The following is a 72,089-nucleotide window of genomic DNA, read 5'->3' as shown; positions in this document are numbered from 1 at the left end:
TTGACCGTGGTCCAAATTCCAAATTCTAGGGAGGATCTCAAACTATATCACGAGTTCATTAGTACTCATGAAGATCTAAGATCAAACATTTGCAAGATCATAAACACACAAGATTTAAGATAACACGTCATAAAGTCAAGAAAAAAGTACAGTACATTTTTATTTTTTGATAGGAAAAAAGTACAGTACATCGACTCACGTTGATATGAGCTCTTGAGACTAGTCCCATTGAGTTAATATGGCACCCAATTTCACATTTTTGCTACAAGCCAATCTCTACTACTTTGCTTTATAAATGGCGTGCGCGAGCTAGCCATTTGCACCAGTACCGGTTCTAACACCAAATTCTTTATCTTTTTTTTTACTCTTTTTTCATCCATTCCAATAATAGGATGGCACGTTCTGCCATCACCTTATAATTCATTCAAGTTGAAAAACTTAACTATATACGTGGAGCTTTAAGGGGAAATGGATCATAGCTCACATGAGCTATAATATTTCTCTTTTTTTTTTTTTCTGGTTTCAAGCGGAGAATCTTTGTGCTACTACTATTTCGTTGTTTGAAAAAAAATAAGATATCGTTTCTCATTACCATGTATCTTATTTATACCCTTATTGAATTGAAAATTAAGGTTTTTGAATTAACAAAAGCTTTTTATTGAAGTGGTTTCATGTTGTTTTTATTTTTAATGTCGTCAAGCAATTAGATACCATAAATAAATCGCCCAATTAACTATCCTTATGAAGGGTAATATAATATTTGCCAACAGCCATAGCACTCCCAAGTTAGTATGCAACTGTTCTTAGCAGTGATAACAAAATACATGCGTTTAACTACTTAAAATAGACCTATTAATCACATGTGGTGCTTCAAATTGTCACCTTAAGGTTCTTTGATATGCAAGCTATTGAATAGATGAATTGTGAATCAAAGCCTCTGTTCAATATCATTCCAGACACAGTCTAGTGAGTTGCACTCTTTGTTAACAATGTAAATATTTTAAGCCTCTAATTTGTATCTTTTTGTTTGTTTAGGACTCCTTTGCCGAACATCGAGTATTAATCATGTCCTCTTTGATTAATACTCAATCAAATAACTTTTCAAACTTTACAAGAATAACTTCTGATTCCGTTTTGCTAATTATACAACTACTAAAGTTCGACCTCAAGGTAATTTTCAAGCATGGAGAAAATTCCAGCTTTATGAGAACACCAATTTTACTACTAATTAAACAGATTCCTCTCGCTTATTAAAACGAACTGTTAAAGGGCAGATCGGGAATCCTTTCTACTTTCCCATAAAAAAAAAAAAGGAATCCTTTCTACGTAAAAAAAAGTAGAAAACGATTATTTTGGTTTTCTCAGCGAAACAAAGAACACATCGTTGTTACAACACGATATTCATTTAATTGTTCTACATTTTTTGTTTTCTTGATTGTTATTTGTTCATTGAACTTTTTTGGTTTGTTTTTCTTCGCGAAAACAATAACACATACACATTTAGTTCGTTTATTTGCTTATCACATTGTTAATCAAGATTGCGAGAGAACTACCTACAAACATGTCGATTGACGATATGCAGAAAAAAAATTTACCCATATACTTAAACAGGTGACTAAGCTATCGCCATTTGTCGTGTACTTTCAGTTTTTAATTCCTATTATATATTCAAGGTTTTTGCAGGGTGGGGTGTTATGTCTTAAAGTTGATGTTCCAACTTCCAAGCTAGCGGTATGATGAGAACAAACCTCTTCCAGCATGAGCTTTTAGGAGTGGCATTAAAGTGTCAAAGATTTTTTGTCTCTCGATTTTGGTAAGGGGATTTTTTGTACTAACCTCCAATTGTATAACAATAAAGTCGTTGGCAATAAAGGGATGTGAATGAAATCTTAACGACTATTTAATTTGGAGGTAAATTTGGTATTTTGAAAAAAGTATGTTAATAGTTTTGAGACGGAATGTGGGGTACGTCTTTTGTGATGATTGTTATTTGGGGGGATTCACAAATGCGATCATACAATAAATGGTTAGTACTAGGGGTGGGAATTTGGCCCTAACGACCTTAAACCCTACGACCGACCGACCCTAAGCCTCCTATAAAGCCTCACAACTAAAGCCCCTCATGAGTTTAGGGCCGGCCCTAATGCCTTCTAGGGCGGGGGCTAAAGGCTAAAATTCTAAAACATAGGCCCGACCCTAATTCAGCCCTCATTAGCCCAACCCCTAACCAAGCCCTAACAGCCCCTGTTTCACACTTTCACTATAAATCACACATACCATAATTGTCCAACTCTTTTGTTAAATATTTTCAATTAAAATAACATTGTCCCTTTGTAATTTATCACTTACACCCAAGGGTACTTCCAATAACTTGTCTTATATAACAAAAACTTGTCAACTTAATGTACCATGAAGAACAATGAAAGCACTAGCCTAATAAAAAATAAGACTTTATTCCTTTGATCATCAAGTCAAAGTCCATAACTTATTATTCTCAATTTCTTTTTCTCACTTATTTCTTATAAATTATATTTTTATTCACATCCAAGCCAAGTCTAAAACTAAAGATTTCCTTCCACACCATTAAAGCAAAATACAGGCGGACATTTGTAACATAGAAACCAAAAACAACCTTTGTCGAGGAAAAATGACATTTGTAATCTCAAACCTTTCTCCATCACTTGTTCAAAAGCCAATATTTTCATTTCCATATACAAAGCTTGAATCACTTTTAAATTAGAAGAAAAGTAATATTATATTTGTTTGAATCTATTATAGAAATAATTTATGATATTACAAATAGTTTAACAACTTCCATGACCCCCACTTCTGAGAATGACACTTATACTACTTGTTTTTTAAGTGTGGTATAAATATATTTACCACTATTATACAACCGTGACAATAGGTGGTGTGGTATATAATAATAGCAAAAGCAGTAGTATATATGTTTTAACGGATACCACGGTTTTTCAAAGAACCGTGGTTTGTATGCCCATTATATACTACGGTTGTCAACGAGAACCGTGGCATATAAGCTATTGAAACCGTGGTTTATATTAGTGTATGTGTTATAATACCGTGGTATATAATTATACTAAACACTACGATTTATGCCAAACCGTAGTATATATATATATATATATATATATATATATATATATATATATATATATATATATATATTTAATAATAATGCTAGTAACAGATCTTCCACTTAAAACCGAACACGCATAACAAAATTTACCTTTACCGCCTACATACAACATTTCCATCTTCCCAACAAATTCTAAAATGTACAATAAATTATCAAACATTGCAAAAAAGATAATAATAAAAAAAAAAACTTCCATTAATTTTTTGAGTGCACTAAGAAAACAAACTTCAAGTTCCTTTTCATAAATTAAAAATGTAAGACTCATAAATTAAACTGGAGGGGTCCGAACATAGCTAAAACTCATCCTCATTCACTTCCGACTGAAACACCCCATTTTTCTAGATGAACTGAATAATATCGAGTCAAACACCGTCAAGTTCATCTTGCGTGTATGTCTCCTTCAATGTAGCAATTCTATACCTCTTTGTAAGATTTCCGAAGAGGTAATTAGTGTCTTGAGGGAGATCATATGTTTGAGGATATGTATTAAAAGCCTCGCGACTGAGTCATGATATATACCAATCAAACCGATACGAAAAAACAACACGATAGTAGTATCGGTAGATTGATTGGTACCACACTCATTACCCAAAGGGGCTTATCAATCGATCTTTCGCTGCAAATCTGAAAAAGAATGGGAACATGTGTCAAATTCAGAATCTGAATTCACATACAATTATCTCATATTGTGATTATGTTAATAGTGACACTCCTAGAGCTAAGCACAGTGTCCAACAAACAACACACTTCAAACACAACAATAATCATCAATATCATCTATCCCAATGTTATGTTCCAAGACATAATACATTAGCAAAACCAGAATAAACCCTGGAATAACAAAAAAAAAAAACACATTATCAATGAGCACAACAACCAAAATCTTATTATGCCTTGCACACTAACATGTATCACGGGATATCTAATCAAAACCCAAAGCAATCCAATTGTAAAATGGAGGATAAAAGTCAAATTAAATGTTAAATCCGAGATTTTTCTGGTATTGTGAGTTAAACAGAAGCAGTTTGACTTCAGCTAGAATGACCTGTGGAAGGATAGTTCACTCCAGTTCAGGTTTTTAAACAAAAGAACAACCCAATTGTGATATAGCGTCCTAAAAAAGAAGTATCAATGGGAAAGTAAACAAAAACAAATATACTAAAGGAGCCAATGTACAAATGTACAAAATTAGCTAATGACAAATCAACTTCCAACAGAGTACAAGCACCAACTTGTGTCATCTCTTTTTTTTTTCATCTTTTGCAGTGACGCCACTTATAGACAGCTCAAGGAGTTATTATGAAAACAATCAACAAGTTTGGAAGATGTTTAAAACATATATCTTTCCACACTAAAGAATTTGTCGGCGTGGTACTATGTCACACAATTCACTAACAAAAATGACAGTTGTATCACTAACAAAAATTACATATATAGACGTAACACCTTTATGCATACATCAAGATATATAGATGATCCAGCCCTCCTTCCCCTTAATTGGTGGCACCCTGCAATATTATACACATCAGTACACATTGAATGCTTGGCATATAAAACTGAAAGACAACACAAAAACCTATTTTACACATTGGCACCATGTGCTTTTTATTGACTTTAGCTGGATTCAGTCCACTTTTTGGACCAGCAAGACCAGCAATATTTAAGAGTTAAAACCTTTAGATTTGGTCAGTACATTTCTTTAACAGAAATTGATATAATCATCATCCTCACAGCCAAGATGGGGTGATCCATGTCAACCCCGTGATGATGCCCTCCACTATGGCCATGGCTATCCATTCCCAGATTTGATGCCAGAAGTCCCTGCATATTTTCAAGAACTTACATTATGAAGAAACCAATCAAAGTACTCGAAAAACTAAAATAACTAAAAATACTACTTCAGGCTGCAATGTTCTACACGTCTACCTCATTGCCTCGCTTAATGTGATCCTTACCAGTAAAATATTCATAGCATGCCACGCAATACCTCCTGCAGTTACTAAAAGCATAGAAGAAATCCCAAGAGCTCCTAGAGTATCAAATTTACCATGCCCTGGATAGGATAAAAGATACAATAGTTAAACACTTACATAATTTGATACTCACTAAAGATATTCATAGAGTAGCGTGTGGGTACGAATCAAACTGACCATATGGATGTTCTTTATCTTTAGGAGCCCTTGCAACTTTAAACGACCACAATGCCACACCACTAAGCACCTAAGAAAACAAATAAAATACCAATAACTCAAATTCTATACAAGCCCAAAACCTATTTTCCACCAAATAAATCACTTAAAACTTACGACATCTGACACGGAATGAACTGCGTCATCAATGATAGCAATACTTCCAGACAAGTACCCAATAAGTGCTTTTCGAGAAGCCAAAGCAATATCAGCAGCAAGACCCAACCTAAAACGCTTTCAAGATCCCTAGACTCAAACAAAATTTCAAATTCGACTTCTTCCATCAAACTTATCATCTTGATGTATGTAATACATTAAAATCACGAAGGGCTTCAAGAACAAAGCAAGGCCATTCAAGATAAGTAGGAGAACACGTTTAGCAAAAACCAGAAAATCAAACATTGAAAAGTACAATAACAAATAAACTAAACTAATTCGAAATTAAAAAGATCTTAACTTTTAATAACTAACTTACTTAAGGTTAAACAAGCACAACAAACAACTATTGAATGAACAGATCACACACTTTTATGTTTAGCCAAAACCCCATTTTCAAAAAATTGAACCCATAATTAGTTGTTACCTTGGTTAAAGCAAGCTTTCTTCCATATATCGAGAATTTTGTGTTGAAATAATGAAAGTTTTGTCCTTTGGGTACACAACCAACTAACTTCAAAAAACCTAGTAGATCGACCAAAAAAACAAATTCTCATTAATCCTATCATATACTAGTATACTGCATTGCAGTGGGGGCGTGAGCGTAGTATATTATTTATTTGGATTTTTTTTTAAAAAAAATTATTATTTTTATTATTTTATATATCCGAACCAACCTTTGATCACGTCACAAGTCACAATGTCAGATGATATGCCTATGAGTTGCTATACGAAGCCTTTGTTAGGAGTGCTGATTTTTTTTTGTATCAAATTCAAGAACAAAGAGTAAAATGAAGCTATGCCCCGACTCCACTCCTCCAGTAGCCGAGGCAAGGTAACCAATGAAGCGTAATATGTGGATTGGTTTTTGAGTTAGTTAGAGACGGTGCAAGCGGTCATGCATTCTAGTTTTTATTGGGAATATTGGTAACACTTTCGTGAAATAAAGCGAAATAATGTTCCCAATCGTAAAAGTGACTCCCCTGGATGTAACTTGCAAAGATATGGGACTGAAAGATGGAATGATTGAATGTGTCATCAGAAATGTCATGTCGGGGACTAAAGACCAACCTAACCTGGTTCCGATCCACGGTATGTGCAAGTGAACGTGAATCGTGGTCTTATATATATATATATCTTGTCCATAATGACTCGAGAGCGTCTGCAACATGACTTGGGCACAATGGTAAAGATGCCCTCATGGTGACTGTTCCATTCTGATAATAGAAGCGAGGGCGAAAGTTTAGTGCACAAGGCTAGCCCGTGAGTGATTCCCTAAACTGTTAGGGTTCCACCTACGATCTTAAGCATATTATTTTGACGGCTTGGAAAGTGCTTGAAAACCATAGCTTGTTTTGTTTTTCAAAGACCTCACCTCACAATCAATTTGTCGCCTTTCAATAATTCTAAGCAAATGGGATTATGAACCAAATGCACATATTTTAAGTTTTCTTGTTTCCTCTTTCATGTCAATTTATTAGTCATCTTATAAATGCCACTAAAATTCGTTGTACACATAGATTGTTTGAAAAGTTTGTTGGGTTGATACTTATGACTTAGTGGACATTGATTAGAAATTATTATTCTTAGGTAGCAATTTTGAGCATTTGTTGGGTCGAAAGAATGGTTTCTATGTACTAAGTAGTTCAATTAAATTTTTGTTTCTAAGCATTAATAACCATGGATTCTCTCTTAATAAAATTTTAGATCATATAACTTGAGCATTGAAACCTACTCTTCAAAGAGAAATATGGCAAATGTGAATGTACAAACTAATTTCACATACCCATATACTATGCAGGACTATAAATATGTTTGTCAATGATATGTTTGCTAGAAAATTGAATTTGCACAAATCTATTGAGATATGAATGAATAATTTGTCTTTCAAGTTACCCCACTTGAGATGAAATGAGTTTCTCTTGAAACAGTACGTAAAATGAGAAAAACATTTTCGAAAGGGTGCACTGGTTTGAAACAGTGCATTATGCCGAAAAGGTGCGACTTTTTGAAATGTGCACTGGTTTGAAACAATGCATCATGTCGAAAAGGTGTGACCTTTTGAAATAGGCACTGGTTCGAAACAATGTTTTATGCCGAAATGGTGTGTCCTTTCGAAACATATGACTTTTCAAAGAGTTGCTTACTTTTCCCCAAGAGTCACTGTGTTGTTTCGAAGAGGCACCACTCACCTATAAATAGTGGATTAATTTGGAGAGAAAGACATCGGATCACACAGAGTTATGATCTTTCTCTTCTCCCCCTGTTCTTAGTCAAATACTATGTCGTGTTAACTGATTCTATAGTTTTGAAGTGCTAGCTTTCTATAGAAGAAAATTCGTTCTATTTTGGGAGACAGTTTCCCATCAACCTTCAAGCACCGTGAGGGGGAAAATCTGTTTTAAGGACATAGTGATCATCACTAGGCTCGGATTTAATCATTGGTAAATTAAGTTCATTCGTTGAACTAAAATATTTGTTTGTTTGTTAAAATTAAAGGTTTGTTCATGATATATTTGTTATATCAATTTGATTTCTTGTTTACTTAACAATAAATATATTTTTGGAGTAAGTTTCATACAAATCAGTGCCAATATTATTTTATTATTTTAAAATAAGTAGGAATGGCGGGTGCTAAAAGGGTTCTAAAATTATTTTATTATTTGTAAGATATATGTGTTTTACTATTGTGCCAAAGAGTGCCAATAAAGAAAATTGCATAAGATATTATTTTGTAAGCATACTTGTAAGCAAAATTGAGGTCTTAGAAGTGTTTCGACACTATATGAATGATATGTGACATTCTTTAACAAGATGCCTCACTTGAAAAACATATATCTAAATGGTTTGTTCAATTTATTGACTTTGCCATGAGAAATTGAAAAAATGTGGGGGATTGTGTATCTCCTTGAATTAATCAATTCAAAATTGGAAATTTGTTGAAGCATTACTCAAAAGACATCAAATGTGGTGTTTTACTCTAAGAGAGATGCATAAATTTCAAGAAAATTCTCAAAACAAACGTGCATAGTGAGGTCCACTTGGAATAAAAATTCATAGCATTGGACAAGGCTAGAGAAGAAGCATAGTGGCTTCAAAATTTCTTAGAAGAGATTCCAAACTGGGCTAAACCTGTGCCAGCAGTGTGACACTGTGATAGCCAATCTGCTATTGGTAGAGCACATAGTAGCATGTATAACGGGAAGTCTCGACACATACGTCGTAGACATAACACCGTTAGACAATTGCTTTCAAATGGAGTTATCTCAATCGACTATGTAAGGTCAAAAGATAATATTACGGATCCGCTTACAAAAGGTTTAACAAGAGAGCAAGTGGAAAGATTATCAAGGGGAATGGGCTTAAAGCCTTTGAGATAATCAACTAAGAGTCATCATAATGGAAAAACCTACCTAGTTGACTGGAGATCCCAAGATCTAGGTTCAAAGGGCCAACTTAATTATGTCTGTGACTCAATTAGCATTGGAGAGTAATAATAAACTCTAACCCATTTCTATATAAGACAGTGCATATCTGCCGCGAGAACTAGGATAAGTCAAGTTTTTAATGATTTACTATATCTTGGAAAGTTATGTTATTCAAGTGGAGTATTGCAGGATACTCTTTATAGAAATCACCTATGTTAGTGCGAAATGGGGTCGCTTCTATGAGAAATTTAAATGCAAATGTCTCAAAAGCACTATCTGAAACCAAGAAGTGTTCAAGGCCAAAATGAACACAAACGTGAGAACCAACAGTATTCGAGAAGGTATTGCGTGAAGATGATTGTCTAGGTTTATACAAACGGGTGACAATTTAAAGACATTAATTGAAGTCTACTGATCATCCAATTAAATCCGATCGTCTTTCACTAAAGCAAGTTCAAGGCCTCCCATACTATTTGACCTGATGTGGTATCTTTTCATTTGTAAAAGAACAGAAATTTGATGTTTATGATAGAAGAAGCCAAATTTTAATTCATGTGGGGGATTGTTAGAAAAATGGATTTGTACAAATCCATTGAAATATGAATAAGTAATTTGTCTTCCAAGTTACCCCACTTGAGATGAAATGGGTTTCTCTTGAAACAGTACGTAAAGTGAGAAAAACCTTTACGAAAGGGTGCACTGGTTCGAAACAGTGATTTATGCCGAAAATGTGCGACCTTTCGAAATGTGCACTGGTTCAAAACAGTGCATCATGCCAAAAAGGTGTGACCTTTCGAAATAGGCATTGGTTTGAAACAGTGCTTTATGCCGAAATGGTGTGTCATTTCGAAACATGTGACTTTTCAAAGAGTTGCTTACTTTTTCTCAAGAGTCACTGTGTTGTTTCGAAGAGGCACCACTCACCTATAAATAGTGGATGAATTTGGAGAGAAAAACACCGGATCACACAGAGTTATGATCTTTCTCTTCTCCCCCTGTTCTTAGTCAAATACTATGTTGTATTAGCTGATTCTATAGTTTTAAAGTGCTAGCTTTCTATAGAAGAAAATCCGTTCTATCTTGGAAGACAATTTCCCATCAACCTTCAAGCACCGTGAGGGGAAAAATCTGTCTTAAAGACATAGTGATCATCACTAGGCTCGGATTTAATTATTGGTAAATTAAGTTCATTCATTGAACTAAAAGGTTTGTTTGTTTGTTTGTTGAACGAAATTAAAGGTACGGTTTGTTCATGATATATTTGTTATATCAATTTAATTTCTTGTTTACTTAACAATAAGTATATTTTTGGAGTAAGTTTCTTGCAATGTTTGCCTTGTTAGCTTAGTGGTAGAGTGTGTGGCTTTTAAGCACGAGGTCATGGGTTCAATCCCCATCCCTATAGGTGGTGCTTTTTCCTGGCGTTGCAGTTTTCAACGGTAAGTGGATTTCAGTGATATATGATATATATCAACTGCAACGGTAAGTGGATTTCAGTGATATATGATATATATCGACTACATGGGATTTGAAGGGCTATCATTTTTTTTCTATGATATATTTATCCTGCTTTCTTTATTTATAGATCTACCCATATCAATTCACGGATATAAATAATGTTTACATATATAAATATTTGTTTATATAGCCACTTCAGTGATATATGTTTATACAGTCTCCAACTTAACTTTCTTGAAATTCTTTTGCCGAAATTAAGGGAAAATAGGAGATAAATAAAGAAATGTACAACCTTTATCACACAAAAGTTTTGGTTTCTCTTTAATCTCCAACTTAGTAACCATTGGCGAAGCCAGGGGCAAGGTACAACGTACACCCTTGGCGTACCCTCACTTTTTGGAAAACAAAAATATATACATCACTCCATGTTAAAAAACCCAGAGGAAAGAAAGAGAAAAATAAAGGGTAACACTAAACCCAACAAAAAAATAGTAACCCCTCCCATACTCTCCCTCTTCTTCTCCAAAAAGTAAAAATAAAACAAACCCCAATAAAATATGCTCAAGAACGTCTCTCTTTCCCCTTCTAAAAAATAAAAATAAAAAATACTCTCTCTCTCTTTCTTTCTCTTTCTCTACTTTAAGAAGAAAAAAAAAAAACAAAAAAAAAACTTCTTCAACAGTAATAGTACTAGATTTCGTGAGTTTCAAGTAAATTTTCTAAACCATTGGGTTATTTTTTAATTTCTTTTTGGTAATTTATAGGTTAAACTTGATGATTTATTTGTCTTGAAATTTAAAATGATAGATTTCATTGGTTAATTGCTACTTAGGCACTGTTTGAACAAATGTACTATTTGATCAAAGGAAAGTCGTTGCACACTCAACTAACACTAAACACAAAAGATGTTGCTAATGCTGAAATAAGATCCTTTTTAAAGTGAAGTCACAAAGAAACTGAGAGTGGTGGTGTTCAATAACCTACGTCAAAGCGGAGTCATAATGGAAATCGTGAACGTACAGGTGTTTGTTTAGATTTTTTTTATATTTTATAATACACTTATTGAATTGCTATCTTTTTTGGCCTATTCTTATAGTTGTTTTGTGATCGGGTTTGAAATATTAGTTACAAAATGAGTTTTTTTTTGTATGCTTGGTTCGTTGTCGAGACTGGCTCACCCTCAATCAACTCCCTGGCTCTGCCACTGTTGGTAACTACCAACTGCCAACTATTCCTCTCGGGAATCCTAATATCATGTCTTTTCTTTTTCTGACTTCACAGTTATGCTATAGGCCGATAACCCTTCTGCAAGGTATCTTGCATTCTTTTTCTTCACCTATTTTTGCACAACATAAGTTTCTTGGAGTATACGGGGTTGATAATAAATTTTACTAGATATCCTTTAATAGTTCATTAATTACCTCCTTTAAGAATTTAGAGACTCAGTTTAATCTCCATACTATTTGGTGAAGTTGGCTTATGTTAACAACTCGAATAGGTTTGGCCTATGAAGAATGCTTAACACGCCTAGCTATATCCCAAAGCAAAACTATAATGATGTGGATAAATCAATGCGGAAACAACGTTATCCACTACAAATAGATCAACCCTACACAAGAATTGATCCTTCTTTCTAGACAAGACTTCAACACCCTCCAAGTACTATCCCAACGCTTTTCATTAACAATTTAATAAACATATAAAGCAAAGATAATAATGCAAAAGAGAACCAACCACAAGACAAGGATATATCGTGGTTCGGGCAATTTGCCTACGTCCACACTGGCAAGTTCCAAGCTTTACTAGATGTCCAGAGTAACAGATTACAAGAGTTCTCAATTCACTACAAAGAATGAACACTCAACTCACTAAGAATTTCTCTCTCTTACAATCTCTCTCTTTCTTTCTTTTGGTTAGGTTAAGTTTTTACTAGAAAAAACTTATATTTATATTGTTTTCGAAAACTTCAAAACAAATGTAATTGCGGCTGAAAAATGGTGGGAAGCGGAGCTTTAAAGTAGTGTTTGTTTGCCAAGAGAGGGAGGCAGCGCCTCTTGTCGGGCATACATAAAGCTGGCGTAATTTTATATTTAGAGAAAGAGAAAAACACCTTTTTTCTCTACATTCTTCACCTCGGTGAGGTTTTAACACATAAAACCGAGTTGAAATACATCCAGCAAGAAGTACTAGTCCCCAAAACTCGCAGTCAAATGCCCCGAAGGGCCATGCCCACAAAAGGCTATACTCGCGAAGAGCCACCTACAAAGAGTGTCTTGCTCACAAAGAGCCACCCACACAAAGTGTCTTGCTCACGAAGAGCCACCCACATAGAGTGTCTTGCTCACGAAGAGCCACCCACAAAGAGTCATGCCCACGAAGAGCACGTCGTGCCCACAAAGAGTTATCTTCACAGAGAGTCATGCTCACAATGAGCAATCACGCCCATGAAGGGTCATGCCTACGAAAGGCATCAATCAACAATGCATGAGCCTCCACCATTTGTGGAGTACCTCCAACCAATGTTGGAACTCAACTCCATAGAGAACCTTCTATAACCCAAAGCCCTTTTGCCCGTAGGCAATGAAACAAATTTCCAAATACAAAACTTGTCACGAGCCTCCACCATTTCATGCATATCCACCGACCAATCTTTGCAATGACCATCTCTAACAGCTTCTTCAAAGTCGTTTGGTTCATCACCCTCGATATTTAGTGCGTAGGCAACCGAGTCCGGTTGACCATAATGCTTCACTGACTTATCATGTCCATACTTCGTAACTTGTTTCACACTTCTCTTTGGCTTTGATCTAGCCAAAGTTTGCTGCTCAGGTTATTGTAGCTCTACTTCTTGTTGAATAGTTCTTTCATTAAGAATCTCACTCTCTATAGCATCCTCTGATGCTTCCATCTCAATCAATTGAGATTCTATAGAATCGCCACTATTTCTAGCCTTCTCCAGCCTACTAAAATGTAGCACCGAAGTCTCATCAAAGGTAACCTCACTACTGGCCAGGAACTTGTGGTTCTCAAGACACCACAATCCGTATCCATTTCCTTCCTTTGCATAGCCTAAGAATATTGCTTTCTTAGCTTTAGAATCAAGCTTTCTATCCCTCATGTGGTAGTAAGCACTAGATCCAAACACACGCAAAGTATCATAATCAGCTGGTTTTCTTGTCCACACCTCATAAGGTGTCTTGCAGTCTATCACCGGAACTGGTGATCTATTATACAAGTAACATGCCATGGCCACTGCATCTGCCCAGAACTTTTTGCCAAGATTGACATTGGAAAGCAAACACCTAGTTTTCTTAAGCAACGTGCGATTCATTCTTTCTGCTAACCCATTCTGCTATGGCGTGCCCCTCACTGTCTAGTGTCTTGCAATACCCTGTTGAGCACAGAACTTCTTGAAAGGACCATAGGTATACTCAGTACCATTATCAGACCTCAAAGTTTTCACCTTTCGTTCTATGTGTTTCTCAACCATTGTTTTCCACCTTTTAAATGTCTCGAAAACTTCATCCTTGGACTTCAAGATATATACCCACATATAGCGTGTATAATCATCGATGAAAGAGAAATAATACCGGTTACCTCCCTTAGAAGCCACTCTAGAAGGTCTCCAAACATCCGTATGCACATAATCCAGGATGCCTCTCGTCTTGTGCTTGTTTGTACCGAACTTGACTCGCAGACTTTGCCATAGACACAATGCTTTCATGAGAATTCCATACTTGGTTTCTCCAAGTCTTTCAGTAGCCCTCGCTTGCACAACTCAGACAATCTCTTTTGGCTAATATGCCCAAGGCGCATATGCCACAATTTTGTGCACTCAGAATCATCACCACATGTACCCACTGCTACATCGCTTATCACTGTACTACCCAACAAAGTATACAAATTTCCATGTCTTTGACCCTTCATAATGACTAAAGAGCCACTAAGGATCTTTAAGACTCCACCATTTCTCACAAACTTGTGGCCTTTGGAATCCAAGGTACCAAGAGAAATAAGGTTCTTCTTTAGCTCAGGAACATGCCTCACATCGGTTAAAATCTTCACTACACCATCATGTATCTTGAGCCGTATAGTTTCAATTCCTATTGTCTTACAAGCAACATCATTACCCATCAAAATGGAACCTCCACTCAAGTTCTCATAGGTAGCAAACCACTTCCTATTTGGACACATGTGGTAGGAACACCCAGAATCAAGAATCCACTTTTCGGTCATGTGGTCGTCTTGTGTAGACACCGAAAGACTTACATCATCCCCATCAAAGCCGGAAGCAAGACTTGCTTCACTAACATCCTCATTCTCAAACTTACCACTCATCTTGTTACTCTTTTTCGGGCTAGGGCAATCACATAGATAATGCCCTTTTCTTTGCAATTGTAGCACCAGACATGTTTTAAAGGCTTCTTCGAACTACCCTTCCCACTTGCTTGTGGAAGTCATCTCATCGACATCACCCCTCGCCGTCTTTTCTTTTGCTTATTTATCAAACTTTTCTACTCCAAATCTAGCATTTGACATCTTGGGAGCCTTTTTTCAAGTCACACACAATAACCCAAAAAAAATATCTTACTTAGAAATTTTATAGAACATCTTATCTATGCAAATTTTGAACACTATGATTATTCACCAAAACTCAAAATCCTAGGTCGTATACCCCGCTCTAATACCAATTGATGTAGATAAATCAATGCGAAAATAACATTATCCACTACAAATAGATCAACCTTACATAAGGATCGATCCTTCTCTCAAGACAAGACTTCAACACCTTCCAAGTACTATCCCAACACTTCTCATTAACAATTTAACAAGCATATAAAGTAAAGATAATAATGCAAAAGAGAACCAACCACAAGACAAGGATATATCGTGGTTCGACAATTTGCTTACGTCTACACTGGCGAGTTCCAAGCTTTACTAGATGTCTAGAGTAACAGATTACAAAAGCTCTCAATTCACTCACAAAGAATGAACACTCAACTCACTAAGAATTTCTCTATCTTACAATCTTTCTTTATCTTTTTTTCTTTTGGTTAGGTTAAGTTTTTACAGAAAAAACTTATATTTACACTGTTTCTGAAAACTTCCAAAACAAATAATTGTGATTGAAAAATGGTGGGGCTTGGCCTTGACCAGGCAAAGGCTGAGCTCGTGTGCGCATAAAGTATTGTTCGTTTGCCAAGAGAGGAGCGCAGGCGCGCCCTTGTCCAGGCATACATAAGCGCGGACGCGTTTTATACGAGAGAAAGAGAAAAAACACCTTTTTTCTCTACATATAACAACTTATCGGTATGAAGTTGCGGCCTATGCATACATATCATGGTAGTTGATTGGTTATATTAACATTTGAAATCCATAGTTGGTGAAGTTGTTGATTTTCATTCGATTGAACATAATATGTGTAGGCGTTTTTTTTTTGTTCATTTTGTCCAAGCTTTCTTAATTTCTTTGTTTTAGCAATTATAATTTTGTATTAATCTTATGGGAGTCTCTCTGTTTTTTCTTCTTATTTATTTCATCGCACTTGGTTAATATTTTTGCTCGCGGTCCTTGCTATATATATATATATATATACTAGGATTTGCCCGTGCCGTACGACATAGATACGGATGCCTTCGGCGCAAAGGTGTCTTTAAGCAACAAAATATATCAACACCAAGCTAAAGCCAACGCTCAATAACAATGGAAATTATTTTAGCTGCAAATCGGATCATGATGAAAAATCATATAGAATTTGACGTTGACAAAAATAAATGTATGTTTTTGTTTTTTGTATTTGGGCATAGCCTACCTGTTTTTCTTGAATATTGAATCCTATCGTAAACCTGCAGAACTCCAAAAATACGCACAAGAAAAGGAAAATTGAAATAGAAGCATTAAACAACACAAAAAGAGACCATAAAAGTCTCATTCATAATATGTGTGTTGTCATGAAAAGAGTTAAATAGTAACAGGCAAAGTTAAGCCACAATTAATGAAAAAGAAAATTGCAGCAACATTTTTTTCTAAAAAACAAAACATTCTTGTCACATATATAGAAAACTCAATGTACCAAACTTTCAAACAATAGTACAGTATTCGACACAGAAAATAACAACATTGATTTACAATGAGACAATGATTGTAGGATTAATCTTGAAATCCAACTTACAGAACGTAGTTACTACCTGCATGGATGATGAATATTAGGAGTTGTGTGACCATTTGCCTTACTCTAGTTCTTATCATGTGCTGCTGCATCCGAAATGTCATGAAATACAACCCGATATTCTAATATAGCAGCAGTATATGGCGTGGAAACACTTGTAGTGTCATCTTCATCCAGTAGCAATTTATCCAATTCTGGCCACACCAATTCCCACCTAGCACATCAACAGTCAGGATAAGAAAATTTTGTTAACACAATTTGAAAAGAATTGATCCATTTAAAATAATCAAAAAGTTGATTGGAGTTCTTCAAATACCATGTTGTAAGTCATCCTCAATGCATTGATCATCATCGCCAAGACCAACAAGCTAAGCGCTTCCCACCTTGTAATACGGAAAATATGAATCAGCAAAAAATCCTCCCCTTGTGTTTTTTTTTTTGGGATACCGCATGTCAAGAAAGAAAATCGTTTCGAGGACTTGTTCAAAGATGGGATGCATTAGAGCTTTGCTAACAGATACATTTTTTCAAATAAAGCTAGGTGACATCACACACCAATAGTTTTTTGCATGGCAACTTCATAAAATATAAAATGTGGATATTTAACTGGATTGACAAACGGATCATTGAGCCCACTTATTGTAGGACAAACAGCAGTCCATAGCTTCCCTAGCTAATAAATCCTTGTCTCCTTCAGATTTAATTGGTTTTCTATATAACAAATTGTAGCTTTATAATCCAATATAACATTATATAGTTGTTGAATTCAATGATTACGAATAGTCAAAACATAATCTACAGTTCATTCTATCGTAAAGTGACAATAACATACATTGTTTAATTATAAATGAAAAGACTGCATTCTATAAATAAACCTTTTTAGAGTAGTAGACTCACATTGAGAAGAGCGCAAACAATATCAGGAACATCAGAAGCCTCAGCAGTAATCTTATAAGCAATATCACCAGTAGAAACACCATTCCCACTTTCGGAAAAACCTAAATCTCTCTCCAAAACTTTCTGAAAAACATAAACCCTAATCTTATATGCATAATTCAACACGGTGGTGTCCTATAAAAATGCTTCTTGCTAATAATGAGCAATCAATCTCCCTAAAACTAAAACACCCAACACTACCAAGGAAATAAGGATGGATGACTAAAACAATACCGTTAAACTTCTAATTTAATTTAAATCAGAACGTGCAGCTTGAACCACCATATTATGCGCGATAGTAGCCCCTGCACTATCACCGCCATGAAAATTCGATTAAACTCGGCATAGTTATTCCACCAATGCGATCGTCAACCTGACATCCAGAAAAGAAAGCTAATAAAATGTTAGAAAATGATTTACCGGAAACATTAGTGTAATGAGTTCTCCATCTGGTTTGAAGAGATCATGGACTCTACTTGCCCAGGCTGGTCTCAGTCTCATAAAGGGTTCAATTGCACAGAAGAATCTGCAGTTCCTTAACATGTTAGCATCAGGATAAGGAGAGGGAGAAATAAGAATAGACATGGTAATAAGCAATACCTTCTAAGTAGAATTTACATGGGTTGGCAGCAGACAATTTTGAAAAGAAATCATATTATTAATAATAATAATAGTAATCACTTTGTAGGAGTAAAAGTTAGGAACTAACCATTTTACATTGAAAACTTACGTATAATTGGAAATGAGACCAAATAGACCAGTTGGATTCCAAGTGAAGAAGTCCTCCTTTACAAAAGTGTTTCATGGTTTGGCTTAGTTTGTTTGATGAAATACTCCTTTGTCTTTTACTCGGTTAGGTTAAATATATTAAAATAAAAGAAAACTACAAAATTGTGTGGGTGTCTGTAAGGATTAAACATATAGAGCATAAAATAATTTGCATGTTTTCAAATTACGAAAATATTAAATAAACGTTGGTTAGAAATAAGAAAACTTACTAAGGCCCCAAAATGAGTGACTTTTGTGCGTATCCCATGACTTGAGTAAACATATCCGAAGATGTAGTCATGTGCCTGTTCATATGTTACGGAAGACATTAAGTACAGGAACAAAAGTGTCCACTTACGAAAACAAAGTGAAGGGAAATCAACTAAGTGGGAATATATGGAGCATCTTCAGAGTCAATTGCAAGAGGAGGAATAGAGTAAACATCAGTGTCGGGTAGGTCTTTTCCACCATTTGCAATCAAGAAGTGATGGGACTGACCCTGGACTGTGATAATTATCCCAAAAATTTATAGAAGACGATGGGATTCCGTCAAGATTATCAGGGAGATTTGCGCTGAGAGCTTTGTTAAGTAAAGCCTAAACAAAGCTTTTGTGGCTAATATCTCTAAATATAAAGGGGCTGGCAGCAGGATTTTTGTTTTACTAATAAAAGAGTATATCCAAACTTTTACCCTCTAAGTTGAGATAATGGACTCATAGGACTGTCTAGCTTGAGTAAGAGGCATTTTTGCTTCCAAGGCAAATTTCAAGAGGGTATTAACTGCAAATAAATGTGAGCACATAAAAATTATAAGCCCAGATTTTTCGGTGCCATAACAGAATGCATATATAAAATGGTACCCTTGTGCTTGCAAAGGTTAGCTATCGTAGTAATGACTCTCAAAGTTAGCACACATACACACCACAGACACACCTATAAAATATACACTCAGGGAATTTTGACTTCTATATGCTAGATGGAGAATGCAAGATTTGATAAGCTATAATCCATTTGAGAAGACAATCTATAGATAGATTTAACTGATAAGATACCATTGTCACCGCATCCTTAAACTCATAGATCAACCTCTACGATGAAACCCAGGAACAATGTTCTAACAATTTTGAAATACTTCAAACCTATACGGAAGGCAAACTGCCATGCAACAATCACACAATGGAGCTTATATAAACTATGAAGAGACCATGCATTAGGAAAGGGGAGAGAAAAACCCTAGCTATAATCCTTTCCGAACATAACTCTATGCTTCTCACGAGCTTGGTTTGTACCAAACCAAAACTAATAAAAAATATGATAACAATCCTAAAGACTTAACGTTGCATAAAAAAGATTGACCCAAAATCCAATATATTACGTATTAACAATTTAGAGAAAGTCTACCTTGAGTCCTTAAACGTATAGTATACATTATACATACTTGTATGATATATACATACATAGATCGATAAGAACATATGTATTGAACTTCCAAATTAAGCAAAGGAATGAGGCATACTTAATAATTATTTTCAAGAGTCACATAAGCTTGAATGTTGAATAAGAATTGAGTCATCTCAGCTTTTATTTTTTTGTGCAATCTGTCGTTATGTTTATGTGAATATACCACAATCTAGAGAAAGGCCGAATTTTTCCTGACCTTGTAGTGCTGAATATCCTTCCTGTGTAGTCATTCAATCTCAGTCAAGGCGCACACGATTCTTTGGAACCACCAAATCAAACCAAACAGTGTAGTAACCGATGCCAACTAAACCACCAAATCAAACCAAACAGTGCAGTAATCGACGCCAACTAAAATTTAAGAGTAAAGTAAACATCAATTCAAAAGGTAGATGGATGAGAAATAGAAATTTGGAGTGTTCCACAAACAAAAAAATAATAATTGGAGTGATGAGGGTTGTAGGGATAGTTGGTTTGTTTGGAGAAAAGAAAAATGGGGAGGCATTGGTTTAGTTGGAGGAAATCGTGATACTATGTGCCGGTCTGCGTTAACTTAAGAGACATACCACCAAATACCCTTAGATTCCGCCATGTCATAAACAGGGTGAAATGCTGAAAAGGTGTTTGGACCGTGGGATCATGCCCAACCCTTCCCTAATTTGTTATATAATAGATATATATATTGGCATTTGATTCATGGCGCAGTCAACAAAGAGATCATGTCCAACAAAATAATGACTCATTTTGTTTGAATATAGTTAAGGTAGGTTAACACAGCTCCATAGATTGGTTAAACTTTGATAGACGTTAGTGGTTATAGTACTAAGTATTGATACTTGAAAATATTGCACCAAGTTATTTGTTAGAAGTACACCGAAGTTATAATTTACTTATTATAGTCTAGGCTTGCATTTAATCAATCAAAAAGGTAATTAAAACAAATAATTATATTCATTTGTTTGTTTTGTTAATATTCTTCATTTTGCGGATAGTTTGTATATGTGGAGCAAAAAAGGAAGTAGAGAATCGAAATCCATTGTATGTGTATGGAAGCGAATTCTCTTTCTGAATGTATTTGGTATCTCTATTAATCATATTAATGCAAGATGCAAGGTGCCTTGCCAAATTCATGCAACAGTAAAGTATAAGTTTGAGTTGTTTATTATACATGAACATTTTATATATCATTGAGTATGAACCAGATGATATAGCGCACTACAAATGGGTGCACTATTTCTCCTACTTGGTTCGGAAATGATATAACTAACACCTTTGGACTACTGTTCTTCATGTAATAGTGCTCTAGCTTCACTGGCATATCTAGTGAGGGAAGACAAGACCATTGGTCGTGAAAAGAAACCCAATAAATTGTTGCACGAATATACATAAATATTTTATATATCATTGAGTATGAACCAAATGATATAGCACTACAAATGGGTGTACTATTTCTCGTACTTGGTTCGGAAATGATATAACTATTTTTTTTAGCACACAAATAAGGATTTTATTAGAACCAGAAATAGAGTTACAGAGAGAGAAGTGAATTTGTTATATGCAATTAAAATTAGGAGTTACAATCCAGTCTAATCAAATCTGTAGTAGGTTCTCAAAAGACTCTTTATAGAGGTGATAAAACTTGATCTGGATGTGCTCCATAAAGAAACTCCACTGATTAGTGAAGTACCCTTCTTAGCGGTGAATCTGCTCCAAAATTTACCTCCCCTTAAGGTATGTGTAATACACCAAAAGTCAAGCTTGTTTCTTTGCTTTTCAAAGATCCAAGGCACCTGGTTCTGCCAAAAAGATTGGACGGTTGTCGTTGAGTCACTTTCAATCCAAAGCTTCTTCCAATTATGCAGCTATCTCTGCTGCCATGACGATGGCGGTGCACTCAATTTGTATAGTTGGTAGTCACTCCCATGCCATATGCGAGTACACCTAGAATAGTTGCATTACGATTTCTAAATAGCACACCGACACCACCAATTCGGATTTCCCAACATAGAACCATCTGTGTTCGCTTTTAACCACTCCCGGTCCCCATTGAGGACCATATCACTTCTCTAATATTGCTTTTTGGCCCTGCCCTTCAAGTTAAAGAAAGTTAGAGGGTCGAGGTCTTCCATGGTATTGAACATAGTACTGTAATAATCAGGGCAAATCGAACATCCTTAATTATGTCATTCTTCAGTTGAATCATGTTCAACTTCTTGTCTTCAAAAAGAATTTTGTTTCTGGTCTTCCATATTTGAACCATTAGATATACTGCCGTAGCATTCCATAGCTCTTTTTCTTATGGGATTTTTTTCATTTGTGGCTCTTCTAACATTGCGAAAATCGAAACTACTTAAGGAAATATTAAATAGTTCAAAGATCTAGGACCATAATTGCTTAGCTACTTCACATTCCCATAATATATGATGCACATTCTCAGCTGCCATATTACACAATCTGCACTTGGAGACTAAGTGAATCCCTTTCTTTTGAACCTTGTCATCAGTAGGTACCACCTTCTGCATGAGTTTCCAAACTAGCTCAGCTGTTCTTGGATGGACATGCTTGTTCCATACCCAACTATGCCAGTTTATCTTATTGCCCTTTTTTCTGATAGCTTCAAAAGATTCTTTGACTGAGAAGGCTCCATCCTTAGCTGATACCCAAACTCTAGTGTCAGTAGCTTCTCCAGAAGGTGGTAAAAGTGTATTTACATCTATACCAGCTCGAGAAAAAACCTTGACTACAGCGGTGGGAATGGACCAGTTGTTATCCACTATAATATCTGACACCTTGGCAGTAAATTCTTTCCAATTTACTCCTTGCACTTTATCAGCTACTGCCGGCCCAGCCCATGCATCTTGCCATAATCTAATACTCTTTCTTTGCCCAACTGACCAACTCATATGAGGATCCATTTCCTTCAAAGCCCATCTTAGACCTGACCAAACAGATGAAGACTTATAGTAGCTGATCCAATTTCCAGAGAGCATGGAGATTTTTTTTTTATCATATATTTACTCCATTCAGTGTTCTGTGATAGAAGGGACCAAGAGAGCTTCATAAGGATAGCAAGGTTTAATTCCCTCAATTTCCTCAAACCCAACCCCCCTTCTTCAATTGGCTTGCAAATTTTCTCCCACTTTAAGGTAATACCCTTCCTTACAGATGGGTCCCCTATCCAAATGAAGTTTCTCACGGCTGCTTCATAGTCTTTGATGCATCTTGAAGGCCATTTGTATAAAGACATATTGTACACATGTATGCTATTGAGAATGGATTGTGCAATCACCACTCGACCTTGAAAAGATAGCATCTACCAGCCCAACCACTGGCCCTTCTTCTAACTTTCTCAACTAACACTTGAATGTGAGCTCCTGTAGCTTTCCCCTTAAAGATAGGTGCTCCAAGGTATTTTTCAGGCAACTTCCCCTCTTGGAATCCGAAAAGTTCAGTCACTTTTTGTTTATTTAATTTGCATTTCTCATAGCTCCCATGAATAGTTTACTCTTAGAGGAGTTAAAAAATTGACCAGTTGCAGACTAGTACCTATTAAGCATATTCTTCAAGAGCTTGAGGCCGCGAATATCCCCATTTGCAAAGATGAAAATATCATCTGCGAATAATATGTGGGTGGGACAAGGGCAATTGCTAGTTGCTGCTATATGCTTTATCTTCCCCATGTGGAAGAGCCAATTGATACCCCTACTTAGCACATCTTCTGTAATATCAAACAGGAGAGGGGAAAGGGGGTCTCCTTGTCTGAGACCCCTGCCAGCTCCAAAAAAACCGCAAGGACCTCCATTAATCATAACCGAGATGTTGGCATTGCTAAGAAGGGTAGCGATCCATGAACACCATGTACTGCTAAATCCAAACCATGCAAGCGTCTCTAGTAAGAATTCCCAACATAGAGAGTCAAAAGCCTAAGTAATGTCGAGTTTTATACCCACACTGCCTCCTCTAATCTTCTTATCCATTTCATTCATCATCTCAGAAGCAAGTGCTATGCCAGTAGTATATGTTCGCCCTTTAATGAAGGCAACCTGCTCTCCACTAATGATATACTCCATAATATGCTTAATTCTCGCAACCATAATTTTAGTAATAATCTTAAACAGAAAATTACTTAAGCAAATAGGTCTGTACTGGTTAATTGTTATAGCATTTGGGACTTTAGGTACTAAAACGAGGAAACTAGAATTCATACCTCTTGGGAGCACATTATCTCTGAAGAAAGAAATCACAGCCGAGCTCACATCAGCTCCAATAATATCCCAGTATGTGTGATAAAATATTTCCTGAAAGCCATCGGGTCCAGGAGCACTGGACGCATCCATGGAGAACATTTAAATAATTTTTATCCAATTACACACTAATTTATAGATTGGCTAATACATTGGGCTTTTGGTGGGAGCGAGCCTATTAGTAACATTTAAAATATTAACCTTGACCAAAACAGCTGGAATGAGGGATGGCTAATCAAAAGTTCAGGGAACCAATGCCATGCTTCGTAACTTACCTCAAGACTTCAAGAGTACTTTGTACTGAAGGTCCTAAAACACATTAGAGCAAGTCTAATAGGGTTATTGGCTGCTAAAGGCAAATATAGCACCCCAACCTCAAAAATGTCATTCTAATAGGGCTGTTAAAAAGGTCTTAAATTTTGAAGGAGTAAAAAACTCAGCCAAAATTAAAACCTTCGCTAGCAGCTGCTATAATAAGTTCGGGAGACGGACGACATAGTTTCTGCCGTCCGTGTGTTAAATTTCGACGGTCAGCAAAAAATGTGCCGCCAGTCCAAAAAAAATTCAATTTAAGTTACAAAATAATAAACAGACGGCAGAAACTATGTCGTCCGTATCATTTAGCACTTCAAAACATAAAATGCGATTGAACAAGCTAAAAAATCTATGTGTCACCTTTTAGCAGCTCTCCATTGAATTTGTAGCATCTGCCATAGAGACCCAGCAAATGCAACAACTTATGTACTGAACAAGAGAAAGAGATGCATAGCTTTAAGGAATCAGAAGTTCGACTCCTTTAGGGAACTTCTTTTAGGGACTCTTTAATTGGACGTAACTGATTTGCTTTGAAGTACACGCGACAAATCAATAATGGGCAGTTAGGGAGTACCTTCACAAGTTACAGCGACACTGGCCATTGGGCAAAAAAGTGTGTTCATTTGTTTACCTACAAAATTGCCTAAAAGATGCCTCTTTTTCTTTTATATCTGCCTAAAAATCAATTAGAGTTTGCTATATTCGTTGCAACATGTATCATGGAACTGAACCTGAGCTCTCAAAGAAGTTACACTTGCAATCGAAGATTTATTCAATGTGGCCTAGTTCAAGCCTAGTTGAAATGATTATTAGTTACCAAAACAGAAAGATTGACTAATACACTTGCATTTGTTTCATAATTTAAGGAATATCCATGGCTACATTAATGATTAATAGTTGGCCAATTATCAATGTATTCAAAGATATCAGAAGTGCGTATGTTGCGTTTCCATCTCAATGTGCATTCTTTAATACTGTGTGCTTTGTGCTCCTAAAACAGAGTTAGTTAGCCAAATGATCTCAAAATATTCTCTTATCCCCAAAAAAATAATTTATGCATTATTCACATTGTTGAACACTTGAACCTTATAATATCTTGTATCTGATATCGTCGGTGAGTAAATCCTAGGAGTTGACATTGCAGGAAGCGTTTTTGTTCTTGAAATGATCTCGATCTGGATCAGTCATAATATTGAAAAATGAAAATGCAACCGATACTAATATTTATGATATTTCTATCAACAAACTTTTACTCCCGCGCGTCTCAATTATATTGCAAGTGGATTAGGAAATATTTCTCAGTGAAAGATAGTGTGAGTGAGAGCCTCACAGATTATACACCACTACAAAAAACACGTTACCATTGATTGTCGATGATCTTTGTCCAAGTTGGATATATAAACTAAACCAAAAACGGAGACCATACGTGGCCCTATATCATTAGAACAAATTTGATCTTCAATTAAGATACAAAGCGTTGAAGTGCGTATAGTAGGTGAGGGAGAGAGCGTGAAGTTTGATTATTCTAAACAGTTCCTAATATAATTAATGTACATTCTACATGTACTTATTAGTACCATGTGCAGTCTTTCCAAAATCCAAACTACATCTTCTCTTTTGATGAATTTGGTCTCAACTTGTTTACTTTTTGGGGTTCTTTTACCATAATATACTCTAAACTGAGTCTCTCACACATAAGGAGTGAAACATAAATGAGAATGCCTAGAGGTAAACCGATCTGATTTTTATTTTATTTTATTTTATTTTATTTAAATTAGTAAAAAGTGTTATATTATATATAACAGGGTTAACTAGTATTACTCCTCACTAGATGAGCCAATTAGGATTTTTCCCCTACTAGATGGGAAATTAGGGTCTCCCCCCTAAATACACACACAAAAAAAGTCAAAGTGGGTTGACCAAAATTTTTTTGTGTGTATTTAGGGGGGAGACCCTAATTTCCTATCTAGTGGGGGGAAAATCCTAATTGGCTCATCTAGTAGGTGGTAACGCTAGTTCACCCTATATAATATATAATAGGGGTGTGTTACAATTTGGTTTTGGCTCTCCATGTCATTGAAAAATTGTGTGAGTGAGAACCTCCCAGCTTATACACCACTACAAAAAGACACATTACTATCGATGATTCTTTGATCCTTGTCCAATTGAAAACCAAATAAAAAAAGTGGTGATCTCAACGAGCTGCCAATGTGTTTTCTTTTATACAAAGTCATGCCCAAACACTTCCCTTGATCCTGTTAATCACCTTGTTGATGCAAAGTGTTTCATTTCTGAAAATGATTTCATTTTGAATACACCATATTGACCGTACAATGTCATAGGAAAAGATTGCCCATATGTGTTTTCTATGTCCTCAATCTAGCACGAAGTATCGGCCATTTTGAAAAAAAAACTTGACTAATTACCTCAACTGATATGAATTGTTATGGAATAGAAAACTCTAGCACTTAATTAGATTGGAACAAAGAGTCAAACATCGTTCTAAAATGGTATTATGAAATTACATAGACTAATGGGCACAAATTTATGTCGTTAGGATGTTAATTAATTTACTTTGATTGAGAATTGTATGACAGTCTTTATCTAGAAAAAAGAATTATATATTTTTTCGATAATAATAATAAATTATATGACAGTAACGTTCTAACATAACGTTATGTTATATTAGTCTGAATTAATAGGAATTACTCACAGCTGAAGCTTTGAATAATTCATTTGCTAAAGCAACGCAAGTCATGGCTAACTCATGTTGCATTAAAGAAAAACAACATGGTAGGACTAAGCTAGGATGGAAACACTTAACCAAATCGTACCAAGTACATCTCCATGGTACAAATTAAGATTTGTGAATCCGTAAGCTTTACTGGACAACTCCTTCCCCAAGCCCAAAATATCAAGGATGTATGCAAGTCCTCATGGAGTCATGGTCTGATAAATCTTACCTGCCGAAACCAGAAAAATAAAGACCCATGGTCCGAATTGCGGCCAGTCACAGAGGGTGGTTTATTCACTCCTCCCGGGGAACCCCCTCTTTATTCCCATGCATCTTCCTCTGTTCATCCTGTTTCCACCTCACATCTATGATCTATCTAAGACATCAAAGTGGTGACGCTTGCGCATTCTTTGTCATGTGTCGTCCCCACGTTACTGAAACGATCGGTCATACGGCTAGTACTGTACGTGGCATTGAATTTGATTGTGATATTTAGCTATATATGCTGATCCTACCGTATGGAATAATACATCACCGGCCGGTATTTAACGAACCGTGTATATGCAATTTTTTGGAACCTAATGCATATGGATATTGATATTTATTTAAAAGAATTATGGGGTTCCTCCTCCTCCTATATTACAGTAGTCTATAAATCTAAAGGAGGATAAAAGTATATAATGAAGTCCTCATTGCTATTCCATGGCTTTGAGTGACGATCAGCTTTGAGAAACTTTGAATATATTTATCTAGGCAAACTGCAAATTCCCTTGGATGGGTTTGAAGATGAAACAGTATGTCATCCCCATGTGTAGGACAAAAGTAGCACTCTTTTTCTACTCAATAATTCTGTTGTGTCTAATTTTGATGGAACAACCTTTAAATGTGAGTCTCTTCATGCTTGGAGAATTTTCTTGGCAAGTTCACTTCCCAGTTCCCACCGACACTTCAAATTTTTGGTGCAATTATAACTAACTTCATTGTGGACCAAAAAACCGGTATCATAATGGTTCTGAAGTTTCTTTCAATTCAAGTATTAATTATTTAATTAGTCGTCCTTTCCACGATATATGTTATAGAGTGCTCTATGTTATATACTGATATACCCTTAAGTATATAACCATTAGAAAATGTACACAGATTGATAAAAGAAACTGGATCATCTGTTCCTCAATCCGAGTATCTTATTTTATTCCTTTGGAGTGCGAACCACACCAGTGAATATGTCATGGTGTGGCTTTGGAAAGTGGTGGCATCAAACCAGTCGCTGTTGTGTGTTCCAAAAGACTAGAATTAAGAATTTTGAGGTCATAGATGATCTAGTCAGTAATATAAAACTCTCGACTAATTTGTCTGAATTATTCAAACGAACAATATAATTTTTGTTGTTGCAACGCCGAGATTGTATTCCAAGTTGCAAATAAGAATGATAGTAGATAACTGCATTAAAGAGTCGCCCTCCGATCCCAATTAAGATGCCTTAATAAGCTAGTGGCCCCAATTTTTGAGCAGATTGATCAGCATGCCGAAAAGTAAAATTTAATTGTTAATAGTGGAACAATTGGCGTTAAATCGACAGTGGGATTTAGTGGTATACTCGAAACAAGTAAGGCTGTAAGGTGTAAACTGTTAATTATTTTCCTGGTGGTACAAAATGAGCTGAGATTTGACAATCAACTCGTGCGACGTGATGTTATTTCAGCTGGTCGCCCTTTCTGAATCTTCAGTCTATAATATTTATGTCTTTACCTGAGCTGCAGCTAAAAGTTTTTCTTACGTTGTACTGATATACTACGTACTGGTTCTAGAAAGCGTTAATACAGACACAAATAGTATAATCAGCCTGTTTCATCAGTACTTAATTACATTTTTAATACTCAACTTACAATATCACAAAATAATAAATTTACCAAAATCGAACTGCTAATATAATAAGATTCTGTCAATTTAACTACAGGCTCTTCGATATTGATCAATTAACAGACCATCCCATCCATGGTTTATTCTTTTTGAAAGGTAAATCTCATAGGTCATACATAATACGATTTGCAAATCTACACTACATAATTGAATAGCAACTAATAAAAACATCATCAAAACAATTAAACTGCACATATTATTATTGCTTTATTTTTTTACTACAAAATTAGTACAAATTGAAAATTTTGTATCTCTATACATGGATTTGCAGAGGTGTGAACATGAAGACTTTATCAAAAACTGTAAAAGTGTCCGTGTAATTTACAAACTATCTCTCGTTGATCATCATGCTGTAAAATATGTAGTACTGATTCCTATTACTGGATATTGATCTTTCTGTCTTTGTTTGATACTTTGATTTCAAGAAGCGCAGCTTTATAGCTGCTCCATATGTACCCTTTTCTCTGACTAACACGCGCCAAAGAGAATAGAGTGATCAAAGTTTTTCCATGAACTGAAAATATTCAGGAATCAAGAGTATATGGAGTTTGCAAGAGATCATAAGGAGCCCATAAAGCATCCAAGGGGCACGGCCTATTTGCGTCGAGTCTAGCCCATGGCTTACCTTTTCCACTCCAATGTAATAGACTAACCGGACCTGGATGCAGATCTCGGCAAAGACCCCGAAAATTATCACCACCAAGACCATGTTGATTCCATCTGTGATCAACCGAAGCAATGTTTCCGGCAAAAACAAGCAAAAATGGTGGTAGTGAACCTAGTTCATAAATCCTCATTCGTTTCTGAAGCTCCATCCATTCTTCAATCTTGGTGGTATAGTCACCATTTCTCCATCGTTCTAGATCGATAACCATGACACCAGTATTGAAATAACACGCTTTTCGTCCTTCAAATGTCAATGAAAGAGCTGGATTAGACCAAAAGGTTGGAGTGAAGTAAGTTGTGAAGTTAGCATTGCAATACTCAGGAGCAGCTAAGACTGAGTTTTCGCCAAGTGGAATAGATGCCAGTTTAGCTATGTCATCCACTAGGATAAGGTCTGAGTCAAGGTAAACAACTCGACGGACGCATATAGGAAGGAGATTGGCAAGGTAGTTACGCGCATAGTTGAGTGGACAATCAAGTGCAGCACGTATTGAGGTTGAGATTAGGCCTAATACGGCTGAATCATCGAAGGGGTAGACGTAGAAACGAAGGTAAGGGAAGGAGTTACAGATGGTGCGTCGAAGGTTTTCAGTGTCGGTAGAGGCGGATGCAACAAAATGGAAGTCAATGTTTTGTGGACAAGAAGAGTGTTGGAGGACTGAAAGTATAGCAGCCATGGAACCGCGTAGATATTGAGAGTCAAGCGTCATTGCTACATGGACTGTGTGATCTGAACATATGGTGTTATCATCGTCTTGAATTGTAGGACAGTCTGGTGAATTGTAGAATTGAGGGGCTTCTCTAAATTGATTACTAGTGGCAGCTGTGGAAGTCGCAGCAGCAGCCAAGTAGATGAAGAGAAGAAAAGATAGAGAGTGAAGGAGGTATGTAAGTTTTGGCATGGTAGGATGAAATGTGAGGGGGGAGAGGAAGAGAGGTAGGGTGAGTTTGAAATGAGGGAGAGAGAGAAGAGTTGGTTTTATTTATTGAACTTGGCTTTGAAATCACGTTGGTTGAAACTCAAACAAAAGAAGAATGGGAGCCTGGAGAAGAGTATGGTACGGAGTCAATGTTTTACATCTATTGGAAGCAACTAGCTTGCTTCATTTTTATTTTATTTTTATTTTTATTTTTATTTTAGTTTATTTTCTTGGACTGTAGATGTTGCGTTAGGTAAATACTTAACAAAGAACACTTAATTCCCAGGAACATAGACTTGTAGAAAAAACTAATGAAATGAAGGCGCAATGTAATTGGACATGGTTCATAATCGAATGTCAATGAAAGTAGTACAAAGATCTCACTCAATTACCACTACCAGAACATAGACTTCGAAAATTAATAAAGAATGAAGTAAACGCGCAATGTATTGGACGCAGTTCAATATCCAAATGTCAATGTTAGTACAAATATCTCATTCAATTACCATTACATATGTAGAAATATAGTAATGAAATATAGGTTCGATATAATTAAACGCGATTCAGTTTTGAAATGTCAGTGTTAGTACATACATCTCACTAAATTAGTATTCCCATTGCATATGACTTGGGGAAATATTAAAAGTAGCACGCAATGTAAGTGAACACGATAAGAGGGGGGAAAAGGTTTATGATATTAGTAGTTTGTGAGCATTTTTTAAGACATGTCACCGATTTTCGGTAGGACAATAGATGCATACAATTTGACGAACTTTGTTTTTCTTGTTTCTTTTCTGGTGATGAAGAAACATAGAGAAACTACAAGTAAAAGTGGACAATGAGGTCTGGTTGTTGATCCTTGATTCTATGAAATGGGATATGATGATGCTCAATATGGCATAGGATAAGAACCAATAGTGTAAATGTTATGGTTTATATTGCTAATCGAGAGAACATTTAATAGGCCCTTAAGGGAGAACATGATTGAGTTTGGAACTCCAACTCCGGAAACTGGGCTGGGTAACAGCATCTGACAGGCGTAATCTAAGGTAACAACACCTGACAAACGTAATCTCAGTTAAGCTTTGCAGTCTTTGACTCTTTTTTCCTTTGGGTCGACATCTCTTTCTTTTCACTTTTTTTGTCGGTAAATCTGTTATGACGTAGGATAAAAAAGGAGGGGAAAATTGGGAACACGCGGCATGAGGTATGCTTTTCATTCCTTTTTCAAAACTGAGTATTACCGATGATAGGTTCACAAATCGGGACTCACACAACCCTGGCACAAAATATCGATATAACCCTGCATATTAGACTAGTAATATATTGAGCTGAAGGCGAAATAGAGTGCTTCATCCACATGTCAAAATAGCATTGAGGTGCAAACCACACCTCTAAAGCAACGCAGACGTGCAAATGAAAGCAATATCATTTTTTTATTTTTTTATTTTTTAAAGTTAAAATGGAAGGCTAACCCCACCAGTTTTTTTGAGAATGAATGGAGTTCCTAAGGCCTATTCCTCATACATACATTCTCTAAGAGTATAATCATTAGAAAGAAGTTCGACAAAAACACAAATTCTAAAACCTCAAACCTAACACCAAATCTATTCAAAATACAATAATATTATACACCTAATTTACATTTTCTAAGTAGGCCTTTAAAACTTCAAACTTACAAATTGATCTGCCAATTTTGCCTTCGGTCAACTACACCCTACTTGCTCATACCTTTGACCTTTCCCTATTTACTACAAACCTTTTCCTATTTACCTTTCTAGTTCAAACACTTTCCTTTACATTTTTATGTTAATTCACGGTTCAGTTTTTCACTGAAGAACATAATAGTCAATAAGACAGTTGTAGAAAACTTATCATTGCTATTGCTTATAGTGGAATACTGGAATGTATGAGCACCAAATTCCTATAACTTAAGCTACTCGACGCTTTCCGAATAAGGGTTTCATTGGATTCAAAACCGAAGAAAAAGAAATATGTTCAATATCTCTCTTGCAGTGGGACCAAAGAGCAACTACGTGGGTGGGTATACTGTTGGGCATTCAGGAAGAAATATAGGTATCAGTCCATGTGACCTAACACTTTAATTCATAATTAAGCTAAAAGGTGGCACCCTAGCTTTTTGAGTGTTGTTGACTTCACACACCATGTAGTTCTTCCATCGTTTTCTCCTCGTGACATCTCTTGCTCTCTTTCCCCTGTTCCGTTTTACGCCAGGTTTGGCTTATAGTTATCTTTGTTTTACCACAGTACATTATGGCACAATCAATTTGTGTAATATAACTGCAATATTTCACTTCAATTGCAATGTAGCAAAATCTAGTAGTAGTTTGAATATCACAATAGAGCAACACCAACGTGGCTTTTCAATATGCACTTTTCATTCTTCTGAGTTCCGACGCACACCAAGCATTTCTCTAGCCTGTACAGTTGCCTAATAATTGAATAAATAGTGCAATACAAATTGCATGTGCAATCTCACATGCAATAAGCAAGTCTTGTCTTTTGTTTTTTCCTTCATTAAAATTTGAAGAAACGAATTCTGTTGCATAATATATTGTAGCAACCTCACATGCCATTAAGTGATCTTGTCACTCTCTCCATATTTACCTGAGTTTAGAATTTGGCTCCAATGAAGCAACAAATTCTCCTGCGTAATGTAGTAGCATGGCGAATTTCTCCTCTCCAGAAATCAACTAGAGGCGCACACACATCGCTACAAGTTTGGCTATAGAGTCTAGTCTGCTCATTTTTTCACTTCTTTTGTGACCGCATCATAACTTCATTGATGAATAAAAAAAAACTTCCTTGATGAATAGTTGCTCATAGTCAGATACGAAATAGGGATGGGAATTTGGCCTTAACGACCCTAACCCAGCCCTGACCGACCCGATCCTAAGCCCTATAAAGCCCTCACAACTAAAATTTGGCTCTAATGCTTAAAGGCGGGTCTAAGTTAAGGTTTCAAACATAGGCCCGACCCTAACTAAGCCCCTAGCTATAATTTCACTATAAAATACACAACTAAAACTATCCAACTCCAGCATTACATATTTTCAATTAAAATAATTTGTCGCCCTTTAATTTATCACTTACCGTATGGTATGGGTCTTCTAATAACTTGTCTTATATCATAAAACTTATAAACCTAATTGTTTCTATCTCACAACTCACATACACCTCACAACTCCCCGCCTAACCTAGTCGCCAAGAACAATAATGAGCACCGGCACTAGCCTAATGAAAAATAGGTTGACGTCAAGTAAAACTCATTCTATACTCTTATTTGTCTTTGTGTTCTTCAATGTTAAATGTAATTTTGGTGAGATTTGAGTACAAGAAATAACGGATTTATGTCGATTGAAAGCTCATTCCAAAATGTGTCTTGTGCATTTTAAGCGTAATTTTGAAATATAAATATGAGTCTCTATGTCTTTGGTTTATTAGATTGTGGATATGAATTTTAAATTGTTGACTTATCAAGAATTATTCTTAGATTGGTTGTTATTCAAATTTCAAAGTGGTGGGACTTTGAGTTTGCAAATCTTAAAAAAAAATTATAATATAAATGAGTTTTAAAACCGATGCGATAAAAAAGAAAAAATATATAGGCCCGGCCCTAAACCTTAAAAGAGGGCTTAGGGTAGGGTCGAGCTTGAAATTTAGACTTATGACCCAATACTATGGAGACTTTATAGTGCTCATTGCCCACCCCTAATACGAAACAGAGAAGTTTTTCTTTCCAAATGTAATGAGTTTCATTATTGCCGATGATCTACTTCTCACGAACTCAGACGGGATCCTTAAGATATTTGAATCCAGTAAATCATAAGAGTCCTGAGTTCTTGATGTTCAAACAAACACATCCCTACTCGATCTAAAGGTTAAAATTAAAAGTGTAGGCCTTACCAACAATAACATATAATATCTCAAACTCAAAGCCATTGTGGGTTTAGGCAAGGTCCAACATATCGAATTTGGTGAATATTTTGATGTACCTAAAAACCGATATATATTGGATATATCGGATATATCTTTTTTTTTTTGTTGACTAGTCAAAATTTTGTTTTGTATGTCGATATATCAAAAATATTGTCAATTATATTAGAAATATCGTCAATAAATCAGTCAAAGTCAACAATATTTGGTCAAAGTCAACAATATCGGTCAAAGTCAATAATTTATATCAGATATATCGTATATATCGATCGATATATATCGTTATATCGGAAATTATGATATATTATCGGGAAAAATTGATTCAATATTCAGTTGAGATATATCGAATATATCCATAATGTGTAGTTTAAGCGTTAAGCGGTAGCTAATCGGTTAAGGAGTGCATAGCGATTAGGCCTAGTAATCGGAATATATCGCGGATTAATCGGATTCTAATCGGGTAATAATTATAAATAAGATTTTTCATTCCCACAGATAACCTATAACACATGACACAAATAATTATTAGCTAAATGCATATTGAAGTGAAATGAAAATGAGAAACATATACGACAATCACCAAAATGCAATCACAGCCTCATTACATAGTTTACTGGTCAACATAAGTCAAATAAAAAACATATAAAATATGAAAAACACAAAGGCATCAATGACACCGCTAAAATTATATCATGGAAAAGTTGGTTTTATATATCACAAGTCTTTTGTTCTATAACTTTATATATACAAACCATTTTTTGAGAAAAACATAAAACAACAAACCCTTAGACCTATTAGTCGCCCCTTTTTTAACACCTATTTGCACTAAATCACCCCATTAATCGGCATAAATCGGGCTATTAATCGATCTCGCATAGATCGGAATTTTTTCTAGTAATCGTATCGGTCAAAGCTTATAGTGCCTATGCACTTATTAATCGCCTATTAAACTACACAGTATCTATGTCGGTGTACCAAAAAAATAATATATATTGGCGATATATTAGATATATCGCAGATATTTTGGGCCTTGGTTTTATGCATGCAGATTCACTAAAGTGCACATTTTGATAAACGACCAATGTAATGTACCCAAACCCACTATATGTCACGTAGATAGCACCTAAAAGTTGCAAAATGCAGAAAGTACAACAGTACTTCAGAATGAAAAATACGAATCTTCTTCAACCTTAACTTCTTTGGAAATAAAATCAAGCTAAGAGAATTCACCGACATCAGACCCACAGCTAATATATGAGGCCTCAAACTGCTATTAAAGTCAGCCAACACGCCAAGCACATGGTCTTGCCTTGTCTCCTTGCTGGGTTCCATAACCTAAAGTGCATTATCTATAAGGTATATAAGCAGTTGTTTAGGTACGTAGGATAATTTCATAATAGAACAAACGCTAATGGTTTGTTTTCTTCTTTTAAACAATATAAGAAATCTGTTGGTGACTTGGTGTCATGACTCATGAGTACCTAAGTTTTGGTTCTTCTAAGTAGCTTGGAAAGTTTTTTCACCAAAGTCTACCTTCAAATGTTCAAATGACTGAACCTGCCTAACACAAACAAAATTCGAATAAGGATATTCAAAGGACTTCAAGGGACTTCAAAGGACAGACTGTCGTCTATACACGGAGACTTTGAGCAGGGAACTGCATGTCTGTTGATTTGAGTTGAAAACCCGTTTACTTGGCTGGAAAAGATTGACTGATTTCTAGGCTTCTAGCGTTTAGTCCACATAATCCGCGGGAAGAACTATTTATCTGTTAAGGTTCTCCACGCGGAGTTTGTTACTACTTCCTCAGCTCAAGATAACCGCAATAAGCGTCTAGAGACTCGAAAGGTCGACCATGGGAGAGAGTGAGAGACTTGGAAGAATGATTGATTTCAAGGAAATGGCTGGTGTGAAAAGTCTAGCCTATTTCAAGGACATGGTCGATCATTCTTCTAGCCCCTTTGGCCATTTCGATATGTGTAAACATTAATAAAAAAAAAATGGTGGTCCATCTTAGAGACCACTCTATCGCATTCACAATTTTTTTTTAATCTGCTTTTAACATCGTATTAATGGTTCAACGACAAAAGAAAGAAAATTGGGGCCTCATATATACCATCAAGAGCAAGTGAATGATCTTAATCATTATATAATGATCAGTACAAATAAATAATTAATAGATAGAACTCTACTGCGTAATTTTAGTGCGAATCAGCTGATTGAACAGGATCGGTTACAATTAGCATTAAAATGGTGCAAGAGAAACACTAGTCACATGACCAGAGTAGCAAGATGCCAAGATGTTCTATACTGTAACATCAATTCATGAAATGGGCTCGGACTTATCAGAAAGATTGGAAGCGGAATGAGACCTTAGAAAATATCATGAGAAAACTGCTTATAAAAGATAGGCCCACAAATATAAAGCATACAGAGCAACGAATCTCTAGTCTTTATACTAAAAAAGCATCAGCAGCCATGAACGTGCTCGCTGCTCACTCTTAGGAAAATCGCATTACGTTGGGGGTCCAACCTTTCAACTTCATTTTCATTGACAATGGCTCATTTGCCCTTTTGTGGGTATTGGAACCTAGAATATGTACACTGAGATTGTAATTCATTTGCGAAAGAATCACGTTAAACAGACTTAATCACATAAATTAAGTAGTGCTCTTACCCAGATTCTCCATCAACTCTTTTAGTCAATGTAATAGATATGGTACGCATTAACTAATTTAGAGGGACAAGGACAGGCCGACAGGGTAAAAAAATGTCTACGAACGTATTAAGATCGAGAAATCTTACACTTCAGCTTCTTGTTTAAGCTGTTACAAATGAAGGCCAAGACATCCTACAAATGAAGGAAATCCTATTGGCTTCTCCAACTCACTCTAACTACTAGCTAAACTTCTCGTCTAGGCAGTTGAAAGCGCCCCAAGGCCAAGCATTAGGTTCTAGGCTAATCCGTAACTGAGAGTGACTCTCAAGGACAAAGCGAGTGAAATAATCACTTCCAAACCCAACCTTTTTTCATAATCATTCTCAAAGACTGGGTAGATAAAAGGTCAAGTATACTCTTGAAGCGAAATAAAAACGGGTCAAATAGATGAAATGTCAAGTATATTCCTGACCCAGTGTATATAGTATGAACAATCATTGTTCATATACAAAACATTGCGAGCTCATTGTTCATACCTATTGGAGTATGAACACTCATTGTTCAGACCTCATTATTCATACCTATTATAGAGTATGAACAAAGCGTGTTTATTTCTGTTGGAGCTATGAACACTCATGACTATGAATAATCATTGTTCATAGTCCAATTGTGGTATAAACAAAGAGTATTCATAGCTCATGACTATGAACATTGATTGTTCATAGTATAGTATGGACAAAGAATGTTCATAGTTACCGAACTATGAACAATCAATGTTCATAGTCCAATTGTGATATAAACAAAGAATGTTCATAGCTCATGACTACGAATATTGATTGTTCATAGTACATTATGGACTATGGACACTCATTGTTCATGATAGCTCATACACTCATTGTTCATAGCTCTATGAGCTATCATGAACAATCATTGTTAATAGTCTAATTGTGATATGAACAAAGAATATTTATAGCTCATGACTATGAACAATCATTGTTCATATATAGTCCAATTGTGGTATGAACAAAAAATATTCATAGTTCGTGACTATGAACAATAAGTATTCATAGCTACCGAACTATGAATAATCAATATCCATAGTCTAATTGTGATATGAAAAAAGAATATTCATAGCTCCCAAACCCAAGCTTTTTTCAAATGATAATGAGCAGAACTCAACCAGTTTGTGTCGAGTTGATAATGAGATACTACTGCTAATTCAAATTCAGAAACACAAGTGTAACCAAAGTTGTGCCTATTTTCTAAGATCATTTTTCAGCGGAAATAGTGGATGTCCACTATCAATTTCTTTTCAATAACAAAATAACTCCGAAACAGGACAATATGAACATATATGTTCACAGAAGAAAGCCTTATCTCCATTATATTCAACCTCAAGTTGAAAAGACTTTAAATCAAAACAATTACAACTAACGCGAAACAATTAATCAAACCCTCTCTCTTCTTGACTAAAGAGTGAAACATGATGCAACATTGTTAAAGTAACTGAATATGGTCAATTTCAACCAGAACAACAAAATCAAAACTGTGAATGGAGACCCTAAAACTAAAAAGTTGTACTGAACAATCACTCCCAGAAGCCAACCCTGCCTAAACAGGATCCATAAGTCCATTTACTCCGCGGCTGAAGCAATGGCATCCAAATTGGATGTCTTGACAACTTGCAGAGGAGTACGATACCCAAATCTTGGCAACGACACATCGCCCAAGCCATCAATCAGCACGAACGCTACTTGTTCCTTGGAATGCTCGCCGGTTCCCTCTCTCTCACTCACTCTAAAGAAAAGAAGCTGAAGGGTAATTTTAAAAAATATTGATTACTTATAAAACAAATTGAAGGGTGAAAGTGGTATTTAAAAAAAGGAAAAAATACGGGGCCAAGTTATTTTGTCTTTGAGGGTTATTAAAATAAAAAAACTATGTTCGTGAGTTGTTTCTACGAAGTAAATGATTTTGAGAGTGATTATTAAAAAACCCTGTCCTCTAGAGTTGTTTTGAATTGAGGCCCAATTTCTTGAATCCATAAAGCCTTTGGGCATATTGCCGATATTCTATTTGGCTTCTCCAACTCCCTGTAACCAGTGTTCTAAAAAACGCTAGGCGGTAGTCGGACGGTGGGAGAGCGCCTAGGCTTTCTAGGCAGTGCCTAGATGGGCTAGGCGCTAGGCGGTTTTTTTTCCTAATATATATAGTAATACACACATATACTACAAAAAATGAAGAAAACCATTTACCATAATTCAAAAAATAAACACAAACAAAGATACTTATTACAAAACCGCGTAATAGTTGAAGAATATTGACTTCATATAAAAACATACTCTTTGTTATAGTGACATATAATTTACATTAGACTTAAGTCTTTTAAACTCATTCAAATCTTAAGCCTATACGGGCTTTATTTTTCGACATTTAATCATTTAAAAAAAAAATGACTGGACCGTCTAGAGACCGCCTAGACCCGCCTAATCGGTCCGCCTAGACCCATCTAGTCGGTCCACCGATTTTTTAAACGACTAGGGCCTAAGCGAGTCGGTTGGGCACCGCCTAGCGCCTAAAGACTGCCTAGACAGATTTTTAGAACAGTGCCTATAATTACTAGCTAAACCTCTCATCTAGTCATATGTGCAGTCGAAAGCTCCCATACAACTAGCATTAGGCTTTAGGGAAAAACTACTCTCGATGCCCCAATCATGCCTTTGACTGTATCGTTTCTCATTTAATTTGTCCTAGTTGCCAACCTTTCAGAAAACCTTTCAACAAAACTATACGTGGATCTCTTTCCCAATCAAATCAAAACTTGGGGCGCAAACAATTTACAAAATTGAGCATGAGAAGCAGCAAGAGATTCTAGACTGGCAGCCAGCATTTTTAAACATTCTCAAGTGGATCAAGGTTTTATTTCACTTTTTTTTGGAGGACCAAAATTTTCATAAAACTACCCCAAATAGAACCAAAATTTTCATAAAACTACTCGATAATCAACAATCCAATACACCAGTTTCCCAGTCTAGAATGAAACCAAACACATGCTAGCATCTACCTGTTCATCCATCCCATGGTTCTCAAAATTCCAAATCTTTCTTACCCTTATATTTCTATCCCAACTGCTCTAAATTAGTTGATTTTGAAGCAGCAACTACTAAGTATACCCAGCTTGAGCAATCCAAAGGCTAAGCTAAGTTTCTCTTTTCTTCAAGCTAATCCATTGTAGCCATAGCTACCAAGAATTACTCAAGTCGGGTGATGCCTCATCATCAACTCCACCATGATCAAAAACACAAAACTCAGAACTAACATTTACAAGAAGGATAGATGGTATAGTACAGCCAACATTAACCATCTTTTTTCGTTCCTCGATTCAAGTTCATAAACGAAAAAACGAATTCAACACATCCCTAACAAATTGCACACAAGACTCATACCTAAATTTAATCTGGATTTTACTAGTCAATGAAAATCTAGTATAAGAAAACTTGGATTTCGTTTTCCTAATGTTTTGTTAAAATTCTTGTTCCCTTGTCAGACTGGTACTTCAATTTCATTCTAACTAAAAGAAATTCACGGGTTAGCATGTGATACGTATGTATATGACATCAACTGAATGTTGGATAAAAAAGATACGAGTCATACCTGTGTTTCTCGCTATTCCTATATAACTGAAGCCACAAGAACAGGTAAAAAAAAGAACGACACACTAGGAAGACATGTAAATACAAAGAACAATGGTACCCTGAAGGGGACTCCAAAGGAGAATGACTTGTTATTTCCAAGTGGGATAATCTTCTTTGAGACCTTAAACCCAGTTTTGTAGGCCGCCATACCGGGTCTGTCTGAGTATAAAATTTCCCTTGTGATTACATTTTAGTAAGGAAACTAATTAGATGCCCACATGCCCCACTTCACAATAAAGTACCTAACAACCCAAAACAAGGGACAGCACGTAATGAATAATCTATGAGCCATCATGTTTGCACCCATAAGTGGCTCACACCCATACGATGATCTTATGAGATGGTACTCTTACAATTGTCTTAAAAAGATGACTAAGACTAGGATTAAATAACCTACAAAACCACAAAGGCCGTCTACACTATCCAGCAGTATATATTAATCCCATATCCAGAATTTCTGCATTTTTCACCCAACATGTTCAACAGCTCAAGCCTGAATACAAACACAGAGATCTGTTTTCCAGTGATAACTTCAGAGTTCTCAAGTTCATATATATTAGTTTCCCTCAACACATCTCCAAGCGACTCCAGAACAGGATCAAGATTAACGTATCAATGAAAAGCTGCTAACAATCGCAGAATTTATAGACAGCATCACTCCAAAGTAGCAGAAGCGAGTCAGCAACCAAACTCTGCAACGATAAATTTCTTTCTACCAAAACTTCTTACATGCCATAAACTTCACAGAAATCCTTAGTTTCTTATAATCTCAGTTTCCCAAGCCCTTTAACTCAGTCTATTCAGAATTGAGATCAACACTGTTGAGGCAAACTTAAGGCTAGAAACACAACAAAAATGGAGAGAGAGAGAGAGGGTTATGTTTCTCGTGTAATGCAAAACTTGCTCCCCAGAACTCACCAGTTTCTCATTTAAAAGATACTGAATACAAAAGTAACTCGTACTTTCAACTAAACCATAAATTCTTGTGTCACCCTCTTCCACGCTCCTTATAAGTTATAGCCCAGATATTTGGATCTCCTCCCCAAAAAGACACAAGAAAGACGGAAGGTCTAGGGAATCACTCACATGCAATAAGCTTCACACCCACCATTTTAGTTATTTAGTCCATAAAAAACGCAAATGAATAAAGTGTTCCAGGCAATTGCGGATATAGCTTATATTCACTAATAAATGAGAAACTTGCCAGTGTGACTAACCTCAGACAGGGGAATAGAAGACAGCTTAAGGCACCAAATTAAAGGTCATCTCTATTAGTCTATTGCTCTACCTGGTTATAGATCACCATTCTTATCCAAACCAAACTATATGCAGATTATATGGATATAATTTCAAAGCAAGCATTTTTAAAATGGATTATTGCATTCTGAATATCGAGCTACAAGTAGACCAATATCACAGCCTAGATCCTATCCCCCCTCCCCCCTCACAAGACATACACACTAAATTAGTTAATGATAAGAGCACTGAAAGTTCAAACAAGTTAATACATTGATTACTTCACTAGTCTTTCTTGTGTGCGATGTATCATTTTAGATACCACTTCCTAATTCAACAACCTATTGCAACAGGGCAGTGGGGGGCAGCCTACCACAAAGATTTTGAAATCCCCTACCAAACAGGAACAGGAAGGGATGCTTCTGGTGCTCAAAATGACAAGGATGCTGTGTCGTATCAACAATTAGGATGTTGTGTATGAAGAAAACAAAGATATGAAGCATGCTTAAGTGATAGAATCAGAATTACTAACAAATTCTCCACCTTATTATTAAATGATAGGGAGGTACAAGTGCATAGACCAGATCCACTCAAGCAAGCTGTAGGATAGGGAATAAGATTTCTCACCGCAAAGTGCTTCTGTCAAAGAAAGACAAGCCCTCCGCCTCCCCTTAAATGAAGGGAGGTACAAGTGCATAGACCAGCCAAGCTGTAGGATAGGGAATAAGATTTCTCACCGCAAAGTGCTTCTGTCAAAGAAAGACAAGCCCTAGATTGGTCTCTCATAGCCAACGAGCTACTTTACTCCAAGATGCAAGATGGAGCTGGCATTGAAATTAAGATTGGAATGGTGAAGGCCTACGATCACATCGGGGGGAACCTCGACTTTGTCTTGGAGAAGATGGGTTCTGGAACCTTGTGAAGAAAATGGCTTAGAGTTTGTATTTCTACAGCTCACTTTTTTGTGCACATTTATGGGGTGCCTCATAGACATAGATAGTTCAAAAGTACAACAGGTCTAAGACAAGGTGATCCTCTATACTCCATGTCGTTTGTCTTGGTCTTCAAAGTTAATAGCAAAATGACTTCCAAGCTTGTGGCTGAAGCCGACGTGTTCAAAGCGCCTTGTAAATGAGGTACTATTTGTGATGCAAGCATTAGTTCGTATGTTAAGTGTTATACGTGTGCGCCCCTTAGCTAAGTCCAAGCCCATGGGTCGTGAGCCCACTAGTTTAAGTTATTTTATTTTAGTTGTTGACACATGTCGTGTTCCTATTGGCTTATAGTTTTTAAGATTAGTATAAATAATGGGCTAGTAATTAGGGTTCTAGGAGAGTTGTGTTATTGAGAATATTTCAGAGAGAAATAAAGATTTGTTTTAGTTTTAGTTGTTTTGTTTAATTCAAAAGTAGATTTGATAAACTGAAGTTTCTGCCAGTTTAATCTACATCATTTGGTATCGGAGCACGAATCGTTCTCGAGTAAAATCCAATTTTCCTTTTTTCTTATTTGTTTTAATTTTTCATATTACTGTTCATCGGGAATACTATTCACGCATTACTCTTCATCCAAAAATTAATTTTCTGTCTTTGTCTTCTTTCAAGATCAAAGTTTTAATTTTTATGTCGTATATCAAGAAACCAGAGATGGAACACCTAGAAGAAAATTATCAGGGTTTGAATGCCAAGTTTGAAGCTATGCAAGAAGCCTTGAATGCACTTCTAGCCGCCCAACAACAAAATTCTAAGGTTTCTCCATAAGTTAGTTTACCTTTTCAGCAGCCGTCATAGGTTCCACCAGTAATGGCGCCTTCTCAAAGTTTTCAGACACCACCAATTTCTATGCCATTCGGCTATTATCCAAATCTCTATCAGCAACAGATGATGTATCAGGGTTATTCTCCTTATTATTGGTCTTGGAATCCTAGTTAGTATCAATCTGTGCCACAGTATGTGCCAAACCCTATTCTGGGATATGCGCCTATGCCAAGTTATCCTTAACAAGAATTTTCTAGGTTCTGATCGCTCCCGGTAATAAAGGTCTTGAAGTGGTGGAATTGCCTATTGTGACTACAATACTCTCACCTCTACCTTGGTCACTACTACTTACGCACCACAGACACACTACAAGATTTCCAAAGACCCACGGATCTTGTCTTGCTAGAGCAGGTTGCGGACCGATTACCAACCAACTGCGTCTTTTGATATTGGTCCGGTCTCGATTCCACCCAAGTGTTAGTGTTCGTTTTGCAACAAACGAAACCGAAACGAGTTGAACAATGGCTCCAGCATGACCATCCAGTCGAGGTTCCTCCATTAGTTCGTGAACCTTTTAATCTTCCAGCTGGTATTCCTCCTCAGCATGGGGGAAGACCTAATTCTATGCAAGAGGAACATGATAGTTTTTTAGATACTCTACCCATATTTGATGAATACAGAGCAGATGAATCTGAATTTTGTGTGCCTACTCCCTCTTTGCCTGGGAATCTTTTTGTTGAGTATGCCGATCCAATTTGGGAGGATTTTGATATTAAGTATACAAGGCTCTTTAGTTATGTGCATCTAAAGTTACAATTGGAGACATTATGGTGCATTCTTATTCTTGTGAGTAATTATCTGGGCAAAATTCGAGGTCGAATCCGTTTGAACAGCGGGAGAGTGATGGGCATCAGCTACAGCGAATTTCATCAGTCAATTGCATATACAAACTTAAGACGAGTTCTTTTCAACCCGAGGAGAATGATGCAGAGCATTAGTTCATATGTTAAGTGTTATACATGTGCGCCCCTTAGCTGAGTCCAAGCCCATGGGTCGTGAGCCCACTAGTTTAAGTTATTCTATTTTAGTTGTTGACACATGTCGTGTTCCTATTGGCTTATAGTTTTTAAGATTAGTATAAATAATGGACTTGTAATTAGGGTTCTGGGAGAGTTGTGTTATTGAAAATATTTCAAAGAGAAATAAAGATTTGTTTTAGTTTTAGTTGTTTTGTTTAATTCAAGAGTAGATTTGATAAACTGAAGCTTCCGCCAGTTTAATCTACATCAATTTGTGTCTCCTACCTCCAATTTGCAGATGACACCATATTCTTACCAAGTACCTCAACTGAAATAACTTGAGGAATAACAACAATGGATAATAATATACACACGGATCCATGCTACCCTTTACTCAAAAACGAATTGCATTTGAAACTGCCAAATAGAGTTGTTCCTCCCGGACACTCGATACTTAACCTTTGATCGCAATAATCACCTCCTCCATACTTAACGATCTGCCCTCAAAATGTATCTTGTTCTTCTTCTGTTCTTCTCTTCTCGCCTGACCCACAAAACTCAGTGTTCCACAATATCTATACTTCACTACAATGAAAGTTGCATTCTAGCGTCTATGCTTTATGTCAGATCCTATCTTCTGAATTCCCTCAGATTTCGAATCATAAGAGAACTCCCTAAATTCCGATTAATCCCCTGCTGACTAGGCCTTGTTGTTAGGCCCCACTGAACCGACTAGTGATCAACTCCCCATTTAACTGCCCAATGGGAAAGTGATAAAAGGTGTTGGATTTGGGAGAAAATCAAACTGATCACTTCGATGTCTGTCTACATTGGCTTGGCCAAGCAAAACATCATGGAAGTCCTTCATAATCATAAGATTATAGAGCATTTTTCCTATAAAAAGATTTGGTGCAATTCTATCCCCTTTATAGGTGTGTTCTTTTGTTCGGAGACCTTGTTCTATTAATTCAATAAACCAGGGACACCACCTTTCATCATCAAGGAAACTTTGGCGATGAAACTGATTGGACACCCCGTGTCTTTGAGATGGTTGTAGAACAAAAGAAATAAAAGCATCTTTCTTGCAACGGTTGAGGAACCCAGTAACCTACAACATGTCAGGTCAAGGATACCCTATTCGATTAGGCAGTTGATATCCGAATCTAGGGAGACTTAAGTCCCGTGGTTTTATCTTTGGTTGGATTATTTTGGTAATGCAACATATTTGTACTTGAGATCATACCTCTTTATCTTAGCGTTTTTCTAAGGGAGCAGAAGGCCAGATGGCACGTGAACCTAGTGGGAACCTACTAATTTTTATATAGATGCCTATCCACCCCTCCTCTATGGTTTCCACATACTCCACTTGCTTCACAATCAATGAAATTTCATTTTACCAATAACAGAATAAGCTAGTCCATGTAACAAAATCAACACAATCAGTACTGTATACAAATAAACAGTTTCTTCACAATGTTCCTTAAATTTTCCACTACATTACCTGAGTATGTATCAAATTTATAGCTTTTAAAAACACACAAAAAAATGTACTGAATCACAAAGTTAGCATTACGGTGTTACCTAAGCATACGGCTTTACAAGCTTGAAAGAGCAAATATCACAAGAAACCCAATCACCATCAACAACGTCGTCAAACGATTATCATCCTGCTGTCCTTGGTTTCCATGCTGAGTAGGATACCCATGAGTATGACCACCATGAAACGCATTATGAAATCCATAAGGATAACCCGGAGCTCCTCCTCCATTCACATTACCACCATTAGGAATTCCATGCATTTGAAAATTAAACGCAGGAAATAAACCACCAAAAGCAGCAGAAAAATTTATATTCCCCATGGGCCCAAACCCGCCCGTAAATCCAAACCCATGTTGAGCAAACCCGGTCGCGTTCGCGTCCGGGGCTGTTTCCGGTCTCTGTCCAGCTGGACGATTGGGTACATCAACCCCGGGTACCGACCTGGATCTTGGATCCGACTGCGTCTTTCCCCTTCCATAAAGTGGTACTAATTTTTCTTCCTCTATAACAGCTTTACAAACTGGGCATGCTTGCGAGCGTGAATGAAAATGAAGCCATTGATAAAGACATGGCCAACAATAAAGATGACCACATAATGTTACAATTGGGTCTTGTGCCAATTCAAAACAAATATTGCACTCAAAATCGGCATCATTACCACCACTGCCCGAGGAAGACGCGTTTTCTGACCGTGGTACACTTTTCGTGTCCATTTAATTTCCAATGGCCTGTAAATATTACAGAGAAACAAATTAAGGTTCAAAATCTGATATAAAAAAGAAAGACAAATAATTCATATGAAAAAAAAGAGAGAGAGCAGATGGCTAACCCTGATGATGGGATGCGGCGAAAACTCGGAATCAGAAACACAAGTCGCAAGTCGAAACTCGAAAGTACTTGCCGCGTACAGTTTTTTTTTTTTTTTATATATATATTTTGTTACTTTTGAATTACTTCGTGGTTCCGGTCTGGCTCCTACTTCCTACTTCCTAGTAGTAAAGGAAGAACCCAGAACCATTTACGTTTGCGGTTCCGGTTCTTACTTCTCAGTCTCATAGGGCTTGGATTAAGATTTAAGATCTAGTGATGGGTTAATAGTCCAAAGGTATAGCAAAGGGCCCATGGTAGAGCAACTTTCACGCTTTCTGGGGTAGAGAGCACATTTGTGTTTGATAGTGTAGTAGCTCAATCCGTGGTAGAGAGAATCAACGGTGATTTGACCCTGAAGCAAGCAAGACAATAAAGAGAATCGAGAGGTATCGAATCAGGACTGCGGATCCTTAAATTACTTGGTGGAGAAACTCACACGTGGAAAATAGGAGACCGTGAGATGAGGGAACAAGTGGATGGCTAAGAGGAAATGAGAGGAGAGTATAAAGAGGAAAGGAGACAAGAGGCTGCAAATTCATGAGAGAGAGAGACCACATTTGGGGGAACCGAGAGAACAAAACAACTCAAAAATAGCAAAAAGAGGAGTAGGCAAACCAAAGAAGTTGGTAATGTATGAGGCGGATAGTGAATCAGTGAGAGATGAGGGGGGAGACTAAGGAGAGGAAGTGACCACGGAATCAGTTTCGGAGGAAACAAGGCTTCTGCAAGAAGAGATTGCAGGGTTGAGAGAAGATAATGACGTACTCAGAAGAGAAAGAGAGAGAGAGAGAAACAACACGACCAACTTTTGAGAGAAGCTAATTTCAGTGCAGACTCGGCAGCAAAGCATAGTGCGACTTTGGATATAGATGCATCGGAATGGAGTGCATCACGGCCAACTTTTGTACCCAAAATTGAGAGAGAGAGAGAGAAACAACACGACCAACTTTTGAGAGAAGCTAATTTCAGTGCAGACTCGGCAGCAAAGCATGGTGCGACTTTGGATATAGATGCATCAGAATGGAGTGCATCACAGCCAACTTTTGTATCCAAAATCGAGAGTCCTGATCAGGTGTACTTTAGATTTAGCTAGAGTATGCTCACTCCTTTTGGTCTGTGGTGGGAACCTATCTTGTAACATGTAAACGATGTCTCATCGTGTAACCTTATATTTATATTAATATATTCACATTTTGTCTGCAAAAAAAAAAGAGAGAGAAACAACAGAGGAGGAAAGGAGAGAGGAATCAAGCGAAGTGGATGACGGTGAGGCAAATCTACAGCAAACGAGAGGATTAGTAGGAGCGGCTAATTAACCAAGTGGTGGCGGGACTGAAACGTTGTCTGGACTTCTGAGGTTCCGAAGCATTTCAATCAGCGCAGATTCGAAAGGTACGACGGGAAAGGAGATCCCATGGATCACATTCATCATTTTCGACAACATATATATGATTTTATGGCAAGAAGCCCAATATAATAGGCTGCGGTGCATGATGTTTCCGGCCAGCCTATAGGGTGGGGCTTCGGAGTGGTACTACAAGCTACCATCGAAGAACATAAGTAGCTTTCAAGAATTAGAGCAGGCATTCGTAGACCACTTCATACATCAAAAAAGACGTATTAGTGACATCGCAACCTTGTTAAATGTTCGTCAAAGATCAGCGGAGTCCGTGAGGGATTATTTATGCAGTTTTAAAGCTGAGACACTAAAGGTGGAAAACTTGGATGAGAGGACAACGGTGATAGCATTTGAATAGGGTTTACACCCTGTAATAAGAGTACATGATTATATGGATAAGAATGAGATCGCGACAATACACGATCGTTATCTTCGAGTGGAAAAATACATAAGGTATGAGGATACTATGCTTCGAACCTCAAAAGGCCAGGGAAGGCAGTGATATCATATCCTTGGGGAAAAACGAAAGACACTGAAAAAGTGAGACATCAGATAGGGAGAGGAAGGGGTATAATGGGGACTTATCACAAACAGAGAGGTGAGACGTGATCAAGAGAGAAAATAGAGAGAGAAAGACATACCGCGAGCTAGAGAAAATAAACTTCACTGAATAGGCCGTTGGATGAGATCTTACCGTTGATCAAAAGTCTTCAGTATTATGAGGGGCCGCGCAATACACCAGTTGAGATGCTATGTAAACCGTGTTGTGAGTATCATCAGATTAGGAACCATGAGACTAATTATTGTTACACATTGAAATGGTTGATTCAGAGGCTAATACAAAAGGGTATGCTGAGAGAGTTCGTGATAGAATCCTAGAAAGGTGATCAGGAGCCAGCCCCGGGCAGGATTCTGGGAATGATCAATGTCATCTTTAGTGGTGAGACATTGAGTCGCAATGCTCATAGAGAAAAAATCAGGCGAACCGTGAGTGTTTAACAAGTTAATGAAGTAAAGGGATCCTCGCAGCCAAGTACATGGACACAGAAGGTAAGGATCAGATTGTATTCACAGTGGTGGACCTAAAGGCAGTTAACCCACAAAGACGCACTAGTGATTACAGTAGCAATATGTAACTACATGGTAAATAGGGTGTTAATTGACTGCATGTAATGACCCGGAATTTTACCTACGGGTAAACCGGTCATTTTACGTGTTAGTTCAGTGTCACTCTAGGTAATTACGTACTATAGGGCGAGATTTAACATTTATATATTTGGATATGAGTTTTGATATGGATTTGGATAGTTGTTTGAATTGGGCTTTTGTGTGGGATTGGGTAGAAATATCTGTGCATATTCTATTAAAATGGAACCGGTCAATTACTAGACATATAGTTACTAAATATATAGCGGGGTTTAACGTTTATCATTGGCGGGGTGGTAATGTATATTTTTGGCGGACTTTGATGATTATGGGCTTTTTATTGATGGTTATTTTTATATTGGGCCTAGTTATTGTATTGGGCTTGTTATTATGTTGGGCTGTTATATAATTATTGGGCTTGCTCTATATTATTGGGCCACCTTTTATGTTAGTGGGCATGTTAAGTATTATACTTGCTATTATAGTGGACCTATTAGATTAGGGAGTGGGATATATATGTTTTGTACCCGTTTTATTAGAGCACGCATGTCTTATGGGGGGAGAGGATAAGGATCTAATTTGTTAGAACTTGACACCTATTACTTACGGGGGAAGGAAAGAGGAGCAGATGGAAATGGACGCCTGATTTGCCCATCACCTTACCTTAGATCAATTATCACTTCTGAGTTAAACAATCACACGAATAACACCTCTAGATACTAAGAAGAATTCTGGAAGAATGGGATTGCTTGGATTCATGAGAGTATTTTGATGGCCGAAATACATTAAGGGGAAGATTGAAGCTGGCACTGTCCTTGTTCTTGAAGTCGATAATCGCTAGTCTAGTGGTGTATGTCTCACGGGGTGGCTATGATGATTCGGGGCGTGGTTGTTCATTTTTGTCTCTGTGCTGTACAATCACTACCAAGAAGCGAAGACCTTATATTTGGCCTTTAACTTGGTGGCGGCAAAGAGTATATATTTAAGAGCTTACAGGTGGAGAGTCTCTATCTCTCTGTAACATTTCTAAATTAAACTTGGTAGCCAAAACTCTATGCGATCCAGCTGCAATTTTGGGAAGAAAGCTAATTAAAGATATTAGCAAGCATTCCTCAACACCAGGTAAGTGTTTGTGTTTCCATTTAACTGGTCTGCCTGGTGAATGGTACTATTAGCTATGTCCACTAGATATAAATTTTATTGTTGCGGCATATTATTCTTAGTACGTCAAATTGATTAAAATGTATTCTTTTTATCTAAGGCTAGTCAACTGTTATAGCTCTGTTGAAATAATGCAAGTGGTATTTAATTGGTGGTGATCTAGTTCTATTTTTATTAACATTATTGAGAATATTGGTATTATTATTATTAACACCTATATTGAATTGAATGAGACTTACTTTATATATTTATGACCAATACATTTTTGAGAATTTTGTCGGGTACAGTACGGAAAGGTTTAATCAAAGGAGGAGGGACAAATAGGTCCCTCCCTATACAGATCAACAAAGCTAGGTTAATTCACTCTAGAATCTAGATAATGAAGGTGAAGCCTTGGAAGCTTAAGGACTAGCCTGGTAGATCTTTTGGGATACAAAGTGCATGACGCGGTATGATGTGATAGTATGAATACTGATTTCTAGTTGGGAATCGGTTAATTAGTGGACGTTACCTAATTAGAACATGAGTGAGGAACCCATACCGCCTTCCTTATCGGAATGGCTTAATTCATTCCCATAGAACCTTACACCCCAATAGGAGAACTACAATTGGCTTGATCCCTAAATGGGTACGTAGGCAGTCACCCGGCTCAGCCGCTTCCATAGGAAAACCCCTACCCCTTGTACAAGGAAGTCGAGTGTTTAACATGTTTTATTATTGATAAATTCTGATTAAATTATATTTGTACGTGTGGAGCATGATTTAAATCTATTGGTAATATGGATTAACATTGCCGGCTAACGTGTTCCATGAAATGCCGGTGATTGATACACTTACAAGTATTTCACAAGAAAATGGTAAGATTTGCGGTGCAGTTGAAAGGTAAGTAAACCTTATCTTTGGTATTCAATTTTGTTTCAAATTGATTCTTATATATTGACTACGTATCTAACGTGTAGTATTAGAGTTTCCTCACAGGGACGAATAGGTGCTTCGTAAGACAAGGCAATAGGTATATGAGATTTTAAAGAAAAATCTAATGCGCACTCTGAACATTTTGGCTAAGGCGAAAGCTTACAAGGAAGCACATTAGGTTCAATCGATTTTGTTAAGTTGTTTTGTAATAATTTAGGTATTTCTTTATTTGTATTTAATTATGAATCCATATTAGGATGCATCCATTAGTTAGAAACTATGACATGGATTAGCGTTCAATTATGAAAGACCGATCTAGGGTATGAGATTGGTTTCAGGGCGCTGCAGCTACTAGCTTGATTTAACTGGCATTTATCGAGATGGTTAAGTAGTCGGTGCCACGAATCAATATCTTTTGATAGTTGGGTTTATGGCTAAGGTTTTAATATAATAAATGGAAGTATATTATTTGAATTTCAGGTTACGACAGGTTGTAAATTTATGAAATGTTGGAAATACAGAGGAAACTCTGCCGAAATTTCTTTGAACGTGATGTTCAAAGATGTGTTTTATATTTTAGTTCTAGTTGGACTCATGGGAGTCCAAAAAAACCGTTCACGTCTTGGTTTATTAGATGGTTGAATATTTGGATCGAGCTCTTTTATCTGAATATTCAATTTTATTATTATTATTATTATTATTATTATTCATTAATAAATTTAACATAAATACGGATTTTGGATTTTGGATTTTTTTTTTATTCGTTTCAAGTAGTTGTGTAAAGTGTATGATCATTGTATTTTTTTTGTTTCTTTTTTGACTTATAGATTTCTCCCCTATAATGTGGGTGCAATTTCCATTTCATTGTAGTTAATTTGAGACTTAGATTTGATTAGAACTTGGCTACTTAAATTATTGGTTGCATAACTTGCAGTTGTAGACATATATTTGGTTCAGTATACTTTTAAAATAATAAACCCCGGGTTTGAATTTTCTTTTATTACTTTTTCTCCAGTATTTTCTTCTATTAACGTGGAGTTTTATTACACCCTAGCATTTCGCTAAGTTCAAGACGAGGATAATATGAGTAGATCAGTGAGAGCACTTTATTGGTTTACACTGAGCTTAATTATTTAGTAGTTACTACTATATTGCATATCATTAGCAATTGTTGTAGTGTGGACTCAAGAGCTTCCTCTCTTAAAGCATAAATGTCTTGCATAATTCTTTATTGCTTATCATTTTCCTTATTGTTTGAAGTCTAGAACAAAATCTGGCAAATAATTGGCACTGGAAACTTTGATAAATTAATTTATTATATGAGTTTTAATATAGTTTGGAAGTAAGATTTTTGATAAATAATAATAAAATTAAAAAAATTATATAAAAACGGTCCCCGTTCGTTGAACGGGTCCAAAAATTTAGTATATTATCAAGTACCATTAATACTGAACAGTCGAGAATGCTCCCACTGAAACACCTTAGCCCCCTTTTTTCTCTGAGACTGACACGTCAGCTTTTCCAATATTACGGGGGGAAAAAACCAAATTCACGCCCAATTTTAGGAACTATTCGCGTAACAATATGAAAATAATAATAATAATAATAATAATTTTTGTCAAAACTCAAAACCCCACCCCGACCTTTACCAAAAAAAATTATTTCTCTTTTCTCCCTCTGCTCTCCTCCAAAGTAGAGTAACTCAAGAAACCCTTGATTTCAAATTACACGCTTACATCTGAAACAAGCAGTCTTTTAAGCTTTAATTTAGTGATGGGTATTTGCAAATGTTACTTTTAGTATTACACATAATTATTATCTGGATTAAGTATGAAGTTAGTTTTCCTACCCCAATTCCACTTCCTTGCAACTTGGTGATTATGCTAGGAAATGAGGCAAATCCGCTAAAGGCTTTCTAGAATGAAAAAGAAAAGGAATTTTGTAAATCACCAAATAAAATAATAATAAAATTTCGTTTATAACTTGAGCTAAAACAAAGTAGTTTTGAACTGAAAAAACGAGTGTTACAATGAGTTAGTTCGTGTTCCAAGTACTAAGTTATAATTTTTTTAAAAGAAAGCACAACTAAAACGAAATATTATTATTATACTTAAAATAAAATTTCTACTATTAAATGCATATAACTTATTTTCAGTGTAAATCCCACAAAGTAGGACCTGTCCATTATGCATCTACAATAAATGATTATGTGGACCTAAAATGGCATTATGGCATTCATGTCAGAATGAGATGGATCGGTTTGAAAGAAAAAGAAAATTAGATTGGGCCAAGTCATTGTAAGAGCCCTTAATTAACAAGAATCCAGGAGTACACCTTAAAAAAACGACTAGTGATCTAATCAAAGATCATTAATACTGAACAGTGGAGAATGCTCCTAGTGAAATACGTCAGTCTCCTTTTTTCTTTTATATGAACACCTCAGCTTTTACAATGATTCGGCAAAAACAAACAAACTCACGCCCAGTTTTGGAAATTGTTCACGTAACAATCCGAAATAAAAGAAAATGAGAAATAAACCTTGCGTCAAAACTCAAAACCCCACCCCGACCTTTACAAAAAAAAAAAAAAAAAAAACCTAGCTTGATAAACAATAAAAAGGTGGAAATTTTAACAAAACAACCTTTTGTCAATTCACCAACAAAACAGAAATGGTTACTAGCCACTGCTAGCTAAGAGAAAAACGAGAAAGAAAAAACCCTTTCACAACAATTCTTCTTTCCATCTCATGTCTCCTTCTTCTAAATCTTTTCTATCCAAATTGAATTGGATGCATTACCTGTATCTTGCGATCTCGAATAGCACATGTGTTGTAATAAGGAAATTGCTATATAGCTAGCGGTGTTATCGTTATATTTTGGAATAAGGTTTAAAAGGAAGGTTCTTTGCAGATCTAAGAAACAAAAAACATTGGTTCATAGGTAAAATCCTCTCCCTCTCCAATCTCCTTATTTTAAACATAAAGTTATAATATCAGTTTTCTCTTTTGGTCTAAACATCACAAAAATTATTGGTATAATAATTCTTAAATATCCTTTTGGCTCTGTTTTGGTCTAAATATTTGTAAATTGCAATATTTGTTGGTGTTAACAAGTCATTACTTTGCACAAAATGAAACATATATAAGACCAGATTGATTGGTTTAATCGATATACGCATAAGAAAAGTCATGTGCTACATTAAACCAATATATGATTCATGAAGCATAATTTCTGTTTTGACCTTTGGTTTCAATTGATTAACTAGCTCATATATAACTAAATTATATAGATACATACATTGAAAGAATCCTAAGTGTGACCATTCGTCAAAATCAAGAGTCACTTTAATTAGAGTTTTCTATATTGCCTTGATATAGCATTGGTACATAGTTAATAAGGTAACCATTGGCGATCAAGTTCATGTAATTCTCACCAAGAGAACCTTTAAAGTTTATTTATTTAGCGCACTCGATTTAGTGTTAAATACTTTGTTTTGGGTACTCATCGAGTTCATGCATGCCTCTTTTCATCCATTCCGTTAAACCAAGTATGGGTTTGGTTGTAGTAAGTATGTCTAGCGCCAAATGTAATGGAGTGCTTACACTTACAGTTTAAGAAGTTTAGCACTAATCCTATGGTTACTCCAAATGGTAGGGTATGTAGACTTTTGTAATTCTTATATTATTATTTTTTTTTCTTTTTCTTAAGCTACTTAGTGTGGTGTTATCATGAGAAACCTTAATTAACCCCAATAGAAACTTTTGCAGTAAAAGACAACACACTAGAAAACTATGACTCTTAGTACATGGAAGTCAAGGGTTTATTGTCAACTGTTGTCTACTATTACTATTTTAATCCTTTAGAAGAATAAAGTTAGCTTTTCAGGGTCGGTCATTGGAGTACGTAACAATGAGACCTCCCGAAACCACCTAAACTAGATATTGATGGTGAGCAGAGTCAATTTCGAGGAAGCGCAAAGAAGTTTGAGTTCCAAGCTGAAGTTTCTCGAATGGAACGCATTGAAGGTGCAAATCTCCAATGCTTCTGATGTGAGTGAACAATAATTCATGTATTGCATAGCTAGCTAGAACTATAGATAATTCTCTTAATTGAATACGAAGACATTTTTCAGACTTTGGACAAGATTAGCTTCCCTGTTACATATTTGGACGACAATAATGAAATTTTTGTATCTAGGTTAATTAGGGTGCCTTTTTGAACTATGCAGTTTTTAGTGGAGAATATATATTTTTGGTTCTTTTATAATTTTTAAATTTCATATGTTAAAATAATACCGAGCCTAAGCTATTACTTGAATGCATGAAGTTGTTTCATTCCTTCTGTTCACTACTTGATTAAATCTTTCAGCAGATGGTCAATTACATTTATATGCACGTTGATGGCGAGGGAAGCTATGACTTGAAACCTCTTCACTCACGATCAGTGTAAAAAAATTGAAAGGTAATTTTTTGATTTTCTGAAAATAGTGTTGTGTATGTGTGTACCTATGGTATTCCATGATGTAAATCCATAAACTTAAGGGAATAGTAGAAAATTATTCTATTTGGTAATTGATAATTGTTGATAATTAGATAGGTTGTTCTATTTAAGTATGGCAGGTTGAGCTTGAAAAGCTGGCTTAAACATTACACGTTCAAAGGAGTACTCAAAGCTTTGATATAGATACATCAATTTTTTATATAGTCATTCTAAAAGAGTTAATCTATATGTGTTTAGCGTTCTTTAGACGTGTGAACGAATGATTACAGCATATATAGCTTAGCCTCAATATATGTAATGTAATGTTAATAGCCTTATAATTAAATAAAATTGGTTGTTAAAAGAGCGCTAAAAGTGAGAAACTAATGCCACATTATAGGTTTCCACATTCATCGTGGTTGAATACCATCATTATCCAGTGTTAGCTGATGCATGCAACTTCTTTGGTTACTATTAAACCAGCAACCAGGCAAACGGTTGAAATCCCTTTGATTGACGCAAGTAGTATCCCTTGCCCCTTTCACTGTCTTGGCTCCTATGCTTTATGATTATCATATAGGTTAATTATATAGGTTAGGATATACGTTTTCAATCTTAAATAAAGTAACTGGTGTAGATTTTGTACCATAAATGGGTGAAGGACATCTTTGAGCTCTTCCACAAGTCACCAGACTATTAGTGGTGTATTTTATATATACAATCTAATTCAAATCCATGGGCCAAATATTCCATTAAATCATTTGTCTGATTATTTTTTTAGAATATGAAGAAGCATCTCATATTACGGAGGTACAAGGAAGAGCATAAAAATGATAAAAAAAACTCGAATGTCAGTACCATTAACAACGATCCAGTGAAGCCTTTCTCTATTTCAGTTCATCATCATCATCATCATCAAAGAAAAGTGAGTGTTTTACTCCTTTTCAGTTATGTTTTTGACTTATGTCTTCAATTAGTTTCAATTCAATTAGTATTACTTTTCTTTGAATCATAGTAGAAAAAACATGAATATGAGGTCGATCCTCAAAAAAAAAAAAAAATGAAAATTGCGTAGGTTTGTACCTTTCCAATTTAATTGGCTGACATTCAAACCATGTCTCTAAAGGAATTAAACTAAGTGCTTCCCATCCATGCCGTGCAATTCACTGTTACAACATAAAAGGTTTTTTTTTTTTTTTTTTTTTCCTATTAATATACTGCTTTTAGATATCAATTATAATTGTTGTAAGTGCATTATTTAAATTGAGTACTTGCATTGCTTAACGCCATGATTTTTATCGGATTCAAGAAGTATATTTATTAGGAGAAGCATGTGAAGTAAACATCACTTTAATCTATGAAAGAGCATGACCTTAAGAGTAATAGATTTAAGAGACAATGACTTATATCTTCCTTTGCGTGTTTATTTTTTCGTACCTATTATTCTAATGACAATGCTCTGTCTACTATGAATGCTTTTGTACTTTACTGATTGGTTTATTTGGGTTTAGTATTGTTTCATCGTTGTTAGTCCTCATTTTCTAGTAGATTGACATAGTTCTTGAATTTTATTACTAGAGCAATTCTGAGTAGGTAAGAGGACTAATCTCTATTAAACAGTCGTAGAAAGAGGTTGAATAGAGAGAGCACCACATTTGGTCCATCATTACCTTTTTTTTAATGTTTAATTACTGTTAAGTGTTGCCTTCAATTTTCCCGTAAATTGTCTATTGCAAGGGCGCTGTGATTCTGTGAAGTGTCGAGTATGTTCCTGTACCCAAGTGAATCAAATTTCAAGTATGTTCCTCTTGCACATGGCATTGAAACATAATGATTTTTATTTCTTGGTCCTGATTGTGTCACTGTTTTGGAGAATAGTTTCTATCATGGCTATAGCTACTAGCTTTTTCTTTCTTTCTGTCCACACTTTTTACTGCAACGAACAATCCAGTTTTATATTCTCGAGTTATTCGCCAATAATTATGTTTATATGTTGTTATTGTTAATGTTCAATCTAGTTTATTGCTTTAAAAAAATGATAATTTAGTGTACATTTGTTAATGTAGATCTTACTGACGAAAGCTTCAGTTTAATTGAATCTACACTTTAATTGAAACACAATTAAAAGATGACCTAAAAATCACTCTTTTATTGAATCTCTCAATCACAAATCACACACATAAACACAACTACTGAAACTCTAACTACAAACCCGTTATTTAAAATAAACCTAGAAAGCATAAACCAATAAGAACATGACATGTGTCCAACTAACTAATGGATTTGAACCATGGGCTTGGACTCAACTAAGGGGCTTACGCCCATAACATATAGAGGGAACATAGGCGCACGCCTATGACACTGACAGAGTAGACTAATGTTCTACATCATTTGTTGTTATGTCTTTTTTTTTGCGTTTCTTTTATTTGTTTATATTCTCTATCTATTCTCTTCTTCTTAGATGGCTGACAACATGATTGTGCTAAGGGGGCTTTGGCTGCTAATGAAAGAAATTCATGTATGCACTTGGAACTACCACTAGAAAGGTATTTAAGAATATTGAAATTGCAACTCTTTGGGCTCAGAAGTTTTTAGAAATTTTCGATGGGTTTTAAATTCTATTATGAGTGTGTTTATTGAGATTATGTTGGCTTTAGTTATTGGTTTTTTCGTAGTGATTGTGTGTCTGCTCAATATAACATGCCACATGTTAACTATAGGTTAGGAAGATGTCAAGCACTCGGTGACATTTTTATCAATTAAATATTATATGAAGGGATTTACAATATGATAGTTAAACTTTGTGAGGTACTACTACATTGGCCGAGACTATCAATGTAGCATCTCATTGATTGGCGTGTGATCTGCAACGCATGTAACTTGGAGGTATGAAGCCCAACAAACCTTTCTTTTCTTTTTTTCTGTGAATCATCTTTATGCGTAGGGGGGGCATTCCTTGCTTTTATTGATACTACATTGTTTGATTCCCAACTACCTACTAAGGGATAAGTTATCAATTATGACCTTTTGGAATGTATATATTTTCTCTTTATTCATCTTATTGGTTCCTTATCATGTCGTGGATTTACACTAAGGTGTCATTTCTGGCCAATATCTCAGTAAAAACATGATAAAAACTATCCTCATTGCATTCCATGTCCAGAACAGTTATTTCAACACTTCGTGTCCGGTTTCATTCTCAATATTGTGGATGCGAAGAATACTCTCAATGATTAAGTTTGCTAAACCTCAAACCAACATGGAGAAACATTTACTGAATTCTTTCATGTAAGGTAGACCTTTTAACTGATGAAAATGCTAATTGCAGAATCGCCTGTTTAGGTAGGGGGAGGGTGACCAATAGAAAGTGCATGCCAAAATTTCACTCATATACAAAAGATAAACGTTGAGATATAGTTGTAAGTATTGACGACTAGCATTAATATTAACTGAAGTGGTTTCTTGCTTAGATGCTTTATTTTAAAAGCACTGTATTCCCATAGCCCAAGCTGATGAGTCACAATGATAATTGATTTTTATCAAAGTCACAGTCGGTTTAGCCATGGGCGAAATACACATGCCAACACTTCCTTCAGCCCTAGCACTTGACCGAGACTTGAAGTAGTGTCCTCTCAGGATCTACTGCTCTGTCAGTTAACAAGAACTTTACACTGATGTAGAGGCACAAAAATCATATCAACAGGCATGCAGGTTTAAGAGTCTGACAAGGGGTAAATAGACACAAAAACGTTTGTATTTTATTTAAGCTCATATTCACTGCTTATATGAGTATGCAATTGCACTCACATTGTTCAGTTCTCCGTCTTTTATTTAATCTCATAATAGAAACTAATATACCTCACTAGAGCTTGCAGTTGTAGAACTACGTAGGTATCAAACTCATTACTTCGTTGTATACGTGGTATTTATGCAGGATGTGAGTTTGTTAGCCTTCAAAGGTCAAACAAATACTCCAGCTGTTGGTGGTGAGCAAGATATGGGTGCTAATAAGCGAGACGAGAGTGGGAATGATGCAGGAATAGCTAGCAGAGAGCTAATAACAGTTGTTAGAGACAAGGGAGGGCATAAAATGCCTTTGATGGAGGTAAGTGATAATATTGGATTGCCAACTGAAGTTGTTGATGCTGGGGCGATTGAGGAGAAAGAAGGACTTTTCAGAGCACTTCTGCCTTTGTCAACTGACAAGGAGAAAGTTGAGATTGATGGTTTTTTATTGTCCAAGGAGTATCTGCCACTATATAACCAGGTTTGGGAGAAACATGGTTTGATGGCTTCTGATTCAGCTTTAGTAGATCCAGTTCTGCAGGGTGATAGAGTGAAGAGGTTGCTACAGACAATAGTGGAGATGAACCAATCAGTAGGTAGGGTCTCTGATTGTTGTTGGAGGAAATGGGAGCAGTCTTTAATGTCTGCTGAAAATGTGAATTTCAATGTGGTCTGGTTGCGCAATGTGCTGATTATTGTGAAGGCCCAACATGAAATGTTCATGAAATCAGTCGATGCAGAACTTGATGCAGCTAAGGCAGCTAAGGATGCAGCTATGGCAATTAAAGATGCAGCACAAAATCAACTGAATATAGCTCAGACAGCACTGAACTAGCTTAATCATAAGATCATCCACTATTAATGTAGTAAGCCCGGCAATAGCCAGGCCAATTAGCTAGTATATGACAGTTTCTTATGTACTCCTGAGTCGTGACAACAGTTTATATATTGTTATCATTTTTCGTTATGTTTTTAAATATTTATTTTATTTTTATCGATAGTCAACTTCTGAACTTCACAAGTTAAAATAACAGTATCAGAATCAATATCTTCCTCACCAAATCCCCTACATCCAATATAAAATTATGAGATAGTAGATGAAAATGCCGCTACTGTAGATGGTGAAAGAAAAGGGATTTCCCATATTCATGGTTTCAAACTTTCTAACCAACGTGTGCAACAATTCATCCATAGATTGTAGTATTGCACACGTACATGGTAGCTAGCAACAAAATTAGTGGTTTAAGGTTGCCATTTTCCTTATAAGTTCTCAATGAGAAACATATTCGCAGTGGCCGGCTTTGTTGTGCAAGTCTGTTTATTATGCCTCTGAAAGGCTAGCTCTTAAGCCACACTCTGATTTTGCACACCTCTAATTTCAGTTATCTCTGAAGATTTAGAGAAACTCATGACACTGAATACTCTGATTTAAGCTATGCTATTTCACATGTTAACCTCTGAATTCGTTCAGAATCTCTTAAAGAACAAACGTACAAGTATACAACACAAATAAAGTTCCACACAAAACTAGTAATAAAGCAGAAAATTATATGTTATCTTTTTCTGACCTGTTAGTGGTGCCATTACTATCATTTTCTTGGTACGGTATCCCTATCACCTTTAACTGGTGCACCAAAAGTGTTCCGAGGCACTTAGTTTGTGGGATATCAGCCACCGTGATACTGTGACAGTTCTTACTTTTCTTACAAAATTTCGACGAGCTCCAAATTTCTCCACCTTAAACATGTTGCCTCACACCAAATGTTGGCATCTCTTCATGAACAAAGCAAATAAAATGTGTTTTACAACTAAACAGGCGTGAGACGTTCAAAGTACCACAAAAACGTGACCTAATTAGCAAAATACAGATGCCTAGGTTGATATGGAACGCCGTAATAATTGTTCCTATACATACAAATTAAAACAACAATAATGCGAACCTGGCTTACCTGGATGTTAAAGGACCAAAGGTCATTGTTGTTTCCATAAATGATGTATGTCTTGTGTTCAATTCATGGTCCTCGTTTTCTTTTAGACCAAATTGCCAAATTCCCCCTTTTCTTTTAACTCATTCGATGTACCTTTCCTTAAGAATTCATCATTGGCGAAGCACTTAATGTCCGATCACTAATGCACCAACAATGTTGTTAAAATGTGCGAGGGTCTAGATTGGTAGGAATGTGAGAAGATGTAAGTAAATCAAGAAAAATATTGAAATGGATGTTGTAGTGTTATACTAATTGTGAAAAACAAGTAATCAACCAAACGTCCAATAGACTTTCCTGAGCACCTTTCCATCTACATGGGGAATTTGTGTAAGCTTAGAAACAAAGATGGATTTTCTATATATGATTACTTTCCATGCGTTCACGTGTGAGCTTAGAAATTCCCTCAAGTAACGATCAGATATTTGGCAATTTTCTAACCTACTTTGAAAACCCCCGGAGGGTACTCTAAATCAAAATCAATTTCCAAAAAACTGTTAACTTGTCATTGTGTGATAAAAAAGAATGACACGTAGTCACGTACTATAATAATCCATGTCCATAAAACTTTGGAAAAACCAAATTCCTACGGAAAGGATTCCAACAAAAACCCAGATATTTCAATATCACGTTTTCAACACATCCAAAATTAAATGCAACAATATGGAGTAACGCAGATTAGCAGATCTATTAAAATGAACAGATCTTGTTAACAAAATTGACCATTCAAAAGTTTTTTCCTATAAGTGTTCTAACCATCGATAAGAGTCAGAGTCAAGACAACCACAATAAATATACCTTCTTTTCAACAAACACACTCACAAAAACTTATTCTCGATGCAGTAATCACATCTCCATTCTTTATTTTTGAACACTATGATCAACAACTTTAAATATTATTTATCAGAACACCCAGCAATTGTTAATTTCAGATGGAACCATTCTCAATCATGGGGATCAACTTGGTCATTTTTAATCACCTCAATTACAGCCTACATAACACTATCAATCCTCCTTCATCTCATACTAACGCTTTTTCGTCGTCGTAAACCGGTACCATTAGGCCCTATACCAGCCATTCATAGTCTCATCATGGCCTTAATATCAATCACAATATTCATAGGCATCCTATTTTCTTCTGCTGCTGAGATTCGTGAAACAAGATGGTTTTGGCTGAGGACTAAAACACCCCTTCAATGGCTTTTATGTTTTCCATTGGGCACTCGTCCAACTGGTCGTGTTTTTTTCTGGTCTTATATTTTTTACCTCTCTCGTTTTCTTCATCTTTTTCGTACATTTTTAACCATCCTACGTACGCGTAAGTTGACTTTTTTTCGATTGTTTAATCAATCGATTTTAATATGTATGTCGTTTCTATGGTTGGAGTTTTCGCAATCGTTTCAAGTCATGGCGATTTTATCGACGACGTTAGTGTATTCGGTCGTTTACGGGTATAGATTCTGGACAGGGATTGGATTGAGAAGTGCTTGTTTTCCATTTGTGGTGAATTGCCAAATGTTTTTGTTGGGGATCAATTTGGTTTTTCATGTAGGAGTTTTGTTGCTGCATTTTATGAAAGGTGGGTGTAATGGAATTGGAGCATGGGTTTTTAATTCTGTGTTGAATGGTGCTATTTTGTTCTTCATCTTGAATTTCTATGTGAAGATGCATTTGATGAAGAAGAAATTATCTGGTGGTGGTGTAATTGATGGTAGTAGTACTAATTCGGCTTCTTCAACTTTGGGGTTGGATGTAAATGGAGAGATTGACATGATTAAAGACAAGGAACTTTGAGATGGAGGATTATTATTGAGGTTAGTAGTTTTAATTAGATTTTTTTTGGTCCACTAGTTTTTGTGTTTTTTGTTCTTCCTGGATTTTGGGGAAAATAAATAAATCCCCCTTTTTGTAAAGATTTTTTTTTCTAAGAGTATATTATGATGAGGTTATACTGTTATTTAGTCATGATTGGTAGATTGATGTGTTAGTGAAAAAGAATGATGGGTCTTGACTAAAAAAAGAATGTGGGTGGAGAAAAAAGAATGTGGGTGGAGAGTGGAAGAAAATATCTGTGTTGTGTTGTGGACTTGTGGTTAAGCACAGCCACAGTTGGTCAGTACATTTCCGCTTGTGCTGCTAAGCTGGTTTGGTCATCCACCGACACTGCATGGCAAGAACACAAAATAGTTTGGTATTCAAGTTTTGTATCATTTTATTAATTCTTTCGGCAAAAAACTAATTTATTGCTTAACGAAAACGATAATTACATACACCAATCAAGTCCAACGAAGTGTGTCACATAGAAAGGAAGGTGGCCTAGAATCCTAGATAACCAGACCGTGCTATAAGGATTGAGAAGAGGAAAATCTTCATTTTGAGCATGAAGCAAGTTCACTAGAGGCAATAACCAATCTGTTTGTTTAGCTTGAGAAAATTCCATTCTAGCAAGAATATTTGTCTGTAACAGTGTCGAATTAGAATTTGTGGATATTCATGTATCAGCCCATATGTCATCCTGCTCTCCAAAATATCGCATCGGAGATAGTAACAAAGATGAGCAAGAACATCAGAGTCTGTTTCCACTATTAATGGACCAAGACTTACGCATGAGGCAATGTGCAGTGCAACACGAATTGCTATTGCTTCAGCAACAACTAAAGATGTGCAAACCTCATCGGAATGGCTGCTGCACAAATAAATGAATCATCATCTCCTATAAACAAACAACCGGCACCACTAGGACCTGGGTTACCAAAAGAAGATCCATCAATATTGATCTTAGTCCAGCCACCTGGAGGGAATTGCCAACAAACAGAGAGAGTGGTTCTCGGACAATTCTACAGATTATCAGGTGAAGTGATTTTCTCTACCTGCATGACAAGTATGTGAACTAATAGGGAGTAAGAAGAATTATTAATCTATTCAATGAATTTATGTCTTAGATTTGGTTGTCTCCTAGTAATATTGTATCTCCTGGAGAGATTTCCTTCAATAATTTGATTGAATATGCTTTCATTTCGAGCTAATCATAGAAACCACAATGAAGCTCCAAACCTTATTTGATAACTGGTTTGTTCCTTCTTATCCAAAGCTGCAAAAGAAAGCATGACTTGTTGAAACCACTATGAAAAAGAATTGGTATTTGTGGTTATCATGCCATCTAGACGATGCCCCAGCCATATAGCGCGAAAGGGCATTTCAAAAATATATGGGGATGAGAATCTCGCGCAAAGTACAAGCACTGAGAGGTATGCAGAGAATTTGGGACCAAACTTGAAGGTCACACTGATGATGCTGTTGTCAATGCAATAAAGCCATGGGTAGAATTCACTTGGAAAACCAGCTTACTAACTAAGGATGCCAGAATTCACTTGGAAAACCAGCTTACTGACTAAGGATGCCCAAGAGCTTATCTACTAGCTCATGTCCAAGCAATGTGGTGGGACTATTATTCTATCTTCCCATATCCACTGTCGTGAAGCCGGATCAATAAAGTCAGCAACTCTTTCAAAAATGCAATTAGGTGGTTTAGGCGGCAAAGGAACAAAGGATCTAAAGATGGTATTCACCTGTCCTTCCATGCATTAATAGAGATGCCAGCACCCACCTGCCAAGTAAGCAAGACCCAATCTGAAGATAGTTTTCATCTTCCAAATATTCTTGATGCAAGGTGAAGCTATGGATGGTAATATATATAGCCTGCATAAAAGAAGTTCTTGGAAAATACCGGCCCTTGATATGTGGTGCCCAAATTGATTTTCATTGCTCATTACTCATTCATACGATATCAAACCAATGTTGGTGTCCGTGGGTGCTGCTCGACCTTAGGCTAGGCACCCAGGATCGTCTGGGACAAACCCGGCATGAATTCCCCACAAGAGGCGACAGAATCAAGACCTCTTAGGAGCCAAGGGAACACTCAAATTAACTAGTTAGCCTATTTGGCTCCTTTGTTGTTGTTGGAGGTGAATGTCCAGCAAACACGACATCAATTATGAAGCAAATGTCCATGAGTCGGCGTGATTTAACTCAATTGTGTCTTCCTCGTGCAAAATTATCTAAAGTTTTAAACTATTGTTCCACTTACATGGAAAAATGTGATAGAACTGCTGTGTTTGATTTATCCCAAAAAGTTACAAGGAAAATGTCTTTCCATCAATATTGATTCATTGTCACACGCGCTTTCAATAAGAGTTTTGTACTGGAAATTATATATTAGTCTTTGAAAACTAGAACTGTATGGCATATGCTCTAAGTTCTAACAGTCAGGCAAACATACCCATTGATGAAGCCATATCATTGAGTCATTGTTGTTTTTGTCAACAGTTTGTATATATCTTGTTGAACAGAAACACCCAATCACCCTAGGGTTCACTGACTTCACTCTATGACAACAAGAGACTTGAAAAGTTGAGAAGGATGTGTTTTTGTTCCTCATTGAAATAAAACCTCCTAAAGAGTATTGACAAGTATCTCTACACTATATAGCCGGGTATTTAGGAACTCCTCTAAACTATCGAGTAGGCAATTTGTAATCTCCATAGTTGCACAATTTTAAAACACCTCCCTCACAAAAATTAGAACAAACCCCCTATTTATTAATAATTTAGAAAAATCTCTCTAATATCACTTAAATTATATAATTATCCCCAATTTCTCTAGCTAATATTAGAACAAGTTCTTTTTATTAATAATTTAGAAAAATCTTTCTAATGTCACTTAAGGAAAATTTCTCAACCGAAGGATGTGTATTTGTAATCTATTTATTTTATGATTTTAGAACCACCTCCCTTTAATTATTCTAATCCTCCTTCATTTTTAAATAATTTACCAAAAACTCTATCACTTTATTGAAATTAGAATTAGCTTCATATTATTTAAAATAATTTAGAAAACCTCATTCGTAAACTCAAATTATATTCAACCCCTCCTAATGTTTTTATATTATTTTTTAGATTATAACTAGAATTCAAAAAGTCATACTATCAGAGAGATGTTAGAGCGACAGGTTTAAAAATTAAATTTGAAAAAACACCGATGCTTAGCACGGTTCGCATACTCGTTACACTAATAATACCTTGCTTGAAAAGTTGCAAATGTTCAAAGAGGATGTTGATCATGCGTAAAATTCAGAATAATAATAATAATAAATAAATAAAATACAAATCGTAAAATTCACGGCTCAAATATTTGTCTCGAAGTGTTTTGTTTTTCCAATACTAGCACAATGCGCGTACCTGAAAAACCAAACAAAGAACACTAGCAATATGTGGAAGTCTTTAACCAATGGCGGCTATGGTCTTCTTTTTTTCGATAACCTGGTATTATGGGAAAGTTATAGAGTAATATCAGTTACAGATCGAGTTGGAAATATTATGGGAAAGTTGGGTCCACGAAGCTCTTTTTATAGCAAGCAAACTAGAGTTTTAATATGACGTACAATTAAAGATATGCTCTAGGCCTTTAGGGTTGTCAATAGATCAAACTTATAATGGAAATGGACTTTAATCCTAATCCAATCCAATAATAAGTAGGTTAGAATTTGATCCAAAATCTTATTAGATCTGGGCCATCTATCAACAAAAGACCCATGAAGGTAAAGATGTTCATCTGGGGTGCAACTTTTTGATGCACATTGACTATATATATGTAATTGTGGCTCTGTTTGTTTGAGAGCGATGGAAAAAACAAGACCATCAAAGACCATTAATACTGAGTAGTTGAGAATGCTCCCAGTAAAACGTCAGTCCCCCTTTTTCTCTTAGTAGGACACTTCAGCTTTTCCAAAAATTCGGCAGGGAAAAATCAAATACACGCCCTTTTGTACGCATAAAAAAACGAAAAAACAAAAAACTCGAGAAAGTCTATTATCCTTATTTCTCTTTTCTCCCTCTGCCCCTCCTCCCCTCCAAAAACCCTTGATTTCAGAAATGCCCGATGGTTTTTGCTTTTTCTTTGGTTTTTCAATTGTTCGCCATCCACCCCGAAAACCCCAAACTCTCTTAAAGAAAAAGAAAAAAAATTGTCTACCCTTCTAAACCGTGTTGCAACGATTCCCATGCCTCCGAAGTTCAAATTGAATTGCTCGCTCCAACTCTATACACCTAAACGTTCTGTTACTCCAAGTCAAATTGATCGCTTTTTTTCTTGAAGAGACCCCGATAGGTAATTCCCCTAGCTTTTGTTTTTCTCAATTTCTTAATTCAATTATATTTATTTCCTCATATGTGACTCCTGTGGATTTCTTCTACAAGAGAAATCATGGTCCAATCCCAGTAGTTGATGATATTGAGAGGTCACATCACACCCCTTAATTTCGTTTCTGTATTTTCAGAACTAACGAGGTTTATTTCTGATTATTGTTAAACTGACTACGGAAAAAATGGTTGGGAAACAGTTACCGTGTTTCTATCTGTGGTTTGCTGGAAAATGCCAAAGAATTATCTATGGTGGATATCAGGTGGGTGATGTATTTTTGAATTTTAGGTACATTAGAGCACCATTTAGTAGTAGTTTTTTCTTTACATATATACTTAAATACACACAAACCCACATGCACACACACATATATTTAATATAGACACACAACTATAAATATGAGAAGGTCCTAACGTCATTTTCAATCACAGGAAGCTCCCAAAATACGAGGTTACTGCTACTTTACAGGTAAGTTGCAAAATGCTTATAAAAGCGCTTCCTTCTTTGGTTGAATAAGCTGGGTTTAACTCCTTGAGTATATTTCTTTTGTATTTTCTGAATGCCAGCAAAGCAATTTTATGCTATACAGTGTGCAGGTAACAAAAGGACGCCTATGAGTAAGCTTCTTTTCATTCAATTCTCTCTCAAGTTTTCCTTATCCTTATGTTAGTCTCTATCATTTAATTCTTTCTCTCAAGTCTTCCTTATCCTTATGTTAGTCTCTATTGCAAACAAGAAACTTATGTTTTATTCCGTTCTTTAGGTGCATTTAAAGATCCAGATATCATTCATGTCGATGATTCTGTGGATCCCGTGAGGGATTTAGAGGTTATTACTGAAGAGCTGCGGCTGAAGGTGCTATATTTTCAAGTTCTTTTGTTAACCCATAGGAATAACTTATTCTGGACCATGCTGAACTCCTCAAACTAGAATTTTTCGGAAGAAAACAAGTAGAGCAACACTTTAGGCACCACTTGGGCTATATTTTTAGCATACACCTTATAGTGTCGAGTTGCTATAACTAAATTTTGGTGAATGAAAAGTTCGTGAATCTCTACTTTATGTTTTAAGTTTTGAGGAACAAACCAACAAAACATACACACTCACAGCTATAACACTCATCTCTAGGCTGATGGTGACTCACTTATACTGACACACTGACTTGACCCAAAACATAATATTGATATGAGTTCTTAATATGTATGAAAGTCGCTAATAACGTAGCATGATAACATCCCACTTTATTTTTCGTGTTTTAAATTTTTTGGAGCTTTACACCTAACAGAGTATTTTCCCTCACACACACTTTTCAAAGCAAAAGCATGATTAATATACTAAAGAATTTTCTTTTACATTCTCTTTTGAATTTATCTACATTTGAGTTCTGCTTTATATAAGTTTCTTATCTTTTATATATTCTTTGCTTTTAAAGGCTGATGAACCAGTGGAAGGCATGTTATTTCTTCTCACTTTAGCTACCAAAGCTTTTGTTTAGTCTCTATTTCTGATTATTGTTAAACTAACTACGGAAAAAATGGTTGGGAAACAGTTACTGTGTTTCTATCTGTGGTTTGCTGGAAAATGCCAAAGAATTATCTATGGTGGATATCAGGTGGGTGATGTATTTTTGAATTTTAGGTACATTAGAGCACCATTTAGTAGTAGTTTTTTCTTTACATATATACTTAAATACACACAAACCCATATGCACACACACATATATTTAACATAGACACACAACTATAAATATGAGAAGGTCCTAACGTCATTTTCAATCACAGGAAGCTCCCAAAATACGAGGTTATTGCTACTTTACAGGTAAGTTGCAAAATGCTTATAAAAGCGCTTCCTTCTTTGGTTGAATAAGCTGGGTTTAACTCCTTGAGTATATTTCTTTTGTATTTTCTGAATGCCCAAAGCAATTTTATGCTATACTGTGTGTGCGAGGGTAACAAAAGGACTTTCTATGAGTAAACTAAAAAACAGTGAAAGGTGTTGGCTGGGGTGTATCTGCCATTGGAACTAGTGTGTATATTTACTGGATTCCCACTTACTTTTCTAACATCATGATGAAGTGAAGAATTTCTTTTATTAGAAGAAAACGAATGCAACTAACAGTCTTGCACTAGCTTTTGGTAGCCATTTCATTGCATAATTTGCTTTAATAATATACAAGATGCCTTGGAGCAAGTCCTAAATTATAGTAATCCCCTTGTATGGAAATTTGGATTTTTAATAAAAGTGGTGAGGCAGACGCTGCATACAGAAATATGATGCAAATCTATCCTTTCTTAAGCCCTTTGGTGTCTAGGCCGTAGTCCCAATATCCGGTGTTTTTGTGTAAATATGAAAACTTACACGATCGTATGCATTGGTTTATTGATCAATGAATCCGAAAAATAACTATCTTACGTGAAGTTAATAATATAAGGAATTAAGCTTATCACCAATTTCTCAATTATGATTATGTTGTGGACTGCATAACGCAAAATTGAATGAAATTATAGAATATTTTGTTATGCTTTATTTATTACTTAATCTAGGTTTGCGGTTTCTTTCCTTTTCGGATTTACGGGCTCCTTCCAATTTGAACCCTTGCTGAATTTAACTTGATTACTACTATGTACCTTTTGGCAAGTCCTTGATGCTTTTCATGTGTACAGTTAATTTGTTTATTCTCGGACCGTTCATCTTATTTGTGAAGCCCAATTACAAGTGTACAATGATCTACAAGGCTCGGCTTCATCCTCTTTTTTTGATAAATATTTTAGGGTTAGGCTTGACCCTTGCCCGCATTAATTTCCAGAATAAACGTTCCCATTTTGAGGTCTAATGTTATTACCTGTTTTATGGGGGAAGTTGGTAGAATTTAGGGAAAGTGTAAAGGAAGCTCTTGAGGCTTCTGGAAGTCCTGCGACCCTAATTTGAGCTAATCTTGTGATTCCTGTCCATCAACATTTACGCAAAAAGGTGGTAAAGGATTAATGCAAAAACACTCTCAAGAAGGAGTCAACAGCAACAAGGTAAGTATGGTTGATTTGGTTGGGGAAGTAGGTGCGAGGTCCGTATTGGTTATTGAGGAAGTGAGGTGGCAACCAAAAGACTGGGTGGCTCTGTTCATGGCGACGTATTATGGGGAAATGGTGTTGAGCTATCTAATTGCAAAGAGAATCGGCTCTTTTGACAATACCGTGTTGGGAACGAGGGCATTAATGAAGAAAATGTTAGTGAAATTGCAAAGAGAATGTACAATTGCCAAAACACTAAAGACACTCGCGATTGGATCAAATACATGGTGGTGCCATTAGCAGCCAACTTGGGGATATCATCTGGTTTGGGAAGAAGGGGCCTTGAGAAACTCTTCGGGGAAATACATGGAAATAACAACAAGGAGTGCGGGATCGAGCAAAATATGGCGCTGAATTTGGACGAAAATCAGCCTATCATGGAGGCACATGAAGATAATCATGTAAACTAACTTAATGTATCACTAGCGATGGTGTAGTTGCTACTGATAGGGAAGAAATGTGGGATCTCTTTTTTTTTACTCCTATTGATCTGTACACTTCTTCCTTGAGTGTTCTATTTTGTTTCCGTTCATTTCAACAAAGGATTGTTTTTTGGCGTTGCTCAAAGTTTCAATTAATCATTTTTGAACAAACCTCTTGCAAACTCTGAAATAATATTATTTTTTACAACTATGATGCAGAGCCTTTGTTGCACTTAGAATTGTGTCGATTTCCTTAGACTTTGTCTTTTCTGAGAGAAACA

General features: G+C 36.1%; 4 protein-coding genes and 2 long non-coding RNA genes across 23 annotated transcripts; 3 read left to right on the top strand and 3 right to left on the bottom strand.

Moving 5' to 3' along the window:
* Window positions 1-16,871: 16,871 nt before the first annotated feature.
* Window positions 16,872-18,692, bottom strand: LOC147501429 (uncharacterized). The gene is made up of 4 exons (XR_015219813.1): window positions 18,492-18,692; window positions 17,728-18,019; window positions 17,455-17,577; window positions 16,872-16,940 (listed from the first exon to the last, which is right to left on the bottom strand). It is a non-coding gene; the product is annotated as an uncharacterized LOC147501429 (long non-coding RNA).
* Window positions 18,693-29,105: 10,413 nt separating this feature from the next.
* Window positions 29,106-31,466, bottom strand: LOC147501428 (putative galacturonosyltransferase-like 1). The gene has a single exon (XM_086606488.1). The coding sequence runs from the start codon at window positions 30,498-30,500 to the stop codon at window positions 29,457-29,459; it is 1,044 nt and encodes a 347-aa protein (XP_086462614.1). The 5' UTR covers window positions 30,501-31,466; the 3' UTR covers window positions 29,106-29,456.
* A 7,005-nt stretch (window positions 31,467-38,471) lies between these two features.
* Window positions 38,472-47,417, bottom strand: LOC147501427 (uncharacterized). Of its 3 annotated transcripts, none has more exons than XM_086606487.1 (3): window positions 47,210-47,417; window positions 46,423-47,108; window positions 38,472-38,945 (listed from the first exon to the last, which is right to left on the bottom strand). In XM_086606487.1, the coding sequence occupies exon 2, from the start codon at window positions 47,091-47,093 to the stop codon at window positions 46,437-46,439; it is 657 nt and encodes a 218-aa protein (XP_086462613.1). In that variant the 5' UTR covers window positions 47,094-47,108; window positions 47,210-47,417; the 3' UTR covers window positions 38,472-38,945; window positions 46,423-46,436. The 3 variants fall into 3 exon arrangements, with proteins under 3 accessions (XP_086462613.1, XP_086462612.1, XP_086462611.1); XM_086606486.1 differs by having other exon boundaries at window positions 38,472-38,931; XM_086606485.1 differs by lacking the exon at window positions 38,472-38,945 and having other exon boundaries at window positions 46,264-47,108; window positions 47,210-47,415.
* A 6,070-nt stretch (window positions 47,418-53,487) lies between these two features.
* On the top strand, window positions 53,488-61,054 carry LOC147501426 (uncharacterized). 15 transcript variants are annotated; one of them, XM_086606477.1, is made up of 7 exons: window positions 53,488-54,810; window positions 55,826-55,919; window positions 56,242-56,331; window positions 57,131-57,274; window positions 58,087-58,146; window positions 58,811-58,895; window positions 60,284-61,054. In XM_086606477.1, the coding sequence occupies exons 6-7, from the start codon at window positions 58,866-58,868 to the stop codon at window positions 60,968-60,970; spliced, it is 717 nt and encodes a 238-aa protein (XP_086462603.1). In that variant the 5' UTR covers window positions 53,488-54,810; window positions 55,826-55,919; window positions 56,242-56,331; window positions 57,131-57,274; window positions 58,087-58,146; window positions 58,811-58,865; the 3' UTR covers window positions 60,971-61,054. The 15 variants fall into 15 exon arrangements, with proteins under 15 accessions (XP_086462603.1, XP_086462601.1, XP_086462599.1 ...); XM_086606475.1 differs by having other exon boundaries at window positions 56,239-56,331; XM_086606473.1 differs by having other exon boundaries at window positions 55,756-55,919.
* Window positions 61,055-62,716: 1,662 nt separating this feature from the next.
* Window positions 62,717-64,085, top strand: LOC147501425 (fatty acid elongase 3-like). The gene has a single exon (XM_086606469.1). The coding sequence runs from the start codon at window positions 62,997-62,999 to the stop codon at window positions 63,912-63,914; it is 918 nt and encodes a 305-aa protein (XP_086462595.1). The 5' UTR covers window positions 62,717-62,996; the 3' UTR covers window positions 63,915-64,085.
* A 4,086-nt stretch (window positions 64,086-68,171) lies between these two features.
* Window positions 68,172-68,939, top strand: LOC147501424 (uncharacterized). 2 transcript variants are annotated; one of them, XR_015219811.1, is made up of 3 exons: window positions 68,172-68,584; window positions 68,750-68,786; window positions 68,885-68,939. It is a non-coding gene; the product is annotated as an uncharacterized LOC147501424 (long non-coding RNA). The 2 variants fall into 2 exon arrangements; XR_015219812.1 differs by having other exon boundaries at window positions 68,172-68,580; window positions 68,885-68,937.
* The last annotated feature ends 3,150 nt before the right edge of the window (window positions 68,940-72,089 follow it).

This window comes from Coptis chinensis, chromosome 4, assembly GCF_015680905.1.
Source record: "Coptis chinensis isolate HL-2020 chromosome 4, ASM1568090v1, whole genome shotgun sequence".
NCBI classification, from domain to species: domain Eukaryota; kingdom Viridiplantae; phylum Streptophyta; class Magnoliopsida; order Ranunculales; family Ranunculaceae; genus Coptis; species Coptis chinensis.
This window is presented reverse-complemented; position numbering and strand designations above follow the sequence as displayed.

Bases quoted from the DNA above. Each gene is read 5' to 3' on its own strand.
- LOC147501428 (XM_086606488.1), bottom strand. From the start codon at position 30,500: ATGCCAAAACTTACATACCTCCTTCACTCTCTATCTTTTCTTCTCTTC.
- LOC147501427 (XM_086606487.1), bottom strand. From the start codon at position 47,093: ATGGACACGAAAAGTGTACCACGGTCAGAAAACGCGTCTTCCTCGGGC.
- LOC147501426 (XM_086606476.1), top strand. From the start codon at position 58,866: ATGTATGCACTTGGAACTACCACTAGAAAG. The intron at 58,896-60,283 runs GTATTTAAGAAT...GTATTTATGCAG, and splicing joins TTGGAACTACCACTAGAAAG to GATGTGAGTTTGTTAGCCTT.
- LOC147501425 (XM_086606469.1), top strand. From the start codon at position 62,997: ATGATCAACAACTTTAAATATTATTTATCAGAACACCCAGCAATTGTT.